Source organism: Ruditapes philippinarum, unplaced genomic scaffold, assembly GCF_026571515.1.
Source record: "Ruditapes philippinarum isolate M1 unplaced genomic scaffold, ASM2657151v2 ctg14906_1_1_1_1, whole genome shotgun sequence".
Classification (NCBI taxonomy): domain Eukaryota; kingdom Metazoa; phylum Mollusca; class Bivalvia; order Venerida; family Veneridae; genus Ruditapes; species Ruditapes philippinarum.
Genome location: NW_026856254.1, coordinates 1 through 67,384, shown reverse-complemented (window position 1 = coordinate 67,384; position 67,384 = coordinate 1). Strand labels below are relative to the sequence as shown.

Below are 67,384 nucleotides of genomic sequence, written 5' to 3'. Positions count from 1 at the left end.
GTATTAAATTATTATTTTCTTTCATCAAGCAATATTAAAATTTTTTTTTTCACTAGTTTAATTATTTTCGTCTTTATCTAGTATGTATTAAATAAAGACAGTTCAGGAAACTGGTTTATGTTCCAGCATTGAAACATTTTCTTCGAATTAACGTTTTGCGTTATTGTATGCACTTTTACAGGTTATTATATAATTTCATAATTATTACTTAATTTAAGTCTTATCCAGGATATCTCACACTATAAACTAATTGTTTTTTATCAATTAAATAGAATATCAAAATGTGAGAGCAATTGTAAAAAATCGCTAGCATAAAATGCCCGTATGTTTTGTAACAATTGTCCCCGACAACAGAAAATTTCTAGTACGTATTTGACGTTGACGTCACACGCTTTAGAAATTCAAGTATTGGTCATGTTCCAGAGTCTTTAACAATGTTCAGTAGTTTCTCGTCGGTTTTCTATTTCTCTTTTCTTTTCCTTTGCAAGTGAATTGTATGTTTCATGGGCCAGTATCTGAGATATTCCGCTAGGAAATTTGTCCTCAGTCTTTTATTTAGCATTGTCGTCTGATGTCGAAGATTGATCCTTTATCTTTGCCTTTGTTCTTATGTAAACATAACATTTTTATGCCTCGAAACCTAGTAAATATTTGGAAACTTTTCTATCTTCGACTACACAATGAACTAACACTTTTAAGTTAAAACTACTAGTTTATATTGCAGAAAGGGAAATCAACATCACCATGAAAACATATTCACCAAAGAAATTAGCAGGCAAGGTTTATCTATTAATCTGTTTCTTTACTTTATCGGCCATTACATTATCCTCCTACGCCTCTAGACACCTGATAAGGATAATATGTTTTTGAAATGCAATAAGGTGGATGTTGTGAATAAAGTTGATAGTACAAGTTGAAATGCGTTCAGTTAACATGCATACATTATGGTGGTTTTCATTTATAACATTAAATCAAATTTTAAAGTTTAAGAAATGTAACAACATAATGCCTTTGTAAATATCTTTTCGTTTTGCTGATAATATTTACTAGGAAAATGATTGAAAATGCATATAAAACCCATTTATCGTGGAATTCAGATCAACAGACGAAGTAAATAACTCGAATTTAATTTTTATACATTTACAGAAAGTATTTTTATAGAGACACCAATGTAAGTTTAAAACTACGCAAGCTATTGATGGATGGAACATCACGGAAGGAAGAGGATATCAAATTATGACCTAGGATACTGCATGAACAAACTGGGAATGTTAAATGCCCACGACGCAGGAAACGAATTTTGCTTCTGTTAAACAAATTGATTAATGGTAACTATTTACAAAACGTGCTTCAACTAATTTTCTCTGTGAAATGTTTATAGAGTGGACGATTATGTAATTAGATATGTATAGCTTCAAATGTACAGTGGATGCAACAGCTTAATGTGAAAGAAATAAAACAAACAAAAGGTTGTATACAAAGGTTAATGTTTTTTCCGATGCAATTTGTGAAATATTTTAACAGATATATGATAAATGCTTATCTTTCAGTATCATTTATATAAATCTTCAATATGAAAAACAAAACACGTTATTATTTGACACACAATGAATTCAGGTTTTTTATTAAGCGTGTTTATTAGAAATTTCATGACATATTTCATTTTCAGCTGCAGAATCATTCTCCTCCATTTAATTGCATGCTATTTTATAATTGAATCATGTAATTGAATCATGTTGCGATTTTTCAATAACAGCTATAAAGCTAGGACGCCGAAGAATAACATATATTTCTGAGAGAGTCGAATGAACTAAAATGGTAAAGTTTGTTACTTAATAAAATGTGAATGTTTTTATCATATTTGTCTCTAAGTCTACCAACGCTTTCTTAATAAAATGTGAATGTTTTATCATATTTGTCTCTAAGTCTACCAACGCAACTGTCTTTTTTTTTACATTGTTTAATTAAGATATCCCGATTACGACGGATTTAATACTTTTCTTTGTAAAAGGGTGACTGACAAATGTTCAGGGGAATTCATTCAGAATACGAGAAGTGATTCGGAGAAAAAGAAGTACGTTTTTGATCACAAGAGTTAACATCAACTGTGTACATCCTGTGAAACTTGATACCCTTCACATACTATAAACAAGTACTCACATTCTTCGATTTACTTTTTCATTATTGATTTATCTTAGATAAAAAGATAATTTAGTTCTGCGTTGTTGAGTGTCTTTTTCCTATATTTAATACAAAGGTAATGCCTAAATATTTAATACATAGGTAATGCCTAAATATCAGATGTAATACATTAACGCGATATCTTATTTAGACCTTTGTCTTAGTTGTTATAATTCACATCAAGGATATTATTTGCAATTCATTTAAATTTTCTTGTCTGGAATGACTGATTAAATAACCAATAACAATTTCAAGGAATCCTATCTAATGGTTAGACTCGTATAAACAAGCTCAACAAAATTAAATGGATTTATTAGCAATTATGATGCACGTATTAATGATTCGTCTCTTGATATCATTCTAACTCATAATTTTTTTATAGATTTTATAAGAACATCACTATATTTTTATCTGTAGATGATACTTATGCGATGTTAAAACAATGTCTATTACTAAAATATCTTCTTTTTCAGAGAGTGCAGAAAAAAAGAAAGAATTGAGATATGGACAAAAGCAAACCATAAGAACGAATTCTAATTACACAGTTTATGATAGATTCTTTAGATAGATTTAAATGTTCTTTATGAACCTGGTAGAGGTTATCATTTAGATGAAATGAATAGGTCTAACACGGTCAACACAACTGATACCTCAGAAGAACTAAATTCTCTGTATGCTAGCAAACTATTACCACTTACTATTTCCCTCGGTGTATTAACATGTTTAGGTGTGTTATGGAATATTCTGACATTGATAGTGTTTTCAGTAAGCAAGGATTACCGAGGAAGGAACACATTTAGAGTGTTTGTAATAGCTCTTGCTATAATAGATCTGATTACGTGCATGACTTTGTTTCCAATTGAAATGTTTACACACAGATATTACTTCGCATTTAAGAATACTCCGTTATGTAAAATCAAATGTTTTCTAACAGTTAGCTGTGCGTCCTCCTCGTCGCTGGCGCTTCTCGTTATCTCAATTGATAGATTTAGAAAAATAAAATATCCTTTTAAAAAACAACTTTCAACTTCTATGTCTGTGAAAGTGTTATTGATATTTGTTTTCATGATTCCTGTTATAATCTCGATCCCAGCAACAATAATGTGCGGAATCAATAAAACATTTAAAACTAATTTTGATGGAGAGATTACTGAAATTAATCTGTGTGAAACTGATGAAATTTATAAAAGTTCAAAATGGAGGATTATTTATAAATTTGCTTTGCTGATATCACAATTAGGAATTTCAGTGGTGTATATTGTTTTATACACTTTTGTTATGAAAGAAGCTTGGAAGCAAGTACTTTTCGAGAAATCTAGACTTACATCAACATTCAATCAAACACAAATAGAAGATTCAAAACAAGCCGTTAAATGTGATATTATGAAGGCAACACAAGATATAAGCCAGGATGATAATATTGGGGAGTTGTTGAACAAAATGAGGTCAGTTGAAGAACCTAATGTATTGATAATAGACACAGTTCATAAGAAGACTGACAAAATAAAGGGAACAAATAGATTAATGAGTAAGCAGAGTCAATTGTCTGTTCTATCACAACAGGCAAAGTTTCCTGCAAAAACATTGGTCTGGTTTGTGTTAACTCTGATATTCATAGTTACTTTCATGACACACTTAGGTCTAACTTTCAAAGTCACGAAAACTGTTGCTATGTCAACAAATGAACTATTTTGGTTTTTGTTGTTTTATAGATTATATTTTATCAATCATATTATAAATCCAGTAGTGTATGCAACATTCCTGAAGAATTTCCGAAGTTCATGTAGACGCTTATTGACAACAAAATGCAACTGATGAAATATTTATTCTTTCACACTTTGAATTTTCCTTCACACCAGACATAAATAAGGACTATGAATAATGAAAATAGAAACATTAAGTAAATAGTATCTGTTTTCGGTAATTGACGTATTGTGTTTGTTTGAATGGTAGTGTTCAACACATGCAAGATGGTAATTTGAAAGTATTGAATTTATTTAAGGAATACAAAACAATAAAATTACCGAAATGCTTTTAAAATGTGAAATAATTCGACGAATGTCATTTTGTCTAGGTGTTACTTAAACTCAACAAGAACGTATTTTTGTTCGTATTCCTTATTAAATTGTATTTACTTTTAGTACTTCAATTTATAAGTTCTAACCCATTACGTTATTGGTAATCAAATAGATTTAAATCTGGTAAGCTCGATTACGGAAAGGTCAGTGATTTGATTCAGGTGCCGACTCTTGCGGAAATTATGCACGATGGGGCGCCTGAGGATTTCCTTAACTAGTGAAACTGAAACATAACGTGACTAGAAACATGACTTGTGACTAGAATTTAACAAAACAAACAATAAACAAACCAATTAAGATCTTGTATTTTATGCCACATGAGCAATAGCAAGATTTATTTATCTCACTTGAAGGCCAATTCATACCGTTTTAGATTTGCTTCTTTGTGCTGTTTTTAGGTTTCTGTGAAGAGCGATCATGCGATGATAATACGCATGTTGATGACATCAGCGTTTATTTTAATGCACTCTTAAAAAGCGGGAAAAAATGCAGTTACAATCTAATACATATTCCATAAATTATTATCCGATAATAAACTGCTGTCCATTATTTATTTCGAACAAATCATCTCGAGTACCAGTATGATTAAAAACATCAATCACTATCTCCTATAAGACTGGTGAGTGATAGGAACTTGTAACTTAGCATCCTATACATTAAAAAGAATTTTGAAAGCTAAGAGGGACAAATAATATTTTGAAAATTGTTGCTTTTCAAAATTTCATTTTATCAAGTTTTGCCCATTGTTTTTCCGTTAAGGGCACACCCGGGGACCAAGTTATGCTTTTTACGGAGTGTCACGAACATTGAACATTGAAGGTTCAATGGCAACCGCTGTATGAACACATTTTCTTAATTCAAAATTTTGACTTTTTTCATGTTTAAATGTTGATTTTGCTTAAGCAGGTGCATGGGGTCAACGGTAACTTGCAATTACCATTGATGTACATGAACAGGCTCAATCAATTTGATGGATCTGCTTATATCTAAAAAAGTTTGTGGAATATTGGTTACTCGTAAACACTAATTTCACGTTTTTCTTGAAACCTTACCATACACCAGAATGCCCCTGCCCCCACCCCTTACACAAAAGCATACATAAAATCTAAACATATATTTGCTTGGTCAGCGACTCAAACGTGACAAACATTATGTTTATTACATTTTTGAAGAGTTGTGTTTTATATTTTTTTCTTAAAGCTTCTTCGACGAAGGAATTGTGTCTAATGAATGGAACTGTTTATTGTTGATTAACATTTGAATTTCTACATCAATACTATTGATAAATGTTTAAAAACGCTTGTTATATAGTTTATGGTCATATTGAATACTACCAACTTTAGTGTCTGCAATTAACATGTAATTTCAGGAGAAAATTGTTGTAACAGTTTAACCCCAGATTTCTATGAATTTATATGAACTGATTAAAGCCCGTATATACTTGATAATTGTGCAATAAAAGATTGTTCATTTCCCAACATCACGATAGTTGTCTGTTATCAAGATGATAGCCATGATTATATACGGCTTATATCATGATCAATGCTGTGACTTCGAAATTGATTCAAAAGATTTGAATATATTTTATGCTTTTGTAAACCTTTTTGTAAGCTGGAATATCGCAAGAAATAGCTTTATGCTATCGATTCCTGTACCTCCTCTTTGAAACCTTAGAAACCACTTTTAAGTAATGATTTCGATCTCCATTTTCGTCTTTCGTTGGTTTTATGCTACATATGTCATTTGTCATATTTTACTCTAGATTCTAAGCATAAAATATTGTAGTTCTGTTCTCTTGGGCAGTTGAAATGATTGCTATATATCGAAATGTTGTAGAAAACAATTAATTTGTTTTCCGGCACACATGGCTTTAATTGGGTCCTTATTAAGATGTTTCTCAAGTCTTAAAACAACATGATTTTCTTTTTTATTTGTTGAGTTCTACTTAAGTCGGTTTTGGGGCACGGACGGTAGACTTACGTCCACAGTTCTTAAGCATGTACAATTTAGCTTTACCGATACCATTTCCAGTTTCACCCTGCTTTATGTAACATTTCCATTTTTTTTAATTAATGAACTGCAATTCAAATGCATTGTTTCAGTTACTTTCTTATATTTGCCTGTGCTTTTCATTGCAAACTCAGCTACCTCAATGATTTATAAGTCAAAATATTTTATACTATCCTGTTTATTCCAGCAAAGGTTCCATACAGTACTAGGAAAAGTATTTAAATATACATGTATGTATATCAAATATGAGACTCTCTAAGATAACAATCTTTGAGAACAGTGTATGAACAACTGGTGAGAGACGCCTGTTACTGTTTCACCAATACAAAGAAATCTCATTACCGTCTTAGAAGTACTAGCAAATGATCAGTTTGGTCTATTAGTCCTATTATCAGGATGCCAGAGAAGACAATTATAATTATAGGAACGATATGAAATACTGCTGAAATATGACATGACGGAGAATGCTTCGTTTTGGAATGTATAATTTGATATCGGGAATGTTTGCAAATGACAATACGTTCATCTATTATAATCAAAACGTTTTTATATTTATTATAAAGATATAAGTTCAAACTACTAATGGAGGTTTTAGGTAATATTCTACACTTCATATGGTTAGTTAGGTCAAATGTCTTCATAACATAAAACTTATTCTTTCTTTCTATACGATTCATTAAACGTTATTCACTTTAACCAAAAAATGTTTGATACACTGAAATGACTGGTTGCTTCTCTATTATATGGTCAAAATCAAAAAGTTAAAAAGATGTTTCCGCCATTATAAAATTGATCGTAAACTCTCCAATTATTTTATTTATTCTGAGTTTATCTGAAGATTATCTGAGGTATCAATCATTCCATCATCCCCGCCTCTAGACATTTGATGAAGAAAACATGTAACTAATGGTCTGTAAGATACAGCCATCTGTATCATGTTAGAGATAAATTTAAATGTTACAAGTACGTGTTGGAATAAATTCATTCAACACAGCTTGTCAAAGTTTTAATTTATTTTTTTTGATGAATAAAATGGCAAAGTCACAATATTGTTTTAAGATATTACAGCACATTGCCTTTGTTATTTAAACACATAAGTTGCTGATAATGTTGAAGACAATAGATTTACGTTATGAACCATACATTATATATTTTTATTTTTAATTAAGATAAAAAGATGAAAACTGCTTGAGGAGTAAATAATTAACAAGACTTAGTGTTATAAACTGTACATCATGATAAAGAAGACAACATTGGCAGGCTATGGATATTTATTAAATGCCTTATACCAACGTTTATCAAAGCTATCAGAAGTAAAGTCTAGTTCTTATACACACAATAATTATGGTACTGTTTTATCTATTTTTTTAATTTTCCCTGTGAAGTTTTAATAGAAAGGGGCGGTCCTCTTCATATATATTGTGTTAAGGAAAGAACATAAAAAGTTTTTACATTGGAATGATGCCATATTGATCATATAGTCTCCATGTGTGTATGTGGCATAACTTCAATATATGTTAAACAATTATGTTCTTAAATATGAGATATGTTTTATATGATTTAAATATAGGACAGTAATAGACAATGTATATTAAAATTATATCATATGTTAGAAAAAATGAGAGATAAAAAATAGTAGCAAGCTTACAGACATTCATGTGTTTGTACGTATTTCGTAGTGCAATATATGAATTATTATAGTAAAAAATAGATATATGTGATTAATGATAGTCTAATGAATTTAATTATCAACATAGAATGGCACATGTTTATTTTACTAGATCAAGTTTCTTTTCACTGCATTAATTATTGCTTTTTAAATTGGAATTACACGAAATATTTGAACTTCAGCTGTAGGGTCTACCTTCTCAGTTAGCTTTATTTGAATGTATTACATTCTTTTTCTATATTAAATTCAACTTTGGATTTTTCAGTGTCTGCTCTGAAGCAATGTTGTCCTAAACTAGTCTACCGATGATTGTTGTTAGATTTTTCATATAGTTGGAATCAAATCTGCTGACACGATAAAATCGTAGATGTGAATCGAAATTTTACAAAATAACAATAGAAATAATAATTGTAAATTAGTAGTATATTACCAGCACAACTTTCACTTTCTTCGTACTTTCTTCTATTCTCAAGATCTTGATGATTTAGTTTGTATCATTCACATCGAGCTGCTAATCGACACATATTTGGGCAAACTTAATTCAAATACGAGAAATGATATATTCATACAATTTTGAGTGATAAATCTGTGTTTCAAAGGAGGCTTTAATTTCATTTTTGAGGTAATCATTTATGCTAGAATTAACATCAATTGTGTACTTTCTCCTCGTCTTTGTTCCGTCCCTCCTACACGCATTACAGTTTATAAACAAGATCAGGATACTCTTAATCCCATTTTGTGTGATTAATATAGCTCCGTTAAATAGATAATAATTATAAAGCTGCACTGTTTAATGTCTTTTATGTCAAAATAATAAATATTCTCAAAAAAAATATTTACAATGTTAATTTAATACATTTTGGTGCATATAAAGTTAATGTTTTGTTTCAGTTATTAACCTTTATACATGTTACCTTTGTTTTAATAATTTTTAATCACTAACACTGAATACTAAAAACAAGTTACAATTAATAAATGTGTGTAATTGACGTAAATGTGTTGGACTGCGAGAATAATTATGTCCAACATGTGCAATACTGTTTAAAAATTATTGTAGAGTAACATCAAAAAACATTAAATATTCTCATAATTCGTCCATAAAGGTATTTTATTGCGCCGGTCTTTTTGAAACTCGACAAGCATGTTAATTATTTGGTAAATGATATTCCATATTTCAATAGAATTACACTTTAGCTCTTAATGGTAATTAGTTTTAATCCATTAGATTAATTGTTATCGAATTCATGTGAATCCGATTTTATAAAACGTTAGAAAAGTTTAGACAGTTATTTTCCTCAGTTACAAGCTAAATCACACTGTATCTAATTTTGTTTCATGTTTTAGGTTTTCTATCGAGAGCGCATATGTTATAAAATAACAAAATGATGTTTGATACTATCTGCTTTTATTGTAAATAGCGGATAAGAGCAGTATTAACGACAGAAAATCCATTAAGAGTTTATTAGTTCATTAATTGTGCATGAACAATCATGAACTGTTTTTGTATCAATATCTTAATATAAGAGCGAGGGAATGACGGGCACTTAGAGCTAAGTTCTAAAATTACTGATTGTAAAATATAATATTTAACAAATTTTAAAGTACACGTGTATTTGTACCACGCGTTTAGCTATCTTTGTGTAACAGGTGCTTATCGTAGATATTTCGGCAAAGAAAGGAAAGTTTCTTTTTTACATTTCGTTTTAAGGTAATTTATAATAAAAATATATATTAAATAATTTACTGAATATTGCACCGACCGATTGCTGTTTGAAATGGGCGTGTCTCGTATCACAATATTCCACGTGTTAATTCCCCTATATTTTTTATTACAATACAGATTCCCAACATTTCCATCATAATACCTACCGGTATGTGTTCGTTTCCCGATATTTCCGTCATAATACCTACCGGTATGTGTTCGTTTCCCGACATTTCCATCATAATACGTACCGGTATGTGTTCATTTCCCAAAATTACGGTAGTTACCAACTTATATACTATAAAAGCAATTATTATAGACTAAGACATTGCAACCTTACAAAGTTCGTTTGATAAGACGGATTGACAGTTTTTGTAATCATGTATTGATGTTCTCCTAATGCTTAACTTTCTTATATCAACTGTTTAATATTTCGTCGTGATATATTTTCAAATTGCGTGTATATATATATTATAACCTTCAATGTTTCAAGTAAAAATTGGAAAGAAAACATCTGAAATGCGCATTTAATAGTCACTTGTGTATCGCTTGGCTCAAACTGTACTTTGATTTTATGGTGAATTAAGGTATCAAGAAATCAATTTTGTCGCGCGTTATTTGTTACTTTTACATAAGTACATATTTCTCAGCAGAGTAGATATACGGTTTCAATTTTTAAAATTGTAATTTCCGCAACCACGGTAAGTGATGCATACATTAACTTTCTATCCCTTAAATATGGCTGTCTCCCCTTTACTACAAATAACGTAACACTAACATATATTTCGCCTGGAAGCGCTGCGCAATAGCTACGAGAGACCGTTTATTACAACAAAACCATACAAATATATCAATATTTGTGACACTTCATGTATACATATGATAATGCACGTTACATTAACAGTATGATAAAATATCTCTCAATAATAAACATCCGCGTCATCGGAATACACGACGTCCAGGACAACACACAGAGAATGTTAATCTGATAAAACCTGTGTCCAATTTAACAAGTCCAGTGCCTTCCTCAGTGGCGTGTGTGGACTTCACACGAAAATATTAAATAATATAATATGAATTGCCTAACAACCTTTCAACTAAAACAACTTATGACAAGATATCATCAAAATTTGCATTTAATAACCACTATTTATTCATGTATTTATTCTTGAATTTTTTAAAGCACATGTTTATTAGCCGTGGTGCACGCTTTCTAACCTACAGATTCTTTCATCGGTGACATGCAGTGTGCCTGTTAACATTTCCCAGCAATAACCGAGCCAAAGTGAAGTTTGTGCTGGAATCCAATTGCACTTTTCTTCTGCTACCACAAAACCAAGTTTTAGTAACAACTCATGTACATAAATACTAAAAGATTTTGCAACGCTAAAATCATTGTATCCGCCCATACCGTCATATAAAACATGACTAACTTTTGGCCCCTTGATCGCACATGCCGTACTGGTATTCTCATTAATTTAGTAAAAATGAAACCTGCTGTAGATATTCCTAATGGGAGCACATTATAAATGTAAAAATGTCTTTCTCCTTCATTTTCCCAAGAAAAATCCAAGTATTCGCTATGATTCTGAAATATTTCTATTATGTGATAAGCAGACTTCAAATCAAAATCTCCTTTTTTGATAATATTTGAAGCCACTGAAACATCTTCATATTTAAATTTGAATTTAACCAAATGTGGATTTATATGCCGACAGTCTAAAACTAACCTGGGTTTTCCCGATTTTCCGAATGCTACTGTCAAAGGATTTACTACGGCAGGAATATACAATGTAATAAATTTTAGAAATACAACCTTTATGCAATTACTTTTTAATCTCCCCTTTAATAAATTCCGGATTTTCACTAGCAGACTTGTTATTCTTCTATATGCAAGTATTAGGTATATAATGTTTTGAAAGGCAACTTATACCCCTGAGTAATGACGGTTCTCATATTATCATCAATTCTGATATTTTCCCACTCATTAATACATTTTTTCAATCGCCAAACTGGCGACGCGCTTTCGTCTTATGTTACTTTTAGAAATCAATCTCTCTTCTAAAAATAAACTGTGTCATTTGTATCCTTTTTGCATATACTATTATTACAATCAAGAACAGAAAGACTACTTATCTTTTCATTCGTTTTGTCAGCACTTGTATTTCTACACTCGTATTTCCAATGCCCTGGCTGGCCACATGCGAAACATAGACCTGGTCGGGTTGACCTGCTAGTTGTGACTGTTCCAATCTGCGACTGACTTCTGTGGCTGAGTCTCCACTGACGCTGTACGACCATACGGTGAAAATCTCTTGAAACCGGAAAATGGACGTTAACTTTTCCATTTTCTGTTGGCCCTGGATTCAGCATGAGCTAACTTTTTCTCGTCTTCGGAGTCCGAAGCAAGTGAGTTGCTTTGGTATTTCTTGACTACTGACCAACCCAACTCCGAGAAGTATGCTATTCGAATGAGTTTTTGACGATTAGAAAGTAAACTCAAACCTTCGGAAATGTATTCTGACGCTCCGGACAAGTCCATTTCAATGACTTTTGAGGCCGTCACCTTCAATGCATTGCTGACCTTCACGTTGAACTTAAACTGGTCTTCACAACTTTTCCGCTTGAAAACATAATTGTCATTTTGCAAAATATCCTGCTGAATTTTGCTTATTTGAGTATCAGAAATTGCTTTCTGACTTTTTAAAATCCTTTCTTCTATTAAGGCTAATTTTGACGACATCAAATCCTCTATTCTATCCATTATATCGCGTTCATCTATTGACTGGTCCCCCGTAGCCATTATCGATTTTGGAAATTTTTAAAGCACGTGTTTATTAGCCGTATTGCACGCTGGAAACTGATACCTGTAACTCTATATATATACCTATCTCAATTTAATCATAACATTCATTTCGATTGGTCAGTTTGTAATACAACAATCAAACATTGGTCAATCTTTAACTCAATCGTAACGTGCAGACATAACTTCACCGCACGGCAAAGTAAAAATTACAGGCTGATGCATCAGAATCGCAGTCACCATTGAACCCTGCCTGATCGTAAGAGGGGACTAAACGGGTTCGAAATATTTGGGTCTATGCATCTCTTAGCTCCAGGTTTGCCAAAATCATCATTCCTGTGTCGACCCGCCAAATGATCCAAACTGTGTTGGTACGCCGTAAAACTAAATAAAACAAACCTGATTCTAACACGTGTTTACTTATTTTCTAAGATGTCTTCAAATTTGCTGCAGGGCTTCGTGTTGCTCATTATCGTCATAGATAGTTTTATAAATGCTTTAATGAAGTGGCTAAAAAGGCAGTTAATGCTTCATCTTGGCAAGAGAAGACAAAAAATAGAAGACCCTAGCTGTGTTTTATACATTCTATAATGAGGTTAAAAACTGAACAGAATCTCAGATAACTGTGACATTAAAAGGAATTCAAACAACACGTTTACACTTGACAATGTTCTTTTTTTGTTTGTTTATGATACCAATAAAATGTGAGCACTGCGAGAAATGCATTTTGAATGGTCACATTGTTTTCAAAAATGTCATTCTAGCACCAAAATACCCAAACACAATCATTCAACTTGACGAGCAGCTACACTCTTGTTTTTTACCTTCTGTTCCAAAGGCAGGATTGATCCATTTTATCAATTCAGAAGTTTGAGGGTTAATTTGTTCATTGGGTGGTTTGTTTTTTGTTAAATGTTTCGGAGACTTCTCGAATAATTTGACAGAGGCGCCAGATAGTGATCGTTAACCGAATCTCTTGTGAAATATTATTTATAAATCTAATTAAAGTGATAAATTAATATACGCAAGTCGTTTATCACTATCCAATCATACAGCATATAACTAAACCTTTACTACTTAACATGACCGGAAAGCTTTCAAAATAAAACAATAATCAATTGTATTATCTACGTCAAATGACCGGAAATGGAAATCTTTACTCTGGCGTTTCTCAATTATCGTCTGATCATTGAAAAATTGTAAATTGTTGTTATTTTTTCCACTGCTTTTTCTCTGCCAGGGGAAATAAATCTAGATAAACACAATCTTTAGTGAAAAGCGTTTAATATAATTAGTACCAACATGTTTTATAATTATTTCTAGCCAGATGTTTAATTAGTTGATATGATGTGTATTGCATATATTTTCATACATAGGAACTACTTGCAAGATAATTGTTTGAGCGTGTTATTTTTCTGAGGAAAACGGGTATATAAATAGAACGAGATAATGAATATTGCAGAAAGGACGAAATTGATTAATGTTGCTAACACTGCAACTTTGGTCCAAATTAATACGATACAAAAAATTGCCTGGTTAAGAAACCGAGGTTGTCCATCTTTTAATTTATATTTTCTTATTTTCATGGTTGGGTTTTGAGTCACAGTAAAGGTCATTGTCCACTTTCCAGGTTATGACTCCTGGGGCTCCTCCGCGCATTATTGTAGCAGGCACCTGCTTAGAACACAAATTGTCCGTAAGCTCACTGGATAGCTTCAAAAATATCATAAGTCATTTGCGGGATTTGAACCTATAGCAGTAAAAGGCAAGTGATGGGAAGCTTAAGACGTTCGCCATTAATCAAAATCCTTACAGACATTCCTGGTATGACTGTCCTGTACACACACAGGCTTCACTCACAAGTTTTTATATTCATAACAGAAAGTTTGCAAATTTTGAAAAATGATAATAATTATTATGGATAATTATATTCAGTTTTGATTTTCTCCAAATTATCCATCTTGGACCAAGCACTCAGGTTTGTGCCTCTCATTTAAATTCGCTTATTATGTGTCTTATTCTAATACATCACCTACAATCAAAGAATAATAATAATACATTGTTGTATTAGCAGGTACAATGACCAGTGTGTGTTCAAAGTCGTGAACATAGCGTGCTAAAACTAATCTGAAAACATACAAGAACATTAGTGGTCAAATTGATTGTTTATTCTTGCAAACGAAATGCAAAGGTAGTAAAGAATACAATTTTGTTCAATACATATAGTATATTATTTATTTTCCATTGTGAATTCTTAGCAATACATTTATTTGTTCAACTGAAGATAAACAGTCAAATATAGAACATAGGATATGAATTTGATTTATAGCTTCGTGGTCATGGAAGAAATAACAAACTTATGGTCTCACAGAATTGTCACTTCTGACATATACAAATATCACGCACCCTTGCTTTCAACGTGGGTATTAATGTCCGGCATGATTCCCTGAATTTCTTCACAAATATTGCGTACACAATCGGATTGATCATATGATTGAAAAAATAGATCCTGAAGAAAAATGAAAACCACGAAAATTCACTAGGTGACATGTTGACAATTTCTGATACTTTAAGAGCGAGAATTAGATGAGTTAAGTAAGTTATTATAAAAACAATCGTCAGTACAAACCAAACTAATGTTTTGGTTGGAAACCGAGTAGTTCGTATAATTGGAGTCTCACTGCGCAAGCTCTTTGAACTTAGTTGTTTGGACACTTTCTTCCGATTTGTGTTTTTCGGACTCGGTGAATTATTCTCGAAGGTAACAGATTGTTTTTGAAACGCGTCTTTTTCTTCTGTGTTTTCCCTATAGATGTCTAACAGACGTTTGGTATTGACGGCGTCCAGATTTATTGCATTTGGATCGTAAACGTCTGAACTATACGTCACTTCGTATAAAGAACTTTTGCGTAACAGAGAAATAGCTTTTATCTGTTTGATAGCTTCTTTCATGACAAATACGTATAGAACCACGTAACAGCACGAAATACCTATCAATAAAATTATAAGAACAATTTTATATATCTTTCTCCATATAGAATCTCGGTATTTATCTTCTGTTTCGCATAAATTGATTTCGGTAAATCCTCCGTAGATGTTCGTCATATTTTCCCGCTTTATTCCGCACATAATGGTCCCTGGAACTGCCAAAAAGAGCGGGAAAACGAACCCAACGATAAGCAGTATTTGAACAGCAAGTCTTGGGGTTAGTTGTTTTTTGAAAGGCTGTACAACTTTACGGTATCTGTCCACTGAAATTACTAGTAGCGACAAACACGATGCCGTCGAAACAAATACATTAAAGAAACACTTCACCTTGCAGGACACCTCGTCTCCAAATGCAAAATAACTTCTTTGTTTAATCATTTCTGCTGGAATTAATGTAAAACACGTGATAATATCTATAACACCTAATGTTAGAACAAATACTTTAAAGTTATTTCGTTTATAATCACGACTCAGAGAAAACACTAGAATAATTATCAAATTTCCGACAATTCCAAACACAGTAAAGAAGCCAAAGGTCACGGTCAGTGGTAACAGAGCCTCGGCATAGCGATTGTTGAGTTGCTGTAGCGTCTCTGTTCTGTTAAAATTATTTTGTAAGGGATCTTCAGGAGAAACTGTAACACTCATTTTGTACATACACTTGGTCAAAATTAAAAAATTTCAAACCTGGTGCCTCTACTCTCCTGTCTCTTTTCTTTTACTTAAACTGCGCTTTGGGAAGAGCAGATCTTTGTATATTCTACAGATAAAACACCTTTGTCGTCTGTATTTTCAATGTATAAGCACAAGCATTTGTTTGGTCTGCAGTGTGTCTTTATTCTTTGCCCATCGAACTCTGAGCTCATCTATATTACAAGCATCTTAGTTTGTCGTCATAGTCTGAAAATTCAATATCTGATCTAGTTTTACCAGTAGATCACCGTATGCGTTGGTCCCCTTTAAGTCTTTTTTTATCATCACCAAATTTATGAAAATTTAATAAATCATCGAAGAAGTCATATTGCGCAATTATGCATTAATATAACATTGTTGTTCTACTAAACTTCAACTCTATTACTGCAATACCTGGAATATTGCTGTATTCAGCCTGAGTAACATCGTAGATTTCCGTGTTGTTCCGTAATTATCTGTGTTGTTTCGTATTAGTCCGTGTTTCTCTGTGAAAACAATTATTATTGCATCACATCATTCTGTTCAAAAAATGAAAAAAATGATTTAGATTTAAAAATATTATATATTATTTGCAAACAATGCATTATTAATCCAAATCATTAATCAAAACTAATCATAAATTATATTTCGTCCCATTACTTAAGGATAGATTCCCTGTACATTCGTCATTTGTTTAATTTTTGACTTCTATGAATCAAAAGATTATCAATTTATGAAGTAAAAATAAAAATTCTTCTTTATAAAGTGAATAACCATACCAGCAAATCCATAGTAACTAAAATATGCTGATTTTTACTAGTTGTTCAACCATTGATTACCATAGTAACTAAACTTCCGTCAAGTTAAACAAAGTATTTAGATGAAAGAAGATCGTTTGTTTGGTCACTTTTCTCAACGAAAAGTAGTTCATTTATTACGCTACTTACAAGTTCGAGTGGTAAGTGGGACTCTCTTCCGGTTAGTATACCTATATAAAGACGAAATAAGTATGAAATATCAGATAGTATCTTCTTGTAAGTCCAAACCACTTCACGAACAAAGCATTAACAATTGGTTCTCAAAACACTCTCATAGAACACAATCCAACATCTTCAAACAATCGAAAGAACATCATAATACACCAATTCTTTGAATAATTTATATTTCTTTATATAATTATTATCCAAAAGAGTTTTAAAATAGTATTATATTATATAGTGAAAAATGAGAATAAAGCTTCCGTGTTGAACTTTAATTAGCTCGTGTAATGCATCATTCATGAAATAGTTGTTAAATGTTTTAGTAAACAAACCTTTAACGTGTAACACAGAGTTGAACAAGTGTACACATCCGAGGCATATACTTTACTCTTTTTAAATCCGAGTAATTGTGTCACTTCACTAATTCAGGTCAAAGAGACAAAATGTTAAATATGTTTAATCATTATATCTAGCGATAGCCACAATATGAACCGTCAAACGTGATTGAGTGCGATCATCATGATTCGTGTTATATTTATGCGGTTACTGATGAAATATAAAGAGAGGAAAATATTGTTTGTTAAACACTTGTTATAAGTGTAATAAGTGTTTAACATTCTCGTCTGGTGAATCTAACATTTTAAATATGTTACACTCAAACTTAAATTGGATAATTTATGTTCCTTATACATGTACATGTATTTTAAAAAGAATTCGCCGTCTTTCATGTATATAATGATATACATAATATATTCTAACGCTAATTAGGCATCCTATAATTTGATTTTGAATTAAATGAATGATCTACTGTTCAATATGTATAACTATATAAGTGTCTTGTGGATACAATCTTAATGTCACTTGGTTACAAAAATGTATTTTAGTATTACGTGAAATCCAAGCGCATTCAGTATAAATAAAACGCAGCTACAAATGACGTTCGTCACGTAAATTCTTTATAAATGTTACGTGACTACAACGTACGTTCAAGCAATATAACCTGCAATATAAGTTTCACATTTCAACTGTCTTTTTTTTCCGTCCAATATAGGTGGCACGTTGCTAGAAAGTTAGAAACAGCGTTCAATGTTAGCACTGAACTGGATAGTTAGATCTATTTGGTTCCAAAGACTGTTCTATAATACGTGTCACATTGTTAAAATCAGCGTTCATTGACACGTGTCACGTGACTATGAATTGAATTGGTTACATTTTACCGAACAATGTCATGCCAGATCAAAAAGCCTTCTTGATGAGCGTTACGCTACTATACCTACAGCGTGCAACATTATTGTGACATGGTATAATACTATTCAGCGTTCAACATAATATTTTATTTCCAAAAAGTCAGTATTTAATGCATATCATGCTTCATCTAGCCTCGATTTATTTTTAGAATCCAAAGTTCCATATCAAATCCTTCAAGTAACAAAGTTCTGTCAAAATGTCAAAAATGGTGGTGTAAAATAAAGAGGTCACTAAATATTGTTTAAAACAATATAATATTAAATTTTATTGGACTCGTACAGAGTCGGCTAGCGCCTCGTCCAATATAGATTTGACAGTTGTGTACTCGTCCAATAGAATCCTGTATGTAGGTATGTTCCATATGTTAGATTTATTAGTGACACGTGCCCACAAACATCGCTTATCAAACTTGAATGTTTCTTTTCACGAGTGTTTGACTGTACCAGCATTAGATATATTATTACTGCCAAATTTTATTTATCACTCAGTATTATAGATTATAAGATATTTTAAGATTTTCTTTATATTGTTCGCGTTCTTTAATTTGATTTACTATACTATAAAAATTGTTGATATGCATGCAGTAATTCCTCTTTTGTATCTGTTGAGTTTTACACTTGGGTTTCTTTCTATATTGAACAGAACAGAACAGAGTAGAACAGAACAGAGCTATTCTGTTCTGCTGTAAACCGAAAAAACTAAACACGCTATATAATCATTTCAATACCTTAAACATTTACAGCACACCTGGCATTTATTATTAATTAGTTTAATATAGGTCAAACTGGTGTGAAATACAAGATTGAAAATAGAATGCCATCATCGGTCAGAAAGTTGAACCGGATAGAATTATGTAAAATTATGCAAAATAATAAATTTTCGTAATCTTTGTTTATCATATGACTATTCCTGTAGAAATAATTTAATAAACATGTATGACTATATTCAGCAGCTTAAGAGCGTAATGTATGCATTTATCTTTTTAAAACAAGTATATACGTGTTAATGTAATATGTTTTAAAGAATACGAACAAAATGAACAACTGTGAAACATCAAATGTTACAAGACCATAAAAGCATAGCATACAGAGAAAAAACTTACACTGAAAGTTTAACCAGGGACATTAATTGACATCCTTAATTGACAATTGTCAATTAAGGTCCGTGGTTTAATTAAACATGCTTATCTTGCACCTTGATGTGCGAAATATACACAGAATTACCGTAAACTATAGTTACAGACCACCACTAGTTTTTGTTTTCTTTAAAAAAATATAATAGTTTCCTATGGTGGCACTTATTTCTGCCACCAGATAACCATGTAACTAACTAGTTAATTAAGAGGATAACTAGTTACGTAACTAGATTTTTTTAATAAATAAAAGATCATAACGGGAAATAAATGCATGTTAGTGCCTACAACTGCCATCCTTTTATCATTTTACCAGCTTAATGTTAAGATGTTAACTAGTTACGTAACTAGTTAACCTCTTAATTAACTAGTTAGTTATATGGTTATCTATTGGCAGAAATATGCCACCATAGTTTCTAAATCGCGATTTTTCTATTCCTGTTACAGGGAGAAATTAAGTTTATTTCGGAAGCTAAAAAAGACCTTTTTGAGTCGAGTAATGGTAATTTGTAATAAATCATTTTAGTTTTGGAAATGTTCAATCAGATATCTAGGCATTGAAAAAATACACTACATATTTTTAATTTGTCTAAATTTATCTTAAATAGTCACGTGACATGGTTATAATGACTTAACCTATAGCTCTTCAGCGCTTCTTATGTAAAATTCTTCCAAGTATAATTTCCACTAACCGTAAATTATACCATACCCAGACTATGGTATAATTTTTAGTTTTGAAAATTCGTTTTTCGGGAGGTTTTTAAGCATAAAAAGGTCACCCTTTATTATGGTATTTAATTTTCGCAAACCCAAAAAAATCGTTTAACGCCCCAGAAAAATCTCGGGGAGGTTAAAAGGGAAAGAAAGGTCACTGTTTTTTGGGAAAAATTTATTTCAAACCCCCGAAATCCCTCAACCCCAGCAGAAGTCTCGGGGGAGCGTTAAGGGCATAAGAAAAAGGGCACGTGATTTTTTGGGATAATTTTTCGCAAACCCAAAAAATCGTTAACGCAGCAATTGGGTATATCTATTACATAAATTTTATCCCTGTCTATTCCGATACTATGTCAGATAATTGCCCTGGAGATTATGTTCCCGAAGTTCCATCAACGGATCATCAATCTTATCTGCGTAATCTAATCTAGCGACATCTAGCGTCCCAAGAACTGGCGCAAAAATAATTAACTGAAATATTACAACGGAACACTTCTATCTTACTTGCATTATTTTCCGTTGGTAAATGTTCCTCATTAAAAAATTTCCTGTAAAAAGTATGCAATTATTTCCTTTTAGTTTAGTTTACATTATCTCTTATACAGTGAAACGGTGGCTTAGAGTGTGTTCTTACCAAAATATCAAAGACAAAATTTACAGTAAGATTGTTTCAATGTTCTTGTAATTATATCTAGAGTGTGTTATTTAAATGACATGAAATTATTAACTAAACAGTATAAAACGGTCCCTAACAAGAAATTCAACTGTTGTTTTAGATGGAGTTAACGCATTTCCACTCATTTGGCGGATGTTTACAAACATTTTTTTTCCAGTTAGTTACTTGGCAACCCCAAAACCAAAATTTTAGCTTTATATTCTCTTTCTTTTTTTAGCAAATTGTTTTAATTTTTAGGTTTGAAAAAAAAATTTTCTTTTCTCTTTAAAAATCTTCAAAAATTTCAGGGCCCTTTTAATTTTTGACTTAAAATAGTAATCTTTTGATTATTTTTTGGGGGTGGTAAGAAAAGCGTCCTTTAGAAAGTTTGGGAAAAATCTGTACAGAAAATGGAAAAGGTTTGTCACCGTTTAGACCGGGGCAAAACCCCCCCGAAAAGGCACAAAACAAAATTTTCAACTTTCGGACAACGGAATGTCCCCCAAATTTGGGTTTTAATTTGGGGAAAAATAAAAATTTTTGATCATTTACCTCCAAAAGCAATTTCCATAGATTATAGAATCTAGAATCCAAACAGATAAATTTTGAGCCGACGGTAGGTCACTGACAAAGGTCACGATGTAATGATATAATCATGGTGACTTTGATATACACTATGATATACAATATGGTCATTTATAATTATCTCCTCTAACTTGATATAATTCATATCAGTCACCGGTAATTTCTAATCCTGGACTGCAATTATAATACATGCATGAATAGCAATTATTCCAGCCAGGTGATATTAAACTTTACCATTCCCTAGGGATAACTGAGGTTGATATTTTTGCACGTTATAGTGGAAATAACGCACTAGTTTTATTAAAGTTTTGGAGAATATTTTTGATTATAAACGAATAGCAAATTTATCACACGCTAAAAAGCAAAGAGGTTGATGAAACATAATACACTTTAAACAAAAGTAAAAATTAATACAAAATGACATACATTATTCTCACAAAACTAATTAATTTGATTAACACAAAAGGCAAATTACATTTATTGTTTACAATTAATTGAAAGACTAAATTAAAACAACATTAAATAATAGAAAATAGAAAAAAAGTATTAGATACTTTTTGAACGAAAGACTATATCAAAAATAAAAGAAATAGTAATGATTCTATTTACCGCTTTTTTAAATAGTTGAATTTTCTAAGTTCCTAATTGTTAATCTATGTTCCAATGTTCCCGGATATAATACTCCACCATCTAATCGCCTGATTATTATAGCTGAGAGATTTCCATGCTTCGTTAAAGAGACGAGTTATTCTATGAATATATAATTTTTCCAATATATATGATTCTTATCACTCATCCGTCACCACTCGAGTTTGCCATTTTGATTGAAATACTTAATGGCTTTTACTAGTTCCATGTTTCATAATTCATAAACATCTGGGATGAGAAACATATTTATAATTAGTATATACACAAAGATGGTATATGTTAGTTTACACTTCAACTGATATATAATATAATATATACTGAGAATTTTCCCAGGTTCTTGGGCAGTGAAAAGGCTAATTTGCAGAAAAATTTATTCTGCTTTATTGAGCATAAAGAACCACACATTGCCCTGTATTTAAAAGAAGCATAAATACGATCAAAATACGAATTACTCGACAATATATTGGTGCTTACTCATATTTCAAATAATACGAGAAAACAGATTAATCTGTACGTTACGTACAGTCAAACGCTCTGCCAAAGGAGTGCATCGTTCATTTATATGTCTTATATATACATCCGATATTGAAATTTAAGGCGTGTAGGTATATAAAGATAATTTCAGGTAAATAATAATAATAAAAAAAAAAAAAATAAAAAAAAAAATAAAATCCAACAAGACCAAACGTTATGCGTACGTTTGACGTTAAAATTATAGTATGTCACACCAAATTTGAACATTTCATTTTTTATTAATTATAATAGTAAAGTAATCAAAGTTAATGTCAATAATGTCATATTAACCCTGGAGTCAGTATCTCTAGTCATGATTTATGTTCTTTCTGACGTCATTTAGGGTTCGTCTCAGTATTGATTCATAAGCTTTCGTTATATATCAAACATTTGTTTTGCCCACAATTCTAACAAGATAAACGTTAGACAAGTACAAGACCGTAAAAGAAAAAAAAATTCTATTTCAACAACTTTTTTTCGACTTTGTTTAATTCACAAAAATGTGTGTAATTGTAGCATTGTCAGAGAGACGAGCGTGTCACTGTAACATGTTATAAAGCGTCAATTACTTCTTTAAATACTGATGGAATGTATTCAAAAATATTTATAATTATAGAATTCTTATAGAAGATTCAATTCAGGCATTCCATTTAAATAAATATTTTTCTAAAATGAACTTCACTAAAACAAATGACTTATTTTAGCACGAAATTTACGAAAGTTTCTTGTTACATATCCCATATAATTATGTCTTAACTCGTGTATGAGTCACGTATAATTTAATTCGAATATTTTCATAACATGACAAATGCACTGTTATTCCTTGTCCGCACTTTTACTTACGTACAAGATACCTGTGGGAGTTACTGTGTACATAGAGAAATCGAAATTCATTTATCCAGGGAACGATTGAAATAAATTTATTAATATAGTGCTCGATATAAAATGGCATACAACTTATTTAAAATATGAATTTATTGATTGAGGTTTAAACCGGAAGTCATTTATGTATGTTTTTATCTTCTGTTTATATAGCCTAGACATAGACGTGGACGTTGTTTGATTTTATTATAAGACTATTTTATAGATTTATCGCCAGTTCTTTGGTTATATACACTTGCTGATCAGTTTTCCTTAAAAGAAAAAGCCATATGAACACATCTGCGGATGTTTCAGAATTCAAAGTTTTACCAGTTCTTGCTAAATGTTGAATTCTGCTTAAGTTGGTCTGGGGTGTGGGGGACCATGGACGGTAGCTTGCAATCACCATTATCGTCTATGAGCAGGCTCAATCAAGCCAAGTCTGCAACATTTTCAATTATGACATGTTGGGCTTTCTTTGGGAAACTACCCGCCTATATGACTGAAATACTGTAAAATTTAAAAAGGCGTAAAATGAAACAAACAAACAAACAAACTTTCTTTGGGGGTTCTGTTTTTCTCTCATTTAAATCAGTTCGGGGTAAGCGTAATCCTTAAATAAAGTCGCCCATGTCTGAGATTTGAACTTTTATACATATACCCCTCTACCCTTTTAAGTAATTTGATATGCATAGTTGTTGTCAGTCGAGTTCATAAAGAAAAGCTAAATCATAAAACAGTTGGTTCCCTCGACTTGTATCCAATGACCTACAGGGTTGTTATTCTGGATTTGCAATGTTTCATTGACAAACAAATTTACTTTGTTACATTAACGTTAGATTCTTCATTATTTTAATATTTATTGCGAATATGAATCTTGATAAACATGTGCAAAACGTGCAAACAAACACAATTATGAGTTTAATTTTGGATGTTAGTAAAGGCGTATCTAAATTATTAATAAGGAAACGTGACAACATTTAAAATTCAGCCAAACATTTGACATACTCAAATTGAACTGTAATTGAGTCCTGATATTTAAGACAACATAAGCTATATTCATTATCCATATTACAATATATTCATATAATTGAAGGACTGTTTACATTAAAGGCACTGATATGGTAATCAAGTAAATTATTTAATCAATAAGATTACACCGATAAATGTATTATTTCTAGCACAATATCGAGAGTAGGTGCGCAATTTACTATAAGATGGTTAGCATTACTCGTTTTATTACTTATTATGCTGCAATTACTACTTCCGCTAAACGTTCAAATTGTTTTCTAAAAAAAACCATCGTTTTGGCCGGGCTGGTAAATTTACGGGCTGTTTGATATGAAATAAGGAATATACCGATCTTTTGTTAAAAAGTCATCAATGTGAAATAACAAATCATTGGATAATTAATTTTACCAGCTTTACCAGTTAAAATATGTTACAGATGACTAATCCTTGACTACGAGTATTATATAACAATCGCCAGACGTTCATTCAGTCAAATAGCCTTTTTTGAATCTTTTCCTAGATGGATATTTAATGGAGTTCTTTATTAAATACAATCATATCGTTTCATTACAATTATAAACTTCATCATTACAAGCATTGATATTAAACGATTGTGACCACTAGGGCACAGTTGCAGTACTGCTTCATTGCTCGCTAGATGGCGCTCAGCGGATATCTAATTCATCACATAAATTGCGATGTTATCTCTTTATGCGTCCCCTGTGTACATATAATCGAAATTGTTCGCAATGGTACATATTTTAAAAGCATCAAATAAACAATCGGAGATGATTATGTCGATTATAAAACTAATTTAACATTATTTTGAGATATTGGATTGATTCTGTTTTGTTCTATAGCTTTATAATAAAAATAATTCAAAAAATATTTGTGTACATTTTCAACATTAGTTGTGACATAATTTCTAAACACCAGTGGTGGTATAACATCAAAACGACAGTCGTGACAGAACAGTTACTATCACCATGGCAGCAGTCTAGACATAAAAACATCCGTTGTGCCATGATATAAAACTTGTAAGAAGTAAAATAATATCAAAATCATCAGTAGTGACATTATATCAAAACCATCAGTAGTGACATTATATCAAAACCATCAGTAGTGACATTATATCAAAACCATCAGTAGTGACATTATATCAAAACCATCAGTAGTGACATTATATCAAAACCATCAGTAGTGACATGCTATCATCAAAACCATCAGTAGTGACATTATATCAAAACCATCAGTAGTGACATGCTATCAAAACCATCAGTAATGACATTATATCAAAACCATCAGTAGTGACATTATATCAAAACCATCAGTAGTGACATTATATCAAAAACCATCAGTAGTGACATTATATCAAAACCATCAGTAGTGACATGCTATCAAAACCATCAGTAGTGACATTATATCAAAACCATCAGTAGTGACATTATATCAAAACCATCAGTAGTGACATTATATCAAAACCATCAGTAGTGACATTATATCAAAACCATCAGTAGTGACATTATATCAAAACCATCAGTAGTGACATGCTATCAAAATTATCAGTAGTGACATGCTATCAAAACCATCAGTAGTGACATTATATCAAAACAATCAGTAGTGACATGCTATCAAAACCATCAGTAGTGACATTATATCAAAACCATCACTAGTGACATTATATCAAAACCATCAGTAGTGACATTATATCAAAACCATCAGTAGTGACATTATATCAAACCCATCAGTAGTGACATTATATCAAAACCATCAGTAGTGACATTATATCAAAACCATCAGTAGTGACATTATATCAAAACCATCAGTAGTGACATTATATCAAAACCATCAGTAGTGACATTATATCAAAACCATCAGTAGTGACATGCTATCATCAAAACCATCAGTAGTGACATTATATCAAAACCATCAGTAGTGACATGCTATCAAAACCATCAGTAGTGACATTATATCAAAACCATCAGTAGTGACATTATATCAAAACCAAAAGTAGTGACGTTATACCAAAACCATCAGTAGTGACATGCTATCAAAATTATCAGTAGTGACATGCTATCAAAACCATTAGTAGTGACATTATATCAAAACCATCAGTAGTGACATTATATCAAAACCATCAGTAGTGACATAATATCAAAACCATCAGTAGTGACATTATATCAAAACCATCAGTAGTAACATTATATCAAAACCATCAGTAGTGACATTATATCAAAACCATCAGTAGTGACGTTATACCAAAACCATCAGTAGTGACATGCTATCAAAATTATCAGTAGTGACATGCTATCAAAACCATCAGTAGTGACATTATATCAAAACCATCAGTAGTGACATTATATCAAAACCATCAGTAGTGACATTATATCAAAACCATCAGTAGTGACATTATATCAAAACCATCAGTAGTGACATTATATCAAAACCATCAGTAGTGACATTATATCAAACCATCAGTAGTGACATTATATCAAAACCATCAGTAGTGACATTATATCAAAACCATCAGTAGTGACATTATATCAAAACCATCAGTAGTGACATTATATTAAAAACATCAGTAATGACATTATATCAAAACCATCAGTAGTGACATGCTATCAAAACCATCAGTAGTGACATTATATTAAAACCATCAGTAGTGACATTATATCAAAACCATCAGTAGTGACATTATATCAAAACCATCAGTAGTGACATGCTTTCATCAAAACCATCAGTAGTGACACTATATCAAAACCATCAGTAGTGACATGCTATCAAAATTATCAGTAGTGACATGCTATCAAAACCATCAGTAGTGACATTATATCAAAACCATCAGTAGTGACATGCTATCAAAACCATCAGTAGTGACATTATATCAAAACCATCAGTAGTGACATTATATCAAAACCATCAGTAGTGACATTATAGCAAAACCATCAGTAGTGACATTATATCAAAACCATCAGTAGTAACATTATATCAAAACCATCAGTAGTGACATTATATCAAAACCATCAGTAGTGACATGCTATCAAAACCGTAAATCCTGAAATGATATCAAAATTTTGGTTTCGTGACACGATATCAAAATATCCATCGTGACAGCATATATCAAAAGGTCAGTTATAGCATGATATCATTATTTTATGTCGAAACATTATACATTGATATAGTAATAATTATAATGGATGCAAGAACATTAGTTATTAATAATAATAATAATAATAATAATAATAATAATAATAATAAATAATAATAATAATAATAATAATAATAATAATAATAATAATAATAATAATGATGATGATGATGATAATTTATCAGATATACTTACATAAAAAGTAGCATATAATATAATAATATTAATCATTAACAAAAAATATTCAAATTCAATTTGAAACAGTCCAATATTAATGTTATAGATGTCACAATGTCAATAAGGAAAAATTTTGTATTTTTTTTATTAAACAGAAAGACCAAACTACATAGATGACATTTACAGTGATGACAAATGCTTTCCAGTTCAAGACCCATTTAAGGACCATTATGCCTGAGAAAATCTTATTTTTTTATTTCTCAAAAGCTTTTTATTTTACGTGTCCTGTTATAGTTAAAAAAACAACACTACTAATTGGCCAATAACGTGAACCACCTTTGCTTCTTTTGCATTTTTAACAATAAGCAAAATATATTGAGTTAGCATTTTGTATGGAAGTTAAAATACTTTGTTTACATTTTGTTGTTTTTATGACAAATAATTATATATTCAGCATTTCTTTCTTCAGGTGATTATCATGTAACATGTTCCAAAACCATTATTTAAACTGCTGCACTTTCTACAGAATTAACAAAAATATTTGTTTCTGAGGTAAAACGTGTCTTTAATTTTAATAGTACATCCACCGTCCTAGAGTAACTCAATGTGTCCTTTAATTAAATGAAGGAAAATAAACAGATCAAGTTTCATATGATTTCCTAACCTAATCTGTTGAACGGAGAGAATATTAAAACACACAAAAAGAACAACAACAAACGTTGTTAGAAAACCGTTGAGATTTCACTATGACATTTACATGTGTCATAAACAATCATAGTTAAATAAAACAAAGAAATATAGGTCAGCTGATAATCATGTATACTGTAGTCTTGTTAAGAAGAATTCCTTATGGATGTTGTTATAGTTTGAAACAAACATATTTGATGAGGAAAAGACAAAGTGAGAACAATAACACCACGTACAAAGAAAAACTTATGTTTCATGTCACGCTATGAAAACGTCTATTCGATTAAATGTTGGATATATCATAATTTATGGAGCCTTTCTTTAAGCGTATAGAGTCACAGATCGGATACATGTCATAGATATGGCAAACGTGACGAAAAACATTACACTAATTCGTTAAATTATTAGACGTTTCCGATGAAGTTAGAATTTACTGTCAAATCTAATTTAATCTCACATGTAAGAACACAGATTTTTTTTAATGAACGTATTCTTCTTTTATACATGACTGTATGAATTTAAAAACAATCAAATATTTTTAGATATCTCAAGCCATATTATATGTCTGACCACTACAAATTTCAACCGGCAGATAAAAACCGAACAGGTCGATTTCAAAACAATTCCTCGGGAATTTGACTCTCACTTGTGAGTTTGGCCTGAATGAGGTATATAAAGTATCTCATTTATCTAAACGTTTGTGCTCCGGCAGCAATGTGGGCGATTTATTAGTGGGGAATGGCCGATATCTTATTAAGCTCGGTTAGCAAAGGGCTTGACAATCGGCATAGATTCACTTTAATCGGCATTAATAGGGTAGAATTTAGCTGGCAAAATTTAGAGAATAAACCCTTGAAATGTCATACAGCAATCGTTTAAGCAGCGACCTCACCACTGATCAGAGCACGGTACTGTAAGTAGTGGTACAACTTGGTAAGAATGAGCAGTAGAAACTTAAGACTGTGTTTTACTGTTGGTAGCTCAATTTTTTGTATTGTGATGATGAAATCCCATAAACTTTGACTGTTATTATACCAAATTCAAAGCAGGGCAAATCCATTATACAATTTCCGTAGGATACGAGTTGATAACTATGTCGTGAGACGAGTTTCCAATAAAACTGATAATTGTACTAGGAATGATAAAATCAGATAGTTTATATTAGAATAATGAAAGGTTATCATTATGCCACTTCCTATATGTCCACGATAATATCTATTTGGTTGGTTTTCAGACATTATGACAACTATAATGCCTTTTCAAGCCTGTTGTTATCCCTTGGTCGATAAATTGAATACATATATTTTGCAAAAGCAAGTATCTTTGAGAATTTACCGCTCCGGGGATTTACCGCAGACGGACTAATTATAACCCGCATCGTCATATAAAATTTGAGTAATTCAACAACAAATATCGACCATGAAACCATACAATATGAAAATACATGTAAATTATATGTGGTCATGACCGTATAGCAGTGTCAATCTTGAAACATGTATTTTGAAATAAATACAAATGAACGTAGTCTTCCTGCAATGCCCTTCTGTTGAACAGTTTTTATCAGCAACAAGAGCCATATCAACATGGCCATCCCCCGCCGAAAGTGTTTGCTCATTGGAAGAATGTATATGTAGTAGAGCAGAATAATTCAATTTTAAGGTCTTTTGGTAATGAAAACTGATGGCTGAAGTGATAACAGATTCGAAACCTATGTGAATACTGATAGCTGAAAAGAACAAAGGGCAATAACTGAAAAATAATGCAGGGTAGGTTATCATTCTTATGTGCTGCACCCCTCCTCAGTAAAATCTATTCACCTATGAAGTTTCAAGTTGATACCTCAATTACTTTTGAGATAAGCTCCCGACAAAAAAGTATAAAATAACAAAGGGCAATAACTCAAAAATTATATAGGGAAGAGTTATCATTCTTGACCAAGGCATTCCTCCTCAATAAGATCTATCCAACTATGACATTTCATGTTGACATCTCAAACACTTTTGAGTTATGCTCCACTCAGGTGAAAAATTAAGTATGAAAAATAACAAAGGGCAATATTTAATAAAAATATGAAAGGTAGAATTATCATTCTTGTGCACTGCACACCTCCTGAGTGAGATCTATGCACCTATGAAGTTTCATGTTGATATCTCAAAGGCCTTTTGAGTTATGCTCTGGACAAAAATTAATTTTGAAAAATAACAAAGGGCAATAACTCAAAAATTATGCAGGGTAGAGTTATCATTCTTGTGCACTGCACTCCTCCTCAATGAGATCCATCCACCTATGAAGTTTCAAGTTGATACCTCAAATACTTTTTGAGATAAGCTCCGGACAAAATAGTATGAAAAAGAACAAAGGGCAATAACTCAAAAATTGTATAGGGAAGAGTTATCATTCTTGTGCACAGCATTCCTCCTCAATAAGATCTATCCACCTATGACATTTCATGTTGACATCTCAAACACTTTTGAGTTATGCTCCACTCAGGTGAAAAATTAAGTTTGAAAAATAACAAAGGAAAATAATTCAAAAATTATGAAAGATTGAGTTATCATTCTTATGCACTGCACACCTCCTGAGTGAGATCTATGCACCTAAGAAGTTTCATGTTGATATCTAAAAGGCCTTTTGAGTTATGCTCTGGACAAAAATTAATTTTGAAAAATAACAAAGGGCAATCACTCAAAAATTATGCAGGGTAAAGTTATCATTCTTGTGCACTGCACTCCTCCTTAATGAGGTCTATCCACCTATGAAGTTTCAAGTTGATACCTCAAATACTTTTTGAGATATGCTCTGGACAAAAATGTCGGACGGCAGGACGGACGGACAGATGGAAGGGCGGAGACTATTTCTTTATCCGCCTTTTCGGCGGGGGATAACAAGAGGGCACCCAAGTAGAACCACTGACTTTCTGTAAGCAAGTTATAGTTTTCTCAGATGAAATAATGCATAATCCTTGCCTGGATTCGAACTCTCAGTGGGGAAGCGAAAGCAATCCTCAATCAGCTTATTAATGGTCAAATTTTCGTTTGTCTTCTTACCAAAATAATTTTAAATCAAACTTCCACTATTGCGTGCAAACAAAAGAAACACTGATATTTACTTTACAGCATATTTCATCATACGTCATTTATTATAAAAATGAAGACATCAGATAAACATATTTAACATAATAAATAAAGAATCGACAGTTTTAAAATAATTAGGGCATATACATGCATAAATCTATATAAAATATATCTCAAATGTTACTATTTTAACCATTAACTCTCTAAATTATAGTCATGGATTTGACAGGCTTTATAGAGTTGGTACAGTTCAGAAAAAGCCTGGTTAGACTACTCAGGTATACACACTGGCCTGGTATAAAAATTTATACTGGTGACAAAGGTTGACACTGTTGGTTCGAGCAACCTATTGTTCAAGCGTAATTAATGTAATTATATACACAAAAAAATAGTCCTTCCCAAAATGAAATCACAAATTAACATTGTTATTATCAGAAGATTCAGTACTCTCTTCTACCATAAATGCAACATTAAACTAGTATCACATCTTAAAATATCACAGATAACCAAAATTTTGAGACAACTGAAACAATTGTTTTGTGTCAAACTGCCATGATCCATGTGCTTTTTTTATTGCAGTAAATAGAACTAGATACTAATAGTCCATCATATGCATTATTTTGAGAATGTGAGGGGAGGTAACTAGAGAAAATTTTTCATTATTTGGGAAAGTCAGAGTAGATAACTAGACAAAGTTTTCCATGATTGGGAAAGGAAACGAGAATTTACAGTCCATTAATCATTAGGCAACATTTATGAACTGTGCGTCAAAGAAGCTAACCAAATTAAACACTGTTGCCAGAAAGATTCAGAATCATCGAAATTAATCCATTAAAAATAATCTCAAAAAAGTGAATACTAAATACATAAATTAATATATAATTCTATACACATTTAACATCAAATCACTGCTTATTTTGTAATATACATGTGACTATCAAATCCATTTAATGCAATTGGTGCTACAGAATTTTATGTTGTTTTGTTTTTTTGCTTTGGTTTTATAGTATAGGTCATATGGCAACTTTTCAGCTTCACTGGTGGAGGAAGATCTCAGGCGCTCTTCCATTTATTATTTTAGACACAAGTAGGCACCTAAGTAGAACCATTGATGTTCCGTAAACAAGCTAAATAGCTTACTCACATGAAAGATTCCAAAGTCCCTGTTGGGATTTGAACCCACTGCATGAGGGGCGTGAGACCATAACCCCACGGCCACAAATGTCCCAGGATTTTATGTATTCTGTATTATGATTGTATATTATCTTGTATATGCACCATTCAGGATCATAATTAACTAATTAGGATGGAATAAATTATATTGAAATATGAAAATCTTATGAAATACTATGACCAACTACATAGTAACTTCAGACTGCCATATAAAACCTTATACTAGCATATGTGGAAAAATTCTTTTTTATAGAAACAATGTGAAGCGTACAAATATAATAATACTCCTAACATAGAATGTAATCTTAATTTATGTTAAATCTCACAGAATTTTTATTTTGCTTTCAGAACAATAATACAGTTTAATATCTACTAAAATATGATTTTTTTTGTTCGTTTGTTTCGGGTTTTACCTTACATCGACACAGTATAGGTCATATTGCGACGTTCCAGCTTTACTGGTGGAGGAAGACCTCAAGTGCCCTTCCGTGCATTATTTCAGGCACGAACGAGTACCTGAGTAGAACCACCGATGTTCCGTAAGCTAGCTGGATAGCTTCCTCACATGAAAGAATCCAAACTCCCTGTTTGGATTCGAACCCACAGAGGTGAGGGGCAAGTGTAAAATGTGACTGATCAATGCTTCAAATCGAAACATTTTCCTTCGAAGTCTCATAAAAATGTGCTTCCTTTTAACAAGTTTTTGTTTTGTAAATCCTCAAATATATGAAGTAGGAATATACTGTTAGTACCTACAAATTAAAACCATACAATATAATGTACAAGTTTTTAACATCAATTATATCTGACACTTTCAAAATTATTAACAAGATTTCTGTTACAGCAAGTCAACACATTTCTCTTATCCACAATAACTTCAAAGACCTCTCATAAATATATATACATGTGTATATACATTATTACATAAATTATTACATAAGTGATCACTCTAAGAATGTGTAATTTAATTAGATGACATTCAAAAACAATACTGACTAGTGTATGTAGTGAGTATAGAACTGGCAAATCCATGTAAACTGACAAGATGATACAGTCAGCTGCACAATTTTAGTACGATGCTGTCCGGTAATCTTGCGCACCTAAATACTTATCGGCTTATTTACTACAATTCAAATAAATACAAAAAAATCAAAATTATTTTCCTATTTGCAAAAATCTTAAAGACATTTAATGACACAAATATTTTTTGTAAATAACTCAATTAACTGCAGAATTGCAACAATGTAAACACTTACCACCATGTTTAATCCCAACATTCAATTTTCCGGTGATCTTGCGCATGTATTATGAATGACGTAACGGTAGCTTGTTTTAAAGTATGGTGTCCCAGTAGTGCTTTCAATATAAATTTTGTGAGTCCAATTAATGAAAAGTTAATTTAAACTGTTCAAACAAAACTGTAACACAAACTTATTTACATCAAGGGTTTGTTATTTTACTGTTCACTACTAGATCTACACCTGGGACACCTGAAATCATCACTACCAGTCAATGTCTCAATTTCTGTACAGAATTTCAGATGCACTGACTACACACAGTACAACACCCCCAGTTAACAAATTAAATGCTCTTGTCTAGATCCTTTTACGCTTCCGTAGAAGAAAATGAAAAGCGCGGGAGGGGCTTTACATTGTGACAAGATGGCGGGAATCGGCTGGAGATAACAACTGCACACCTTTATTTGCAAAGGGAAAAAAGGAAATTTACAACGTTTTATCGGTGCAATACTGTTTTAAAATGTGTGATATTGATTTTCATTCTTGCTGGACGTAACATTTTGGAACTGATTGAATAGACAGGAATATAATGGGAAAATAGGTCAGTGGGCGTGTTTATGAATAAATAATTAGGATGACGAAATAATGTAAACAAACGTGTTTGACAGATATTTTTTTAACTTTCTTACCTTGTTATAACTCAAAGTAAGTCTAAGTCACAAATTTTGGCTGAAAATTTCTAGCGACAGCATAAACAAACAATCAAACGAAGGACATTCCGAGTGCGCAAGATCACCGGCCGCGCAAGATCACCGGACATGACTGTACTTTAAATGTTAAAATCCCTTAAACCTGCAATGGACATGTCCAAATTAAACCCTGAAATCTTTCAAATATCACAATATACAGGTCTGAATTCAAATCTGAAATCTCTCAAAATCACAAAGTACAATACTAATTTTGAAATACCTCAAGCTAACAATGGATTTCTCTGTATTTAAAGCTGTAGACAAATTAAGTACATAAATCACATAAGTAAAGACTTAATCATCAACTGTTATTGACAACGCTTTCATATCACTTAATGTCTGATTGATCCTGTCTTTACGCTCACTTTCTGTTAGTTTTGAATCGAGAAACAGCTCCGAGGAAACTTCAGCGTATGTTTTAAAGGCTTCTGTACTATGGTTGAGTTGTGAACGAATAAGTGCGTCAAACGTGGGTTTAAAGTATTCCAACCTGCCATCTATCAGACGTGGTAGATCCTGTCTTACAGCAACATCTTGTGATTTAAACTCATCTCTTGCAGTGTCAAGGGCTTTCTTGTTCTGGAATATATATAATTTATATACTTTAAAATTCAACAAAAACAGTTTTAAGTTGTTTATTTAAGTGAGAATAGTGTTTACATTACATTTCAGGAAGATATAAAACATAACTGTTAAATCATTATGGAAAAATTGATAATAATACGATAAATGCGGAGTATGAAATTAATCAAATTATTATAGAGTTCTTTCAGGCTGTTTGTTGTTTTGTTATTTCAAACTTTAATTAAGTTCAACCAAACATTTTTTATCAAAAATATTTAGATTAAATACACAACACTTGACTCCTGATAGCCTTCAGATTTGAGAGTTTAACAAGTTGAACAACAGGTCCAAGATGGCCCTGGATGGCTCACCATGATACATTGCTAAAAAAGGTTACAATTTTCATTTTTAAATGTTAAAGTCAGTAATGAGATCACATTTTGTTTGTCAATGATTTTCCTATACAAGTCTGAATTAAGACTGTCAGTCTTATAATAAACTAAGTGACCTCAAGGCTGGGTGTGTTTTGACTCTAGGGGAATGATTTTCATAATTTTTGTGATGGATCACAAGGTTATGCTACATGCCAAATAGGGATGTGGATCATCGGATAAGTGACGATGCGATCCGATCCAAGATTCACCACTTGCGATCCACAAATCAAACCACGAATCTTTTGCTATCAAGAGATTCAAGACACCCATAAAAACATGAACATTATTTCTGAAAACATGTTTATTGTTTTTTTTTAATAATTTCAAACATACTGTATATGCAAATATAAACTAGGTTTAAAGGTTAAAAACCAGTCGCAACAATATAAAATTCCACCAGCAAAATTTACTTCCAATGTTTGGAAATACTCTGGTACAGTCTAACTTGCCCATGCGACCACGTGTATTAAGCGACTTTTGTCTTAAACGACCACTTTAATTTCCCCCCGATCAGTTTCTCTCTATATTTTTAATGTATTAAGCGACTTTTGCTCAACGCGACCAGCGACCGCTAATTAGTCACCTAATTGAGAGCAATCTTTTCATTAAACGACCACTTTTACCTGTCATGTAATTGTGTTTTTAGAGAAGGCCGCCTGGTAATTTCACAAGTGTCAACAATCAAAACACAACAAATAAATGTGTGAAAAGCTCTATTTCCCAAACCGTTTTAGCGTAAGCAGTATACGCGTGACGTGTATTATCCAATAATAACGATTAAACAATGTAACGCTCCGCCCCTACTGATGTGGTGTATACGCTTCGCTTGTTGACAGTTAGACTGCATTGAATGACCTTGAACTTGATCAGCAATAAAATTGGATGTATTTTGTTTATTTCGAATAAAAAATGCACAACAGAAAAAAACATCCTCACTAATAGGGTATTCGTGTTGGAGACAAGGAAAAGCAACGGAGAAGTTAAAAAAAGTCTGGAAAAAATGTCAAACATGTACGTTATGGATCAAAACTGTTTTGTAAATAAATAACAGAAAGTTATTTTTTACAGATTATCGAGCGTACTAATTATTCAACATTTATATAAAAATGAAGTTGTTAAACATTCCCACCGCATAAGAAAGATTTCATTTGTAAATTTTGACTTTTACGTCATGCTTTGTCTTAAGAGACCGTTTCATTAAGCGACCATTTTGGGTGTTTCCCTTGCGCAGTCGTTTAATACAAGTTTGACTGTATTTCAACTGAAAATGATATTTCCAAATATTGGAAGGTGGAATTGTATATCGTCGTGACTCCTTTTCAGCCAATGTTTCAAACAGGATGTGTGACGTCACACTGACATATTAACGTTTCGCAAATTTTGGATTATTAAAAATAAAACCGTCTTCGGTACATGTCACGTTATTATAAATCTATAAATAGCGACTTAAATATTTTTTTCATGTAAAATCATAGTGCTCAATAAAGATAAACTAATGGCTTCCTAGCTCAGAGTCATGGTACATGTTAAATTTTATTTAGGTAAACGTCTCATAATACATACTCTAATTGTAATTTTTTCAATTTTTTAAGTGTGAGAAACAGCAATTGTATAATAAACAAATAAGATCGCGATCCACGATCTCTGGACTGATGAATATTCATACTCGATTTTTAATTTTGATTCATGATTATCCGAGTACTCATTGGATATACCAAAACACATAACCAATGAAAGAAACCCTTCCTTTGAAAATGTTTGATTAATATCGAAAATAAGATATTTTAACAAAAATGGTGACAATAAATCAAATGGAATGTAGCCATGAGGAATCCAGAATCAAATTGCAAGCTCTTAATGGGAGCGCTGGCCTGGTGACTGCGAGTAAGGTTTCTACCCCTCAATCCAGGAATCATGGGTTCGAGACCTAATCAGGTCACAACCATGTTTCTTCATATGACACCAGTTCTGGTTGGTTCCAGGAAGCGGACTCGAAAGTGATTAATATAAGTTGCAAGAACTTGTTTTGTAATCAAGCTTAAAAAAATTTGTTTAAACCAAATCGTCAGCTCTGAATTGTGGTTCAGCATAACTGCGAGCAATCATTTCACTCTTATGTTTATATATATACGAGGGGTTATCCAAAAATTCGTGAACTTTTTAAATATCTATTGAACGTCACCGTGTATTGTAATGAAATTTTATCAGCATACCTTGTAGAATATTATCAACACGTTTTGAAAGGAACAGTTAACTGCGTCAATGAATATTGATTTTATATTGCTTTTAAATAAGCACATGCACGGCACCCGGCAGAAAAGCGCAGTTAGTCGTTGTATATTTTTTGTTAAAAAACTACTTATTAACATAGAAAACCCGCTAAACATCGCATGTTTCTTCTATGATGTCATTTACATAATTCTTTAGTATTATGGAAGTCATTTCTGTTAATTTTTTGTTGAAATCGCCAGAAACGCCAGACAATGATAATGTTTACAACGGGAAAATGACGGACACGCAGAAATTAGAAAATAGCGTGATCATAAAATTTTGTTGTAATTTGGGAACGACACCTACAAAAACATTTGAAAAAAAATCAGCAGGCGAACGGAGAAAATAAAATTTCACGATAATTAGTGTGTAAGTTGCATAAAAATTAGTGATGGACATTACTTTGAGAAGGGGTAACGGTTATTGACTGTGTTACTTTGAAGCATAAGTTGTACGTTAAATATTATGACCTTGACTTCAATAATTTTTTGGAGTGCACTGCTGTCGCCGACATGTGTTTATGTAAAATTAAATAGTGTTGTAATATAAAAAGATACTGACATGAATTTTTCAGTGTTTATTTGTTATTTATTCTTCTAAGCACTGTAAGAATTTCAAATCAATACCTTTAATATTTTACGCAACAAAGGAAGTCCATGAATTTTTGGATAACCCCTCGTATATATGTATACTTACAGTATCTAACTTGACAATGTTTTGTCCAGTCCTATCTCTATCCTGGTACTTGTTATATTTGGCCTGAGTTCTGGTGTAGTCCTGCAGACTTTGCTCCCTCTTCTTTATTGCACTTTGAACACTAGGAAATACACCACTAAATCTACAAGAAATAATGTTACTTCATGTATTAAGAACATTATGGAAACACAACACTATATATTATGTTACATGTTAAATATACATGTACATGTAAGTGTATGAATATAATTGGAATCTAAAAATAAATTTATGACAATAAACTCATGATGACTATGTATTGGTCACCAGAAAACATGTTATTCATGTATTTGTTCATTTATACAATGTATTAATTGTTGTTTGCTTTTTTTCCCTGATTTTAACCTTTTCTTGGACATATTTAATTTTGGTGGTCTGTGCACCGAACCAGTTTTCCTGCATAACTATCCAGTAATTACCAATTTATCCACAAGTGAATGACAACTAATCCTACCTGATTTCTAAAACAGTGAAAGACAAATATATTTAAGCACTGATGATTCCTGTGAATCCAATAAATGACTAGACCATACCACCAACTAATTGGTAAACAATGCATTAATTAGTAAGGGACCAGTGGTCTAGTGCTAAAGGCGCCTTCCTCAATGAAGCTTCTTTGCCTTTCAAACTTTGGCTAAAACTACTATAGTTAAACTAGTTCAACTAAATACAGAATGCAATTTAATTTTCAAAATAATTGTACAATCAATTTGGAGATACTTGTATGTAAAACCTATTAAAAGTGAAAATTTCTGACTGAGTTGAAGTAAGAGAACCTTCTAAGTAAAATTTCAATCTGTTTGGACTTTAAGTTACACAGACACTGTAAATGGCAAGTTATCAATATTGCCCGATACATTTACTTACTTTTTCATTGGTTCTACCATAGTTTTCTGAATATTGGTATTCTGGAAAAACAAAAATAAACCTGTAAGTAACTAGATATATCAAAACATTCACAATGGTTTTAGAATTATTAATTAGACAATGCAAAGCCATATATAACTTACATTTGTATTTACAATTGAATCATAATTAAAATTGGGCTGAATTTTCATTAGTTTTTTTAGAGACCTTTCTTTTTTAAATCAGAGATCCCTGACTTTAAAAGTATCTATAGGAGAAAAGCAGATGTTAAGGATATTGACAGAGATTTCATACCCTTAAAATTCAGTCAACAGATTGAGGCAAGTCAGACTGTAAGTGTTTTTGCAAGCTTACCTAAATATACACATTTACTAATGTGGTATAGACTTTTTTAAAGTTATATACTGGTAGCAAAGACTGGTGATGATTGCCACTCCCAGAAAACACAGTTCATGTGAGGCTTGTAATTCAACTTTTGAAACTTTTGAACTTTGATTTTTGAGATATTCAATAAACATTACCAGTTCCTGTCTATATCTGCCTAGATCCTCGATGGCCCTCTCCCATGTAAGTATATGTCGCTGAAACTGTTCGTCTGTCTGACAGATCCCACTGCTCATCAAGTCTTGTACAATCTTGTTCTCAGCCTTTCCTAACCCTACATCAAAGTGATGAACAATTAAGTTACATACTTAGATAACTATGAAATATGATAATTTCAGAGATACATGTACTAATACAAAACAAGAGGGCCATGATGGCCCTGGATCGCTCACCTGACACAACCGCATCCAAGCAATGTCTTAAACAAGCATCATGGCCAAGTTTGATGACAACTGAGTCAAACATGTGACCTCTAGTGTGTTATAAAGATTTTTCCATATTTGGGCAATGTGACCTAGTTTTTGACCGGACACGACCCATATATTTTTAACTTGACCTAGAAATCATCAAAACAACCTTCCTGACCAATTTCCAGGAAATTTGGATCAAAACTGCAGCCACAAGAGTGTTAAAAAGATTTTTCTATTTTTAGCTCCTGTGACCTAGTTTTTAACCGGATATGACCAATCTTAGCACTTGACCCAGAAATCATCAAAACAACCTTCCTGACAAATTTCCAGAATATTTGAATCAAAACTGCAGCCAACAGAGTGTAAACAAGCTTTTTCTATTTTTAGCTCCTGTGACCTAGTTTTTGACCTAAGATGACCCATCTTCGAACTTGACCCAGAAATCATCAAAACAACCTTCCTGACAAATTTCCAGAATATTTGACTCAATACTGCAGCCACTAGAGTGTTTACAAGCTTTTTCTATTTTTAACTCCTGTGACCTAGTTTTTGACCGGAGATAACCCATCTTTGAACTTGACCTAGAAATCATCAAAACAACTTTCTTGACAAATTTCCAGAATATTTAGATGAAAACTGCAGCCACTAGAGTGTTAACAAGCTTTTTCTATTTTTAGCTCCTGTGACCAAGTTTTTGATCGGAGATGGCCCATCTTCGAACTTGACCTAGAAATCATCAAAACAACCTTCCTGACAAATTTCCAGGATGTTTCGATGAAAACTGCAGCCACTAGAGTGTTAACAAGCTTTTTCTATTTTTAGCTCCTGTGACCTAGTTTTTGACCGGAAATGACCCATCTTCGAACTTGACCTAGAAATCATCAAAACAACTTTCCTGACAAATTTCCAGAATATTTGGATGAAAACTGCAGCCACTAGAGTGTTAACAAGCTTTTTCTATTTTTAGCTCCTGTGACCTAGTTTTTGACCGGAGATGACCCATCTTCGAACTTGACCTAGATATCATCAAAACAATCTTCCTGACAAATTTCCAGAATATTTGGATGAAAACTGCAGCCACTAGAGTGTTAACAAGCTTTTTCTATTTTTAGCTCCTGTGACCTAGTTTTTGACCAGAGATGATCCATCTTCGAACTTAACTAAGATATCATCTAAACAAACTTCCTGACAAATTTCCAGAATATTTGGATGAAAACTGCAGCCCTAAGGGTGTTAACAAGCTTTTTCTATTTTAAGCTCCTGTGACCTAGTTTTTGACCGAAGATGACCCATCTTGGAACTTGACCTAGAAATCATCAAAACAACTTTCCTGACAAATTTCCAGAATATTTGGATGAAAACTGCAGCCACTAGAGTGTTAACAAGCTTTTTCTATTTTTAGCTCCTGTGACCTAGTTTTTGACCGCAGATGACCCATCTTCGAACTTGACCTAGATATCATCAAAACAACCTTCCTGACAAATTTCCAGAATATTTGGATGAAAACTGCAGCCACTAGAGTGTTAACAAGCTTTTTCTATTTTTAGCTCCTGTGACCTAGTTTTTGACCCGAGATGACCCATCTTCAAACTTGACCTAGATATCATCAAAACAACCTTCCTGACAAATTTCCAGAGTATTTGGTTGAAAACTGCAGCCTCTAAAGTGTTAACAAGCTTTTTCTATTTTTAGCTCCTGTGACCTAGTTTTTGACCCGAGATAACCCATCTTCGAACTCGATCTGTATTTCATTGAGACAAACATTCTGACAAAGTTTGATGATGATCCAATCAAAACTGTGACTGCTAGACTGTTAACAACCCAATTGTTAGAGTGTTAACAAGCTTTTTCTATTTTTAGCTCCTGTGACCTAGTTTTTGACCGGAGATGACCCATCTTCGAACTTGACCTAGATATCATCAAAACAACCTTCCTGACAAATTTCCAGAATATTTGGATGAAAACTGCAGCCTCTAGAGTGTTAACAAGCTTTTTCTATTTTTAGCTCCTGTGACCTAGTTTTTGACCCGAGATAACCCATCTTCGAACTCGATCTGTATTTCATTGAGACAAACATTCTGACAAAGTTTGATGATGATCCAATCAAAACTGTGACTGCTAGACTGTTAACAACCCAATTGTTGACGACGAACGACGCACGACGCACAACGCACGACGACGGACGCCGGACATAGCCCCATCACTATACCTCACCATGACCACTTCGTGGTCAGGTGAGCTAAAAACAAGCCCAAAAATAAATAAATTCTAAACAAAGCAATGGGATATATAACAATTAAGTGGGGGGGGGATTATTCAAGAAATAAAATCAACTAAACTAGGGGTGTCATCTATAAGGATTTTTGTATCGATATATCGGTAATGAATCATCGGCGATACAGCAATATATCGATTGCCAGGCAAAATTAAGCTTTCAAGTCTTTTTTAATTTGTTTCAATAATTAATATGCAGTTATATTTAAACACATGCACAAAAATAAATAAACCATGAAAAGTGAACAACTTATTTCTTTTTTATCATTATAACTTTTAATGACAGCTAATGACTAGTAATAATAATGTTTAAAACCTTTTCCATTTTACTTTTGTTGTTGTTGTTGCTATTACGTACATGTAGTTACGGATTATGCTAAATGTCGTCCTTGCCGTTCCATAAGTAAGTTGGTGTTTAATTGGCAAATTATAAAATTATAATGTTTAGAACCGGAATAATTATTAAAATTAACATAATGTTATCATAATTTTTACAAAGAAACACTTACAAAAATTTTCTTGGCATTTTCCGTTTTAAAAATCTGAATTGGGGGGTCTTGACCCCCACTTAGCAGACATGGGAGATTATAACGAAATTCAGCAGCATTCGTTAGAGACACTGGGAGGTAACTCTGGTGTTTATTTGCGTTTTCATTTTAGAAAATAAATGATTGAAATAATTATGTTAGTTCTGGCTTCCATAACTTTATTATGTCGCTTTTATTTTGACGTTTGGTCTATCAGTACTAGAATACCTGTTTGCTGAAGTCTCTTTAGCTAGAAATATGTGTGCATTTGATATCCGATATTTAAAAAATGGAATCGATATCGAATCGGATAAGAAAGATCGTTGATACACCGATATCGATTGAATCGATTACACCCCTAAACTAAACTAATCATATGTGAAGTCTATGTAAATTGTAATAAAAGAACATTAAATTTATGCTTTAATTGGAAAAAAAAAGAGTTGTGTTTACCATTATTTGCATCTATATACCTCCTACCATCTTTGTAAAGTCTCCTTGATGCTTCATCCAATCTAAAAGTAATAATACAATCATAAATCATTTAACTCCATATTGTAGCCACTGCTCAATAAAGATTTGACGTCATAGGGACAAGGGGAAAGAGTTTTTATTGTCATATTCAGATGTACAGGGAGATTCAAGCTGCATAACTGTACAATGTGCATCATTTTAGGTACACATAGGTATCTAGTTAGAATTTCTGTACTTTAATATTAAACCTGGATGGTTACCTCATATAACAATTTGACATACCAAGTGAGATTTAAATGTTTACAAACCTTGCTTACAAGGTGAATGAATTAAAAAACTACATGGCTCTATGAGCTATTATTCCATCCTAGAAAAGTTACATAAATGTATCTAGATAGAACCATTGATCTTTATGCCCTCTGGCTCAGGGCTGGCAAAATCTGATTTTAACTAACTTGTCCATTTGTATTTGAATCATTTCTTAACTTATCTGATGATATTTGACTTATTTGTAAAGTCAATTCTTGAAAATTTCCACTTCTCCGTACAGGTTGTGGAATACCCTGGACAATGCAGACAATTGGTTGTGCTGCACCTGTAGACAGACTAAACCTGTCCTGTAGCGTCTATTGTCAATTTTGGATTTTGGGAATGCAATTCCCCTTTACAAATGGTGTATGATTCCACATTCAAAGCTTTATAAATGACAAAAATGCAGCAGTTTAAAAAGTTGAAGTTTAATAAAACAATAAAACAATAGAACAACTTATTAACTCACTCATCTAATTTTTTCACTTCTCTTTCAAGTTCTCTCTCTTCCTGACGAGACACAACACTTTTCTTTGCTCCCCCGTGACGACTGAAAGGATTCCTGGGAAAGAAATATATTACATTTTACAACACTGTCTTACATGTACATATAGATTCTATTGTTGTAAAACGAGTGATTTCTTTTTCTTCCTTTATGTCTGGTTTCAGGGCTGCCAAAAGATTACTTTGTCTTACTTTTAAGTCCTTTAATATGAAGCACTTTCTTACCAAAACAAAGAAGGAACAAAATCGCCATGTCACCATCTTAAATTTTAGTTTTTCAAAAATTACCACCACATACATGTAGAACTTAGCCTTAGCATCCAAACTATAAAATCCCTATAAATGCTTACTAGACATATGCACCCCTTTCTCTTACACAAATTCTCATCCCCCTACCCATTGTATCACGCTTCAGAACCAGCTACAATGTTACCCTGCCTGACCTTGATCAATTCAAACAGGTGTTGGTTTATGATACCGTGTATCAGTTACTGCCAAGTTTCAGTTACCTTTTGAAAAAATAATTTGAGAAGAAATGTTTCAAAAAAGGTTATTACATTAATAATCAGCATAAAATCATAACAAATGTTTTGAAGAAAAAAACAACAATTATTGATAATGTATCTTTAATGGAAGTGGCTAGCCATACAGGCTTGTACTGCTAAACCAAAACTGTACATGAGTCATGCCTATACACACTCTTGAGGCTAGCTGTCTGGCATTTATTCAATAATAAATAAATTCAATGATTAAGTCAGTAACTGGCACGTCTTATATTTTTCACAAAGAATGAACATGTATATTTTTCTACATAATTTTGCGGATGATGTTCATTTATATAATGACAAGATATCGGATAGATCTATCAGAAATAGATTCGCCTTTAATTTAAGTTTTTGTGAGCCAATGGAAATTCTGTGTTATATACAAGTTATAATTATTGAAAATACTTTGTCATTATCTTTCGCTGGAAAATGACCCACAGACTTTAATGTGCATAAAGGCTAGTTGTATGTGACTCACGTAAGGCTATATATACTGGCATGTACAGTATAGTCACTGCCATCTTTTAATTCTTCCAAAATGAAAGGAGATAATCTGATTGATGAGCCTAATGTCTCGGAAATATAAGTTTGATTGGGGTCCTGAAATTCGGGCCCTTCAATATATGTATATTAAATAGGCGTTAAAGAGATGACTTCGATAATTCATAAAAAAAATGTTGATAATTTTTATAATTGTTGAACAACTAGACTGTTCGAAACAAAAACGCGAGGAAATGGTAAATAGAAACTTGCTGCTCTGCTTGTTTATTTTCTGATGAACCTACCAACTCATTGTAACACTATCTGCTTTCTATGTTTAACTCATTTTATTCAGGAAAGTATCTGTAGCATCCGGAAGTTTCAGTCTTGTCAAACAAACGTCTAGACGGTGAATTTGCAGCATAAATAACTACCCTACTTAAAAATAAATAACAGTAGATCTACTAAATATGCAGCAAAATAACAAGAAAATATTTTAGGAATGCTTGTTGTTTTTTCAATTGAATATTTTGTAAATGATTGAAAATATCTTTTTTTTTCGTCTATATCATTCAGACGTTTGATTCTAGTAGTACTAAAACAATTCGCCCTTCTGACGATTCGCTCCATATTGACTCGCCCCACTTTAGTGACGATTGGTGTACATTGCATAACCACGTCATTTACTAGTACCCCAACCCCTCTACAACCACATCCCCCAAAGAATTATACAAAAATAATATTATCTTTTAAAACTCAAAAAAAAATAACATTGAAATATCATCTTTCAATAAAAATGTTATCCTGGGACTAAAATGACTATCTCAAGTCACAGATCTATCCTGCTGGCTGGGTATGTATATGCACATGTAGTTAGGTACTTTTTTAAAATTAATCCAGTAAAAATGCTCTGTATTTTTGTGTGAGTGTTTGATTTTTTTCTGTTGTTTTGTTCTTTCATTTTTTATATTCGCATTTGTTGTTATCGTGTTTTTTTTACTCACATTTGATGTTTGCGTTTGTTTTAGATACACATATGATATAACCTAGAGTTTGTTTAGACTCATATTTGTTGTGAGGGTCTGTTAAGACCTAAATTTCATTGGTCTGACTGTTATCAGGGTTTGTTAATTTAGACTCATATATTTGATGTTAGGTTTTGTTTACACTCACATTTGACGTTAACATACATTATGTATCTTTATATACGTACACATTCAAGATGTTAGCGTAATATAAATTATGTTTAGACTTATACCTTTGATGTTAGCGTTTCATTAACTTGACTCATATACTTTTTGTTAGCGTGTGTTAAAACACATATTTGATTTTAGCTTAAAATTTGTTAAGGCGCATATTTAACTTAAGCGTTTGTTGAGACACACATTTGATGTTAGCGTGTCTTTATAGATACATTTTTTATGTAAGCGTTTGTACAGACTCATATTTGACGTGAGCGTGTGTTTAGACCCAAAATTTGATGTCTAAGCGTGTGTTTAGAAACACATTTGATGTTAGCGTTCGTTTAGACTTACATTTGGTGTAAGCGTGTGTTTAGACTCATGTTTGATGTTAGCGTTTGTTTGGACTCACATTTGATGTTAGCGTTTGTTTAGAAACACATTTGATGTAAGCGTTTTTAGACTCACTTTTGATATATATAAGCATTTGTTTAGACTCACATTTGATGTTAGCTTTTGTTCAGACTCATATTTGATATAAGCGTTTTTTAGACTCATATTTGATGTAAAGGTTTGTTTTGACTCACATTTGATGCAATAGTGTTAGGACTCACGTACATTTGATTTTAGCGTTTGTTTAGTCTCACATTTGACGTTAACGTGTATTAATTAAGACTCAAATTTATTGTTAGCGTTTGTTTAGACTCACATTTGATGTGAGCGTGTGTTTAGAATCACATTTGACTTTAGCGTTTCTTTAGAATCACATTTGACTTTAGCGTTTCTTTAGAATCACATTTGACTTTCGCGTTTCTTTAGACTCACTTTTGATGTTAGTGTTTGTTTACACTCACATTTGACGTTAGTGTTTGTTAATTTAGACTCACATTTGACGTTAGTGTTTGTTAATTTAGACTCATATTTGATGTTAGCGTTTGTTTAGATTCACAATTGAAGTTAGAGTTTGTTTAGCCTCGCATTTTATATAAGCGCTTGTTAAGTCTCTTATGTGATAAGTTTTTTTGCTGTAGTCATTTGTTTCGAGTCAGGTTGAAGTTAACATTTGTTTCGTTTAACTTATTATGCGTCCTTATCAATACTACATGTTTCATATACTTTTGTATATTTATTATTTAGTTCATATATATGCAACAATAACATATATATTCCAACTGATACTGCCAACCTGGTTGAGCTGACCCGCGACAATGGCGCCCAACGTAAGGTATTGATGTGAGGGATACGTTCATGGTTTTACAGAGCACATAGAGAGGTCACAGATTTCAAGGGACCAAGCCCCAGTGATCAGCTTTATGGTGATATATTAATTTTTTATAAAATCTGTTGAATGATCCTAAGGCCTTTAATAACTCTAGCTAGCTTTAACGTAGTTTAAACTGTGCACAGAATATATATTTTTTTTTATTTATATCATTTGAAAGGTCTGTATACTCATATTTTACACATTAAAAATAGATTTTCAAAACCTTTCCCTATTTTCTTTGTAAAGGGTTAAACTTGGCCCTTTCTGTCAAACTGTACACTAGAATCTTTGACATTAATCATAATAAGTTACGGAAACTGACGAAACGCCTTCCGAAAATTAATAAGTCTCAGTCAATACTTCCTTATTTAATTATGAAAACAGTTTCTTGACAATATTGCTTAGCAAGTTTGCTTTAGATGTTTTATTATGAATAAATATCACTCAATAGAGTCAACATATTGTTCCTCTTTTCTTTATACTTGAACCATTAAACTGATTTTTTTATATGTATCATGATAATACAATCATTTTTTTATCTGGCGACTTGATGCTTTAGCATCAAAACCTCTACTTGTTAGTAAAAAGATTTAAGAAACCAACAGCTGCAATGTTTAATCTCTCTACCCATGCCGGCCTACAACTTTAATATAGCGGACATTATATACAATAATGATATTAGTTCTTCTTTTAAATGTTCATGTATATATATTTTTCCTATTTCTATTGTATTGCAAGTGTGTTATTGCTACTATTTAGCTGATTTATTTTCAGCTGAAATATGGCAATTTTATGACTCATGTTGGCAGTTTGCATAAAAAACGCGGCGGCCCAGTAAGTAAGACTTTCAACCCATACCGATCTTTGGATGAACTTGAACGACCCCTTAATTGAATCTTCGACCACCTTTACATTGTTTCCACCTCTAACTGATTGGAATTTTCGATCCCTATTTTAAATTAAATAAATGTATGTACTTTAAAAGAAACGAAATTACATCTTTAAAGGATTTGGTGAATAAATGAAAGCAAATCGTCAAAAATTCAATTATGTTCATTAAAAGAACCGAAATTATATAAATATAGAAAAAGTAAAGTCAATAACTTAAAGTTATTTTTAACTCGTTTAATGTTACATAACACGGGTAATCTATACAAATTTCCTAGACCATTGTGGTAACACAATCGAGTAGTCAATCGCACATATAAGGGTGTATGAAAATCTATTATATTAGCACTTAACTGCGAGAAAAAGAGTATAATTTTAGGAAATCTGACGCTTTTGACCTTCAAACATGGTAAATAGTTTGATAGAAATAGTTTCAGAAAAGTTATGAAGGTCAAAATGGTCGCAATGTTTAGTTATAGTATTTTGCACATATCGTGTGTTGTTTTTATGACGTTACCTTTGGAAATATTAGGCAAGGAAAGTACAGAAACGAAAGAATATTTTAAATACAAGTTTTCTGTGCAGAGGAACGAACTGGAAGAAAAAGAAACGGAACTGTGTGGGTACCAAAAATCACTTTCAAAAGTAAGCATTTATTTACATTATGATTCAATCAAAAGAACAAGTCAACGCAAAGATATATCGCAGAACATTGTCACTGGCTCGGCTTATTAAATTCTCAAAGAACTACAGAAACGGTGGTCACTGCCTAATAACGATCGTATCTTACTCGTAACTTTATTAATTTATTTATCAAGAAAGCTAATTATTTTTGTACGCTGTTGTCATCGTAAAGAGTATAGACGTAACGGCAAATTTTAAGTGGAAAAAAAAACACCACCACCACCAACAACAAAACAAAGAAAACATGAATCGCCGTTAAAATGTCATTCAAATATAATACATCTTATATTATCTTTATCTATTTTTAAGTATTAAATTTGATTAAAGTCTAAAGTGTACACTGCCTTAAATAATTTAAAAGTTATTAAACATTAGAAAAAAACAAAACATAACCAGATATCTCTATTGTAATCAAGACAATTAACTTTTTTCCTTCTTTTTATTTCAACATACCTAAACATGAGATATTTCAGGAAAATATCTTTAAAGTTGATCTGTATGGCTTTTAAACAAACACAATAGGTAAATTGATTTGATATAACAATAAGCTCCATTATTACGCGATCATTAGAAATACGCATTATGTTATTAGTTAGTAGAGGATAATTGTTTTTAACTTTTTTCCTCAACTTTAATTTTAACTGAAATTTTATCTCTCCCATCTCATCTAACAAAACACACACACATTCTATGCACATAAAAAAAACATGTTGATATAATAATAATCGCCAACTTAAGTCAGTGAAGATAAAAGAATTGGACATGATCTGTCAAAACAAAACAAAAAAAATAAATGAAATAGAAAAAAAATGAGAGAAGAAAAAAAAGAGAAAGAGCAGTCTCGTATATGGCTATGCATTGTTCTTATTGTATTTTTATCTATGTTTTTATCTTATAATTGTATATTGATTTCGACGAGGTTTATAAGCATCATATAACATTGATTATTCAAAACATTTAAAAGAAAATGGGAATTTTCAATCTTTACGTATTTGTACGTCACTCTGTGGCTCGGTGGAAAGGGCAAACATTTTGTCTACGAAGTTAAAAATGCTTATTCTTAATACAATCTACATATGCTATCTTAAAGTAATGTAAACATTGCCTCCCTAAGCGTCGTTCAATTTTGTACTTTTTAATTTGGACATATTCATTTTTAAGACATTCTATAACAAAGCAACAACGAAAGGTAGAGACCGGGCATAGGACACAGTACATGACTGCGTAAAAATGCAGTTTTGTCTGTCATTGTGATGGTAAAAATATAATATGTAAATAAGTCATTAGTAGCACCGCTTAAGATTTAAAGATATTAATTAAACCTGAGATTTTAAGTTAATTGATTAGACTGACAGGTAGGCAGATAATCATAAAAAATAAGCAAATATATACATTATATCATATTCTTATCATAAATTTTGATTGTCAAGATATCACAAAAATAACATCCACAGTGGATAATTTAGCTTGAGATACATTAGCTCTTTTATTTTCTTAATATTATTTTGTTTGAAATTCATAAATATCTTATTGTATTACTATATTTATATATCTCTTAAACAGAATGAAACAATCGTGGACAACTATCTGGAATATCTAAAATGGGAGGAGTTTCAAGCAACGAAAGATGCATTCCGCCCTGCACGTCCGGTCCAGGATTACCTTCAAGAAATAAAAGGGTCCAAGGTTTACGAAGTTTTAAAGAAATTTCCAAAGGGCGGTAATATGCATATACATCAAAGTACGTTAACAAAAAAATATTTGAGTAATGTTTTATAGAAAAAAAATTTCTGTTGTATTTTGGCATTTAATCAAGAAAACGTACACAAAAAACAATAAATAGCAGATATTGAATGAGTGTGAATAATACGATCCTCTGGCGAGCATAAAAGTCTTTTCCTCACAAACCGAAAAAGAACTGTTTAAATAATAACTTTACAAGTAACCTTTTTTCTCTGATGCACCTACGTATAACACAAATAACGTCACGTCAAAATATATGCACAACGTGCGAGACCACTGGAGTCGTAAAAGATGCTAGACAGGTTTGATTTTGGGAAAATGTTCATCCTAACGGCATTTTTTGTACAAGCAGGTAGTTGGGCTTGTTTGCCTATTTCGAGTACGCTGAATTCATATTTTTGCTCTTCCACGGCTTTATTTTTAGTCCTTGATCTTTTAAAAATCAATTCAAAATGGCCGCCATTGTTTTTATTTTTTACTTTAATGCTCCTATAAGCAAATAAAACACATCTTTTTGAAATTTAATTGAAAGTTTTACTTATTTTAGTCGGCTGAAGTGTGAACGAGATGAATAAATGAGGAAAAAAAAGATAAATGTAATGCGGCAGCCATCTTGGATTTAAAAATGGCTGACAATTTCCTTTGTTTAATATTTAACGTAAACACGCGAAATAAGGCTTTTTACTTAGCTTGTTTTCTTTTATAATAATAAATAAAAGATGACTTTTTCCGACAATGTCGGAAATTTTTTTGATTTAAATTTCTTTTATTATAAAAGATAAATGATGACTTTATCCGACAACAAAATACTTAACTTAATATCTAGGTCACGATAAAACAAATTATATCAAAGACACATTTTCTTATTATGACATGAACATTTGAAACAATATACCTTTAAATATTCGTAATGTTAATAACCTTAAATGTTTTAAAGAAAGATACAAAACATATCTTGATATTCATATGAATGAATGAATAAATGAATGAACGAATGAACGAACGAATGATGCAATATACGTATATGTTTAAACAAATTGTTGAGTGTCTGTCGAAAGTATATGAGTTGTCTTATTCTAAAAAATACATACTATACATTCATTTTTCTACCTATGCATGGTCTGTTGTGGTTGTTGTTTTCTATAAGTGCAGTGATACTTATTAAGACTTACCAGGGCAAACTTAGAGAAACCTCCATTAAAACTACAAACTTAATGGTCCAAAAAGGTTACAATTTATACCAAATTAAATGAGAATCATATTTGCGTTTGTCATTTTGGTGTTATTTTCATACTTTATGTATATTTGATGGTTTCCAAGTTGGCATTGAGATTAATTCCGTATACGCCCAACCTTAAAAAGGCATATATATATAGTTATAGGTAACGCAGGAATGTGCAAATAACGGAAAAGTCACGCCGAATATGTGCAATGCTATTGCCAAAACGAATAATACAGTAAGCAAACAAACCAAATATTTATTGATATTCTAAATCAAATTTAAAGAAATACATTAGCGCATACGGCTGCTACCACATTATACTTTAACCAGCATTACAATTTTTTCTGTAATATGTTTACTTCTTTAGATCATACGTGAGATATACAACCTGATTACCGTTTTGAAGGTGACTTGTGTTTCGTCAAATAAATATGTACATTTAACGCATTTAAAACATTGTGTTTGATTTCATATTCTGTATACCTAAGACATTTGACAAACTACAAGTGACCTACAACAATGGAAGGAAGCTGGTAAAATAAAATTTAGCTACTTTTAATGAAATAACCGCCGTTGTTTCAGTGCTTCATTCACTAATTCGACGTTACCTCGTAAAATGGTCTCAATAACGTTTTATCTGCTAAATTAAGTGTAATATGACACAAGTAGATTGGAAAACGTTTCAGGTACACCGAATACAAAAATTCATAAAGTAATATGTACGTTATTGTATTTAAATATATCAACGAAACTAAAGATCGCCATTAATACGCTAGTCAGGTCGTCATTTTCACGAATGATTTTGAAAAATAAATATTTTCATGGATATATTTTTGATGAGGTTTAAAGTATAATGTCTCAGCAACCGTATGCGCTAATTGATTTCTTCCAATTTGATGTACTCTAAAAAATATTGGTACGTTTACTTATCTCGTTTTAGCCACTATATTGCACAATTCTGCGTTACTTGTGCACAATTCCTGCGTTACTTGCACATTCCTGCGTTACTGGATATACACGGTGTTCCTGGAACGACAATAATTTTGTGATAATGTGTAATATGAAAAGGTAATGACATGAATACCCGCGGTAGACCTATAATATTTTACTCTGTATTTATCGTAAGACATTACAAGTCCGTAGGCTGTTTATGGTTCAACAATAAAAACCGCTGTTTATGAGTCATTTTTCCCAAAGTGAAACATAATAAAGCTTAAAATGACATTTTCATTTATTTAAGTTTACTAGTATGATTTTAAACCATGCAGGTGCATAAATCTAGGCTTGTTTAGAGTTATTCACTGAAATAAATACGACATTTTATAAACAAAAATAATACATATAAAAGGTAACAAAAAACCGAAATTATGTTTTACTGTTGGCTCAGGTTGACAGAAAGTATGTGTAAACACATTTGCGGATGGTTTTAAATTCCAAATTTCATAATTTCCATGTTTAAATGTTGGAATCTTTTTACGCCTGAGCTATGAACCTGCAACATTTTCAATTTTGCCGTTTTGGGCATTCTGTTTTTTTTCTATTTGAACCGTGTTGTTCAGTGTTGTTGCAATGGCATGCGGACACAGACATAGTCTCTGGCCCGTGAAGATGAAAGGCAATTACAACAAATGCATTCTGAACTTGACTTTTGACATTAAAATTATAAAATGATTAAGTGTCCATAAATGTTTACACACATGCTATTCTATCAACATCAAAGACTAAAACATCTAATGGTTAATTAGATTGTTCAGATTTTGTTAGGCATTTGGCATCTCAGATACCTGACATTGATTAATTGCCCATAAAGAATGACCTGAAATAGTTTGAGGGCATGATGAAATACAGTATATCTACACAATATGTACAATTCTACATGACATAATGCTTATATCATCATTATCATTTTTTTGATAAAGAACCTTTTGTTTAAAGATCCTGTAACACAAATTCTTATAGTTTTATATCATAAATATGATGCTCAAATTAAGATTTATCAATATTGTAAGTTCCAAAAAGCATTATTTATAAAAATATTACCGAATTTAACATTTCATGTTAATAAATGGAGGTAATTAGAAATTTATTTTCTATAAAGTCTAAGTCAAACTTTTCAATAAGAAATAAATGCATATATTTTAATGATTACATATAATGTGCACAAATATTGCATATTTTATATTTTACATATAATTCGATGTTTGAAAATTGTTTTATAAGCATAATTATATACATATATAAAATTTCACTTTTTTAAGTGCTCGCCCATATGGTCTCTTTCCGGTGGCGAGGGTAAACAAACGCAAACACACACAAGTGTGGTAACAACCCGCATAGCTCAATCGGTTACAGCGCGAGACTTGTAATTTCGACATTGTGGTTCGATTCCCGGGCTGGCCAACTAAAATTACTAATCAGTCTTTCGGATGAGACTTTAAAGTGACATTTTGCTCATATTTTCATAGTCAAGAAGAGCTGAATTGCTTTTATATTTCAAAAGATTGGCTGTCAAAATGGTGTTTAACCAACAGTTTATATTGGAAAATGTTCAGGATAAAATTATAAATCTCCCTAAAATATAAAAAGACTGCCCCACTCTTTTTATAAACTAAGCGTTATATGTAAATTCTAATGCATATTTACTGAAATTTCATTTGGTAATGTGAGTTATTTATTGTTTATGGTGAACTTAATTATAAAATAAAAGGGAATAATGACAAAATGAAAACTTATTTTGATCTTCACCCGTTCACTCACTATATATCCTTGGATGGGCATAATGTCACTTTAAATCGAGGTCCCGTGTATGAGTGCATTAACACTTGACACGTTAAAGAACGTAGAAGCTTCTGGAAATGGGGCATCTTTCTGTATTTGTATCTTGCACTATCCTCCAAATATCTAAAATGACTTATACTCTTCTGGAGGACTCGCACATATGGGCAACCGGTGGCGAGTATAAATAAACACAAATACACACAAATGTTAACAACCTCAATTACAAAATACAGGATCTTTAAAAGAACTTCACTTATATTTGTTTAGAAAAGGGTATCCATGTTGAAATCAAAGATGGCAAATATTGTAGTCAATAAGTAAATCATGTTTAATTATCAGCCAATCATTCATAGAAGACTCTGAAACTTTATTGCGTGTGGTTTAACGGAAATGCATTTCGCTAAGAACCAGAAAAAGAAACTATGCAGTAATTAGTAAAGCTCAATGGCGGCCATTTTTATTTGACCTTTAGAAGGTCAAGGACTTCGAGAACAGACGTGGTAGAGTAAAAAAATGGATTCAGTGTACCTGAATTATGTAAAAAGAGTTTACTACCTGCTTGTACTAAAAAATGCTGTTAGACTCTTTTCTGAAAATCAAACCCGTCTATGCATTGTTATGTAATAATAATTTCTATTGTTCTTCAGTTGAATGTAACTGAAATAACTGAAGTATTTATTAATTATAGCAAGCGTACATGTAGTACCATTCTCTAGTGTTCCTTTATTTTGTCTTTAATTAACAATAATTACAAACGTAAATGTTCCCCATTGTAGAACATTTTATGATTATGCTCGCCTAGAAAAATATCATTGTGCACACTGTCTAAAAACATTTTTTCTCCGATATTCATTTCAGATCACGTGATTTCTAAAAAGAAAATGCTGGACCTTATTTTCAACTCACCTTTAATTCACACACTTTGCGTTAATGTTGAAGATTCCTACAAGAAATGGAGACTTGGCTTTTATAATACTGCTCCGGCTGGTTGGGTAAAGGTAACAAGTAATCTGGCGCTTTATTCAAAAGAAAACCTTCTTAAACACATCACAATGATCAACACATTGAGCCCTGAATCTATAGCAAACCCGACCGACAGTGGTTTACGATGGAAAGACCTTGGTCCAATGTTTGGAATGGCAGGAACGAACCTTGTCTTATATCAGAACTACACTCGCATGCATCTTCAAGCCATGTTCGAATCAGCTCTTGAAGAGAACGTGCAATATTTGGAAGCTAGAGTTAGCGGTCTTGGAATGTATGTATTAAATGATTCCGCTAAAGATGGTCATCAGATGGTTGATAATGAAGATGGGGATATTTGGTTTCGAACAGCAACAGAAGAAGTGAATAAATTCCAAAGCAAAAATCCAGCGTTTATTGGTTATAAAGAAATAATTAGCGGATGGAGAAAGTCAAATCCAGATGCAATGGACAAAAACTTGAAAAGGGCTTTTCGACTGAGAAAGAAATTTCCCAACATGGTTAAGGGAATAGACTTAATTGCAGAGGAGGACGCGGGCTATTCACTTTTGTTTTTTATAGACGAATTTGCAGATATGTATGCTAGAAAGGAATTGGTCCCACTTTACCTTCATAATGCTGAAACCAATTGGCCAAAGGACTTGATGACGTCACTGCATCCTCTTGATCCAGTAAGTACCCTTGACAATGTATATGAAGCAATCATTCTTGGGGCCAAACGTGTAGGACATGGTCTTGGGTTTATAAAGCATCCTTACCTTATGCAGCTTCTTAAAGACAGAAAAATTGCTGTAGAGGTAAATCCCGTGAGCAATATGCTACTCGGTTACGTCACTGACCAACGTCAACACCCAGCTGTGACGTATATACGGTATGGAATTCCAGTTGTTCTCGGAGCTGATGATCCAGGTACGATGGGTTATGATGAATTTACTGTTGACTGGTATGAGGCATTCATGGCATGGGGCTTACGACTGTCAGATCTTCGCACGCTTGCTTTGAATTCTTTACGTTATAGCACAATGACATCAGACGAGAAAAGTTCTGCAGAAGTTAAATATAATCAAACATGGAATACGTTTATAACAGAGATGAGAACAGAGGCATGCAGCAGAGATTTTACTTCAACAACGGAGCCCGCCATCCATAGCATTTTCCCTAACGAAGGAGCAACAACTGGGTTTACTGCAGTTCGAGTTTTTGGCAGGAATTTCCAAAGATCCATTTGCCAGCGAATTATCTGTCGATTCGGAGATCGTGAAAGCAATGGTCAATATATCTACAATTCATTGATTAAGTGTAACGCAAAAGGTGATGGTACAATGGCGACAGAAAAGTTCAGCATCTCATTAAACTCCGGAATGAACTTTATAACAACTAATTTGACCTTCGCCTTTATGCATCAGCAGGAGAAGAAGGCTGAGGGGAAGACGTCAGGATGTCAACATGAATCTCCTCTCTCTATGACTTCCTACATTTTGCTAGCTTGCTACTTATTTCTTTTCATTTAAAGACGTGTATACATACCAGTTTGGTAAATTACGTATCACTTATTTAATCGACTATTTTTTTTAAATATACTTTCATTGACATTATCTTGTATTCTTTTCAGCATTGCATTAACATAATTTTTTTCTAACATGAATGTGTCATTTTGTGTTATGGAGAGTATAAACTACTACTATAACTACCACTACTACTACTACTTCTACTACCACTACCACTATTACTGCAACTACCATTACAACCACTATTACTACCACTACCACTACCACCACTACAATTACTACCACTACTACCACTACCACTAATACCACCACAACTACTACCACTACTACTGCCACTACTACCACTACTACTATTACTACTTCTACGACCACTACCACCACTACCCCTACTACTACTACCACTACCAGTACCACCACTGCTACTACTACCATTACTACCACTACGACCACCACTACTACTACTACCACTACCACTATTACTACTACTACTACCACTACCACTACTAATACTACGACCACTACTACTACTACTACTACCACCACTACTACTACTACGACCACTATTACTACTACCACTACCACTACTACTACAACCACTACTACTACTACTACTACTACTACTACTACCACTACTACTACTACCACTACCACTACTACTACTACTACCACTACCACTACTACTACTACGACCACTACTACTACTACAACTACAACTACTACTACTACTACTACTACTACTACTGGTACTGCTAATACTAATAAAATATGTTTCAGCAAGAATTTTGGTTTGCTTATATACTCAAGATTAAATGGAAAACATATTAGCATTCTTTAGAATATATATATATATATATATATATATATATATATATATAATATATATATATATATATATATATATATATATATATATATATATATATATATATATATATATATATATATATATATATATATATATATATATATATATATATCAAAGCTCTTTATATTTTTCTTTGTTTTTATATTGTCCATATAAATGACCAAATTTAGAGCAACTTCACTTATTTTCAGAATTATAGCATATTATAGAAGTTGTAGAGCTTCCACGTGGTTCTATAGCCGCACTAGGTTATGAGTTTATCTATATATACCAGCCCGAAGGTATTAAACTTTCTTTCTGAGATATGTCCCACAGACGCTTGGGGGTCAGATCCTGCCCCCAACGTGATACGCCCCTGTTAACACTCTACCAAAACTATTTTAATATTTAAACACGAACAACATCTATTACAACGATAAAAATGGTTTTCAAACATTTTTTACATATATGAAAAAAATACCGTATACCATCAAGTCTCAATAAAGTGACTTGATGATATACGGTATTTTTTTCATATATGTAAAAAATGTTTGAAAACCATTTTTATCGTTGTAATAGATGTCCATTCGTGTTTAAATATTAAAATAGTTTTGGTAGAGTGTTAACAGGGGCGTATCACGTTGGGGGGGGGGGGGGGGGGGCAGGATCTGACCCCCAAGCGTCTGAGATATGTCCCGGATTTCGAGTTCTTCATTGGTCAGTGCATATTATGTGCCGGTTTTTCACCTATCAAATACCTGAAATCTGAGGTTCCTTTTAACATTGGATCCAGCTGATGTCCTAATTTACGGCCAGTGATGTTGTTTTGTGTACACCGGTCTTACTGTCGCTATTTGAGAGACAGGTGTGGATACAATGTCATGTGTGTTGTTGTTGTTGTTTTTCTCATGAGTTATTTTTAAAATATTCCACGTGAAAGCCAACGTGATACACTGAAAACAAGTTCAAAGTCATAAAAAAAACTCATGTTTTTTTAGGACAAACATTCTAGATACATTTGAAATGATGCAAATTAGAAAAGGAAAAAAAATAAGATTCAGTATTGCATTTAATTTTCCGCTACTTCTTTCAACGTTTGAATAAGTGACATATCATTAAATGATGATGAACTACTATTAAAATAATTAAAGCGTGAAAGAGAGCAATAATTAAAATGTTTTCTCATTTGAAAGTTATTTTTCTAACATAAATATCAAACAGAAATGGAAATTATTTTGTTAATTATCTTGTTAAAATCCAGTTTTGCAAAGTAAACACATTTTTCCCACTTATTTCATTTCGTATTTTGAAGTTAGGTCACATAAATGATGAATCAACTGTTACAACTTATCAATTAAATCAAGAGGGCCATGATGGCCCTGGGGTCGCTCACCTGTACATAGGCCCCCAGGGCGGGGCTAGTTTAAACCAAAGGGCTTTTATTTGAACAAACTTGGAAGACACCCATTAGACGATGTTTCATGATGTTAAGTTTTTACTATACACAAATAATGAAAAACAATGACTTTTGCCCCCCCCCCCTCCCCCCTCCCCCTGGCAGGGCCAATTTTAACCCAAAGGCTTTTATTTGAACAAACTTTGTAGACACCCATTAGAACATGTTTCATGCTAAATATCTTAGCTCTAGCTCTTTGGGTTCTTTAAAAGAAGATTTTAAGTTTTTAATTACTATATGCGATATAGGGAAAATCAATGACCCCCTAGGGCGGGGCCAATTTTGACCCAAGGGCTTTTATTTCAACAAACTTGGTAAACATCCATTAGAACATGTTTCATGCTAAATATCTTAGCTCTAGCTCTTTGGGTTCTTTAATAGAAGATTATTAAGTTTTTACTCTATGTATATATATAGGGAAAATCAATGACCCCTGGGGCGGGGCCAATTTTGACCCAAGGGCTTTTATTTGAACAAATTTGGTAGACACCCATTAGAAGATGTGTCATGCTAAATATTTTAGCTCTAGCTCTTTGGGTTCTTTAAAAGAAGATTTTTAAGTTTTTACTATATGTATATAGGAAAAATCAATGACCCCTGGGGCTGGGCCAATTTTGACCCCAGGGCTTTTATTTGAACAATCTTTGTAGACACTCATTAGAAGATGTTTCATGCTAAATATCTTAGCTCTAGCTCTTTGGGTTCTTTAACAGATTTTTTTTTAAGTTTTTACTATATGCATATAGGGAAAATCAATGAACCCCCTGGGGCGGGGCCAATTTTGACCCCAGGGCTTTGATTTGAACAAACTTGGTAGACACTGATTAGAAGATGTTTCATGCTTAATATCTTAGCTCTAGCTCTTTGGGTTCTTTAACAGAATTTTTTTAAGTTTTTACTATATGCATATCGGGAAAATCAATGACCCCCTGGGGCTGGGCCAATTTTGACTCCAGGGCTTTTATTTGAACAAACTTGGTAGACATCCATTAGAACATCTTTCATGCCAAATATCTAAGCTCTAGCTCTTTCGGTTTTTTAGAAAAAGATTTTTTAAAGTTTTTACTATATGCATATAGGGATATTCAATGACCCCCTGGGACGGGGCCAATTTTGACCCCAGGGCTTTTATTTGAACAATCTTGGTAGACACTCATTAGAAGATGTTTCATGCTTAATATCTTAGGTCTAGCTCTTTGGGTTCTTTAAAAGAAGATTTTTTAAAGTGTTTACTATATGCATATAGGGAAAATCAATGACCCCCTGGGGTGGGGCCAATTTTGACCCCAGGGCTTTTATTTGAACAAACTGGTAGACATCCATTAGAACATGTTTCATGCCAAATATCTAAGCTCCAGCTCTTTAGGTTTTTTAGAAGAAGATTTTTTTAAGTTTTTACTATATACTAAATCAATGACCCCCTGGGGCGGGGCCAATTTTGACCCCTGGGCTTTTATTTGAACAATCTTGGTAGACACTCATAAGAAGATGTTTCATGCTTAATATCTTAGGTCTAGCTCTTTGGGTTCTTTAAAAGAAGATTTTTTTACGTTTTTACTATATGCATATCGGGAAAATCAGTGACCCCCTGGGGCGGGGCCAATTTTGACCCAAGGGCTTTTATTTGAACAAACTTGGTAGATATCCATTAGAACATGTCTCATGCCAAATATCTTAGCTCTAGCTCTTTAGGTTTTTTAGAAGAAGATTTTTTTACGTTTTTACTATATGCATATAGGGAAAATCAATGACCCCCTGGGGCGGGGCCAATTTTGACCCCAGGGCTTTTATTTAAACAATCTTGGTAGACACTCATTAGAAGATGTTTCATGCTTAATATCTTAGGTCTAGCTCTTTGGGTTCTTTAAAAGAAGATTTTTTAAAGTGTTTACTATATGCATATCGGGAAAATCAATGACCCCCTGGGGTGGGGCCAATTTTGACCCCAGGGCTTTTATTTGAACAATCTTGGTAGACATCCATTAGAACATGTTTCATGCCAAATATCTAAGCTCTAGCTCTTTAGGTTTTTTAGAAGAAGATATTTTTAAGTTTTTACTATATGCATATAGGGAAAATCAATGACCCCCTGGGGCGGGGCCAATTTTGACCCCAGGGCTTTGATTTGAACAATCTTGGTAGACACTCATTAGAAGATGTTTCATGCTTAATATCTTAGGTCTAGCTCTTTGGGTTCTTTAAAAGACGATTTTTTTAAGTTTTTACTATATGCATATAGGGAATATCAATGACCCCCTGGGGCGGGGCCAATTTTGACCCCAGGGCTTTTATTTGAAGAATCTTGGTAGACACTCACTAGAAGATGTTTCATGCCAAATATCTAAGCTCTAGCTCTTTGGGTTTTCTAGAAGAAGATTTTTTAAAGTTTTTTCTTTTGGTTGCCATGGCAACCAGAGTTCTGCATGGAATGGAATTCTTTGAACAACTTTGTTAAGGCTTCACACAAGGAACATCCCTGTGAAGTTTCATTATGATCTGCCTTATGGTTTCAGAGGAGATGTCGTTTGAAAAGTGTGAACGGACAACGGACGACGTACGACGGACAACGGACGACAGACGACGGACGAAGAGTGATCCTAATAGCTCACCCTGAGCATATGCTCAGGTGAGCTAAAAATGATATGTGTTTCAATGCGTGCAGAAAACACTTATAAAACAAAGTGATGTTCTTTTGATGCTATATAGAGGCAATTTATCAACACAGGAAATTTCATTGTCCTAAGAATAGGTCGTATAACAGAAATGATTGTCCTCAAGACCGAAGGTGGTGAGTTGATTCGATCAACAAAAAAGCACACTCATTCAATGTTCCTTTGATAATGATAGAAGAAAAAAAGAAGAAATTAAATTCTATGGAGAATAGGCCTATGAATATATAACCTGCGATTTGGATGTATATTTTTCTTCTTCGGAAAACGTATAAATGTGAATTTGTCCGAAATAAGATTGTTTAATTTCACAATATATGCGAAAATAAAAAAAAGTCTTTTACCCGATGTTTAATTTTTTAAACGCACGTTTACCTTAATGAAGTTTCTGTTTTGGATCTTAAAGTAACTGGTCTGGAAATAACAAAAGCATTCATAGATAACTAACCCCGGCACTTTTCTAATTTTATTGTTTTAATTTTAAATATCTGGAAAAAAGTGATAACTCGGAAGCATTAAAAACTGCAAAATTACAACTCGGTTTGATTGAGTCTGTACATGAGGGATAATGAAAAAGTGCAACATCCCTCACACCCCTTAACATTCTATTCCAGCAAACATGTACATGGGCACCTAGTAATATAAGAGCAGGACAGACTGTGATGATCTTTTATAATTTGGAAAACTTTTTAATTTGTTTATGTTGATCACAACTTTTTTGTTTACAAAAAACTGCACCAAAACGTTAATTTTTTGAAAGGTTGAATTGTCTTGAACACACAACTCTAACTTTTAATAGTTATAAATATAAAAAATAGATTAAAATTTACAATGTAGAAATAAGTTGTTGATGCTGAAGCGTTGACTTTATATCTACTATTGTTGGCGAAAAAGACCATGTTTTGGACGACTCGTTCAGGACCTTATGAAGTACCAGTTTTCATTTCAATAAATGATTTTATAGTGTATCTTAAAAAATTGGAATCGTTGTTAAGGTGGGTCGGAATTTTAATTTGAAAACAAAAAATCATTGACATGCATTATCCATGATCCATCGATTTATAAACAATAATTATCAGACTCGTCTAATTGCGACTTTATGATCGATTTAATGATTGTTTTTATTTTATTTTTTAATTGGTACATGAATTTTGTAAACGAATATTTAATCTAAAATCTGGACGCTATGTCGATTCCTCATTTATGCGTGATTGTTGATGCATTCAAATGAGATTTCCCCCCTTACATAGCCGATCTATCAAAAACACACAGCTTCTTTAAGAAAATTATGGCCGCCAGGCAATTTATGTCGAATTCACAATTTAATTACTTTTTAATATTTGTTTTTTTCGTTCACTGTTATTCTCGTATTTGTTCTCATGGTAAGGGTTACTGTATACACAAATGAAAATTGCTTTTTAAGTAACCCTAATGTGGTACAATATACATGTATTTATATAGAAACATATTACATATTGTTATATCTACTAGTAGTAAATTACGGTGGCATAAAGGTGACATGTGTGTGTTTTTATTTATCTCGTGGCCATAAGTTACTAGGTAATATGATCCAAAAGACAATTTCAAAGTGAATATCTTCAGTATTTTCAAAGCTTAATGTTGCATGTAAAAGTAAGTTGTTAAGTTTAAAAAAATCATAAAATATATAGTGTATTCTGATTGGTTAATTATTTCGTGGCCACGACATAGCTATCTCGTGGCCACGACTAAGTAATTCGTGGCCACGACATAGTATCTCGTGGCCACGACATAACTATCTCGTGGCCACGACTTGGTAACTCGTGGCCACGACTTAGTAACTCGTGGCCACGACATAGTATCTCGTGGCCACGAGTTAGCTATCTCGTGGCCACGACTTAGTAACTCGTGGCCACGACATAGTATCTCGTGGCCACGAGTTAGCTATCTCGTGGCCACGACTTAGTAACTCGTGGCCACGACATAGTATCTCGTGGCAACGAGATAAATAAAAACACACACATGTCACCTTTGTGCTACGGTAGTAAATACTATGATAATGTAAGTTCAATTGTTCCATGCAGGATATTAGACCTTGTACACAGTTTAATGGCATAAAGGACTCATTATGCCTCAAAAATGCTTTGATTTTATTTCTTAAAAACTTTTGTTGTTTATTGTTGTTGTTTGTTTTTTTTTGTTGTTGTTGTTGTAATTTCTTACTGGGATGTATTTTTCAGTTTCAAAACTACTCATTTGCCACATAGATGAACTAACTTTTAATTATTTTACTCTGTTTACAATTTGTATAACTATAATAGTGAATAAGCTAGCATTTTGTATGGAAGTCAAGATACTACTTTGTTACTGCACGTTCAGTCTACCTTTGTTGTTGTTGTTAAACTTATATGCTCTAAATCCAATATTATTAAAACATTATCATAAATATGTTTGAGATTTCTAAAGAATCTAAAAAAATGGATTTCTGAGGCATATTGTGCCTTTAAACAAGAAATAAGATTCTGTGAATGCCCCCTTGAACAATTTAATGCTGTATTAACTAATCACCTACGTCATCAGCCAGCAAAAGAACCAGACGGGGCGTCCTAACTGAGCATTCTTAACCGACTTATTTCAGTCGCTAAGCCAACTTAAAATGCCAAATATCATTTTGTATCCTCAAATCACATAGGTCAGACTCGCGGCAAGGTAATTATATTTTGCTGTTAAGTTTTCAGAGACGCATTTGTTTAACGTAAATAACTTGTCTTTTATAACAAAAAGGAGAAATTTAAAAACAAAATTAACAAACAAAAAAAAAAAAAAACTCTCTCCTTCTTGGGCAAAGGGTATAATAAATAAGTTGCTTTAACATTTGAATTGCAAATTTATCTTTTTAGATAAATAGAGGATATTTGTTTAGTTCAGTGTAAGATCGGAATATATTTCACCGAGTGAGCACCAAAAGGTATATTTCACGAGTGGCGCAGCCACGAGTGAAATATGAACTTTTAGTTTTCACAAGGTGAAATATATTTCAATCTTACACTAAACTAAACAAATTTTCTTTTTATTACATGCAAAGAAACGTTTTAAAAAGACAATAAATCTAATAAATAATGAAAAGCGCGCAAAATAATAATGCAACGTGACGTCATTTACGACGTCACGTCATTAAGTTGGTACCCAGTACTGTGCACGCTGCTATTTCACTGAAACAACGTAAGGGGCTTAAATTCAAAACAGTGAAATTATCAAAGTGGTAATTTCACTGTTTCAAACAGTGAAATTACCAGTTTTATATCACTGATATATTTCTATAAACCACCGAAAAGCATGTAATAAATTGTGATAAATTCCTGTACGATTTTCTTTTTCAAATTGTACAAAAACGGTAAAAAGTCACAATTAATTAAACAGTCATTTAATTAGAATAATGGATGAAAATTGTTGGCAATCAAAAAAAAGGGCAAATTCAAAAGTTGAAATTGATTACTTTTCCAAAATGTATAAAAGCGGACGTCTAATACCTTATTCCCGAACGCTGTACAGTGGTTTAAGACTTCATTGGTTTAAGACTTCATTTCTGGAAGCATTGAAGGTAAGCTGTTTCAATTATAAAACAGAAATGCTTGTTATGCGTGCTTCAATTGGACAGGTTCATCTTTTTCAGGTAATAAATAAAATAATTTATATCTTTCATTTATTTCACGTAAAAGCGTTTGTTACTATACCAACATACGCGTTGATGATAAAAATACATCTACTAACAACTTTAATAACCACAACAAGCCATACCATATTTGCAGAGGTTGACATTCGGGTGGACGGACATATAGATAATCGAGAGGATGAACAAAGAGACAGACTTAAATACGGACGAACAGACAGACAGACAGAAAAACTGACACAGACAGAATAATTTGTTGCAAATCGAATTGTAAATCTTAATAAGATAGTATCAGAACTTAATATCATCTCTTCAATAAAAGAGTCCGACAAAAAGCAACAGTTACATCAGAATACAGCTCCTCGTCATGTTTTGGAGCTCTTGTCGATGACAAACGACGGATAGAGATATCTGATGAGTCTATACGATAACTGTTACGACAAGTACTCTCTTCAGTGCTCTTTCCGAAAGGATCCCTTTAAGGTGAGACACCAAATAAGGAGAATATTAGTATCGCTGGTCAATATCCGGGCAGTCGAAAATTTTCCTTGACAATTGATCTAAAACATTGAGACTAATGGACATTTATCATTCACCGCTAATTCTGAAATCATGTGATATTAGTAGTCAACCACTTGAAGAGAAATTGGAAAATACTGGTTAGTTATCCAGGATCACCGGTTAGTGGACCGACCGCCTTGATATTAATAGATATGGCCAAAAAATGGGTTAAAATCGGCGTAAAAAGTAGACAAAGATATTGATGATATTAGGTTAGATATAATATGCTCAACAAAAAGTTTAATAATGTTTGTCTGATTTACGAATTACATGGATATGCAAACGAACTTTATATCAAAACGTATCAATATTATATTTAAAAGTAATTAAAAAAACAAACAAAAACTTTGGTTGTAACAATATGTACATGTGTACATTTTTTTCCTTTTATTTTCACAAACAGACAAAATGAGGTGTGAAACTCTGTGTCTACTCCTGTGCGGGCTAGTGCTGCTAGCAATAGTGCCGAAGGCAAATGA

At 32.4% G+C, this 67,384-nt stretch overlaps 3 protein-coding genes across 6 annotated transcripts; 1 reads left to right on the top strand and 2 right to left on the bottom strand.

Moving 5' to 3' along the window:
• Positions 1–14,589: 14,589 nt before the first annotated feature.
• On the bottom strand, positions 14,590–17,628 carry LOC132745979 (alpha-1A adrenergic receptor-like). 4 transcript variants are annotated; one of them, XM_060735013.1, is made up of 4 exons: positions 17,416–17,628; positions 17,051–17,091; positions 16,518–16,642; positions 14,590–16,331 (listed from the first exon to the last, which is right to left on the bottom strand). In XM_060735013.1, exon 4 carries the CDS (start codon positions 16,086–16,088, stop codon positions 14,820–14,822), a length of 1,269 nt encoding a protein of 422 aa, XP_060590996.1. In that variant the 5' UTR covers positions 16,089–16,331; positions 16,518–16,642; positions 17,051–17,091; positions 17,416–17,628; the 3' UTR covers positions 14,590–14,819. The 4 variants fall into 4 exon arrangements, with proteins under 4 accessions (XP_060590996.1, XP_060590993.1, XP_060590994.1 ...); XM_060735010.1 differs by having other exon boundaries at positions 14,590–16,642; XM_060735011.1 differs by having other exon boundaries at positions 14,590–16,609.
• A 17,148-nt stretch (positions 17,629–34,776) lies between these two features.
• Positions 34,777–46,063, bottom strand: LOC132745977 (bridging integrator 3-like). Its single transcript, XM_060735009.1, has 7 exons — positions 45,780–46,063; positions 44,415–44,507; positions 43,616–43,677; positions 40,089–40,225; positions 39,568–39,608; positions 38,662–38,803; positions 34,777–35,275 (listed from the first exon to the last, which is right to left on the bottom strand). The coding sequence occupies exons 1-7, from the start codon at positions 45,785–45,787 to the stop codon at positions 34,991–34,993; spliced, it is 768 nt and encodes a 255-aa protein (XP_060590992.1). The 5' UTR covers positions 45,788–46,063; the 3' UTR covers positions 34,777–34,990.
• Positions 46,064–49,132: 3,069 nt separating this feature from the next.
• On the top strand, positions 49,133–57,786 carry LOC132745976 (adenosine deaminase 2-like). The gene is made up of 3 exons (XM_060735008.1): positions 49,133–49,452; positions 51,055–51,232; positions 56,093–57,786. The coding sequence occupies exons 1-3, from the start codon at positions 49,252–49,254 to the stop codon at positions 57,727–57,729; spliced, it is 2,016 nt and encodes a 671-aa protein (XP_060590991.1). The 5' UTR covers positions 49,133–49,251; the 3' UTR covers positions 57,730–57,786.
• Positions 57,787–67,384: the final 9,598 nt, after the last annotated feature.

Excerpts from the sequence above, each read along its gene's own strand:
- LOC132745979 (XM_060735010.1), bottom strand. The coding sequence starts at position 16,088 with ATGTACAAAATGAGTGTTACAGTTTCTCCTGAAGATCCCTTACAAAAT.
- LOC132745977 (XM_060735009.1), bottom strand. Across the intron at positions 39,609-40,088 it reads GCAGATATAGACAGGAACTG|AATACCAATATTCAGAAAAC; the intron begins GTAATGTTTATT and ends TTGTTTTTCCAG. Across the intron at positions 38,804-39,567 it reads ATGGTAGAACCAATGAAAAA|ATTTAGTGGTGTATTTCCTA; the intron begins GTAAGTAAATGT and ends TATTTCTTGTAG.
- LOC132745976 (XM_060735008.1), top strand. The coding sequence starts at position 49,252 with ATGAAGGTCAAAATGGTCGCAATGTTTAGTTATAGTATTTTGCACATA. Across the intron at positions 49,453-51,054 it reads ACCAAAAATCACTTTCAAAA|AATGAAACAATCGTGGACAA; the intron begins GTAAGCATTTAT and ends TCTCTTAAACAG. Across the intron at positions 51,233-56,092 it reads TAATATGCATATACATCAAA|ATCACGTGATTTCTAAAAAG; the intron begins GTACGTTAACAA and ends TATTCATTTCAG.